The 72089-nt window shown below is 40.3% G+C and overlaps 1 protein-coding gene across 1 annotated transcript; it reads left to right on the forward strand.

Annotated features, from left to right (window-relative positions):
• The first annotated feature begins 36450 nt into the window (after positions 1 to 36450).
• LOC147463035 (uncharacterized) lies at positions 36451 to 37562 on the forward strand. Its single transcript, XM_086527978.1, has one exon. It carries the CDS (start codon positions 36713 to 36715, stop codon positions 37454 to 37456), a length of 744 nt encoding a protein of 247 aa, XP_086384104.1. The 5' UTR covers positions 36451 to 36712; the 3' UTR covers positions 37457 to 37562.
• Positions 37563 to 72089: the final 34527 nt, after the last annotated feature.

Consider the following 72089-nt stretch of genomic DNA (forward strand, 5'->3'; position numbering starts at 1 on the left):
GAAGTTCAAAAACTATCCTTTTGAAGATGCTAGGTGGATGCAAGGAACACAACTTAAGGATAGCATGAACCTTATCAATGCTTACAATGCTACACTAGAGTAAGAAAATGTATTTTTTTAAAAATAAACAATGTTTTTTGTCTTATAAGACTAGCTCTCTTTATATTGTGCACAAATTTAAGTAGTATGCATGCTTATAATTATGTTTGTGATGACGACATTTCCCAAACACCAAGTAGAATTTGTCACTCTATCTTGGGAGTATGAGATGGACTAAAGAGCAGACATGCTTGCAGCAACTAAGTCTTCCAAGCACCAAATGTACTGATCATTTAATGTGGGAAAATGAATCGGAGCAAGAGTTATAATATAGACTCATGTGCTTTTAGACCTATCTTAGCATTGTACCAAAAGGGCAGAAGTTTACATCTCATTAAGGGTCCAAACAAATATGGTCTACCAAAGAGAAATGAGCAGATAATGGAGCTAAAAAGACCTTAGGATTAGCTTCATTAAAGACATCCAAAGGTTAGTGTTAAAAGTCCTTAGACCTAGGACCTTTAGGTACTTTAGACCTTGGTAAGCTAGGCTTGTGCTTGAGGTTCTTGAGGTGCTTGAGCTGCCTAAGGTGCTTGACGTGCTTGTCGTGATTGACCTGACTAAGGTTCTTGAGGTGCTTGAGGTGCTTGTCATGCTTGATGACCAAGGTGCTTGTGATGTGCAAGTCAAATATCATCCCTACAAAGGAGGGGGTGAGCCCTAAAGGTAGGGGCATGAGAGATAACACACACACATACACACACACAAGGCAAGCCAAGGCTCAAGAGGTATTAAGGACACATGTCAAGCACCTACCCATGCTGCCCTCATGTTGTTCCTAAATCCTATTGGATGGCCTTTAGGGAGGTCAATGAAAATTTAGATGTATGTAATCAATTGATTAAGCTCTCTCTTTCAAAGGCGTAAAGAACGACACTTATCCAAATGCTACCCCTATTCCTTGAAATGACCATAGTCTGTGATTGGCGAGGCTTGGCAAGAGCCAATAGGGATCAAGATAGAGTAATGGGCGAGAGGGGTCAACCAAGGCTAGGGAAGACTATCATTTTGGCTCATTCTCACACAGACAATCACACATTCTCTCATTGTGTTGAGCAATAATTCCATCTCCTTCTCCAGGATTGAGAAGTAGAGAGCCTACACCAACACCTCTTGGCTATGGAATGTAAATCCAACCAAGAGTCAAGCTTCAATGGCATGCTCATCTTCTCTACCATCTATATTACTATGCTAAGCTAAGCACCAAGAGTAATCTATGGTGAGGAAATTACTTCTTTCTCGTACTTCTTCTTCCTCTCCTTCACTCCCCGCTATCTCTCTGGTCTTGGGATTGAGGCCGGGGACAAGTTAATGCTTTTGCAAGTAGTTATGGGCATAATATTGGTGCATGAAGCTTACCATCTTCATGGCATCAACAAGGTCTCAAGGAACACAAAGTATGTATTGTACCAAGTCTCTCTTCAAGGGAGAATCTATAATACAAAAGCCTTTTGGAGGGGGACTGACTCCAATTAAATCCAGTCCTCACTTGTTGTCAATTTCTCTAATTCTTTCTCTCTTTTGCAAGTATTATTGGCATGCCAAGCTAGCTAGGTATACTGTTCAATTTGCTACCTTTAATCAAGTACTCTCCTTATGCTCTTTAAGAATTCTCTTAAGAAAATGCTCACAATTGTCACTTTAATTCCGTTATAATCAATGTTATAGCCATAATCCGTTCCAAACAACCTTTTCAAAGAACTTACTACTCAAAAATATAGAACATTGACTATTTACAATCCTCCTCTCTTCAAACCCTTAGAGAACCTTGTCACGATTTCATTTAGTCTATTTAACTGACTCCTTATTTCTCTACGATCGCTTTTCTCAATGTTTCTATTTGTTCTTCCAACTGGCAAACCTGTACATCTGTCACATTCACTTGATACTCATCTACATACTTCCTCATAGTTTCTATCAACCTACAAACAAAACTTCTCAATGTTTTGTTATCCGTCGTAATCTCCCGCAACTTCCTCCAAAACTGCATGATAATATCTCCTAATCTCTCGAACACTGCATCAGTCACACCGTTCGGCAACTTCTCCGTCTATGTATCTTCAAGATCACCCGTCTGGTTCTCATCGTCTATTTCTTGCATGAAATTTTCACAGAGACACTATCGTACAAAATACGGCACAAACAAAAATGAATTGTCGAAGATTGTGTGCACAGTATAGTGCAATAGAGGTTGCCTCAATTTGGTGCAGTAACGGTATGTACTCATCACCTATCTTCAACAACCTTTATCGTCCTCAATGCTCGTACAGTCACTTGCCACCTCCTCGCCAATAGTTTTCTTGATTGCGGGGCTCATATTTGTTATCTTCTTGCTTGCATATCCCAAAAAAGACACAATTTAATATTCAAGGAATAAAACGTTGACCAAGGAAATTACTTTCGTTTACTTACCTCCCTATGTCTTTCCAATGGGATGTGAACTTGTCCATTCTTGGTTGACTGTTTCGATACAAATTGTCTACGTCGATGAAGATTGCCACTACATCCTGGTATGTCATTGCAGATGGGAACGTCATGCACGTCCAAAAGGCTTTCATCTTCCTTAAGCTCATTCCCTGCCCTTGATGTGGAGTAATCCATGTTGATGAGGGAAAGTATTTACCACTGCACAACATTCTATGCAATGTACCCAAGAAATCATTCTCGAACCGGATGTCACATTTGGAATCTCCAATACATCAACACACGGTCAAACATATTATTGTGCGTCAAGAAAATACGGATTTTTGCATCATCTACCCGTACAAGCTATATAATTCTATACCCTTGTTCATATCACCCACAATTATGTTGTGTTCTACTTTTTGGAAGTGGGGCTCACCATCATCCTTCAAGCAATACCCAATCATACCTTCAAATGTATGTAAGTTTTTTTGCTTCAATGCTCTACAAAGTACATTTCCCCATGATGGATTGTCCTTATCCCAACCTAGATAATTTTTTAGGTTTTTATTTATAGCAATAAGGGAGGTGCTTAAAACACATATAACCATCTGAGCCCCCCTCTCGACTGAGCATATACCAGCTACTGTTTCCCTCCTCAAAAACTCATGCACTCGATCCAAAAGGCTGACATCTACATATGCACGGCCTTAGCTACAATGACACAAACTTCCCTTAGCTTTTTGGGTTTCTTTTCATCCCTCTCACATTTCTCCTCTCTCATCAGTGCAAGCCTCCCTTTCTTCTTTGGCACACACATGACATCATTTGCTAACGATCTAGGCTTCTCTTCTTTGGTGGGAGAGTATGGTCTTCCGCGATGCTTTGTGCTAAGCTCTTCAGTCGTACCATTATGTCTACATAGGCAATAACAATTTATATATATATATATATATATATATATATATATATATATATATATATATATATATATATATATATATATATATATATATATATATATATATATTGAGGCGGTCCGAGGCGGGCAACAAGAAGAGCAACCTCTAGACACCCTTCAAGGCTCCCGTGCTACACAATGGGGCTGGGGCACAACACAACACAAACCAAAACAACAAACCCACAGCCAAATCCCAACTACACAAGGGGCACCACCTAGTTTAAGAGCGAACTAGGACGCAAAAGAGGAGAATCGTTAGAGCAACCCACAAACAAGCAAGGAATTTACACTAACCCTAACACCAATGGAACACTCTCACACACTAAAACACGAGAGAGAGAGAGAGAGAGAGAGAGAGAGAGAGAGAGAGAGAGATGGTGCTCGGGTTGCTTTGAAGTGTATCGTTAATGATCAAGCAAACATAAATATATATATGTAAGAAAGAGAGAGAAGGGGGAGGGGGTGTTTGTTGCACTAATACCTTCTTACAAATCTGTCATGACCAATCCAAGTGATATTAGTATTTGTTCAACATAGCTTGAGTAAATTACACCACAACACATCACAAGAAAAGCCACCCCACTCACTGTCTTAAGGCCAAGGGAGTCCTCTCCACCCTGTCGCCCTCTTACAGTATGTGGGATTTATGGCTAAATTGATGACAACACTAGAGACAAACTATCAAGAACTTAACAAAAAAAAAAAAACACCAAGACACTTACACATCATTGTTGTCCATTACTTCACGTGGGAAGAGAGACAAAGTATCCAAGCTTAGTCCAAATCCACCCTCCTTCATTCAGCAAATGTTGGGCTTACACTAGTAGGAGAAATGATAGATTTCCTACTCTCAATTGAGTGATCACTCTCTCTCTCTTACAATGGCATAGAGTTCCCTTGCTAATCCCCTATTACAACACATGCACATGCATAAGACAATGAGCTTCCACTCAAGAGCTCCTTCTAGAGAGGTTGAGGTTGGCTTCTCAAGCTATAGCATGGTGCTCTTGCTTATGGCTCCCCTTTTTGTGCTAGCTACACCCTCCTTTTATAGCAATTTTGAAGGCTAGGGTTACTCCTCTAACCATGGTTGGGTTAGATTTTCAGCAATTTATCTAATTTCTTTTGCTTGGAATTATCAAGAAGTTGGTGGGGAAAGAGAGAGGAGAGAAATGGAGGTGATAGGACTTTTCATAGTGGGTTAGTGTTAGTAGAGTTAGTATTAATTTACAAATGGAATTGGATATTTACAATGGGAGTATCCATGTAGGATACAAATAAGGAAGAAAAACTCTTAAGAGGTAAGAAAAGGTGGATTTCTTACAAGGTTGATGCTCCAAGTGTCTTGAGTAGGGCCAATTTTGACACTTGTTGACGGTCCACTAGCTTTGACGGTACATTTTTTCTCCACTCTTGACCTTCCTTGAGAGACAAGGTAATTGAAGCTGAGTAATCAACCACCACGATGCTGTCTTTTAAAAGAAGAGGCTGAATTTTGTGGTTTTTTTGATAGATATGGGTAATTTGGAGGAGGAAAAATGAGACTAGGTGGTCAATTTTGGAATGGAATTGTGTGTGGGAGGTATGAGTTCACCATGGTTTCTCTTATTCTTCAAGGTTGAGAAGAAGGTGAGTAGGGTGCAGAGAGGAGTGGTGAGAGAGGTAGGGATGATGAGTGGAGAAGTGTGTGTGAAAGAGGAAAATGATAAAGTGGAAGAGAGAGTGTGGCTGCATAGCATGGGAAAACTAGGGTCCACTAATAAAATCATAGCTCACAGCTCGTAGCTCAAAAAAATATGAAAAAATTTGAGGCAAAAGTTCAGCCCATGAGCTACAACTTTTGTTTGTATCACCTTTTCAAATTCGGAGAGCAAGTGAACTTTAAAAATTCAGCAAAACCGACTGTTTTTTTCCACTGCACAAAGTCCTTGTGGGGTCCTTCTTTGGATGATTCTTTTGAACACCTCCAAGAGTGGGCCCTCCATAGTGCATGTATGCATGCCACCTACCCTTGACCTTATTTGGTAGGTCTATAATTGAAGATATTGTTGAGATCATGATATAAGTGAATAGTACAACTAAGAAAATCAAATATTGAGGGGTCTAAAAAATATGTACATGTCAAATATAAATAATATAAAGGGGTCAAAAGAAATCTCTCTCATTATGAGGCTACCATAAAAAGATAAATATTTTTGGTATTCTAATTTTTTAGAAAAAAAACAAAATAGATGTAGGAAGGGAAAAATCACAATAATGAAAAAATATACACATAAATAAAACTAGTTTTTTTGGATTTTTGTTGGGGTGGAGTTACACCAAATATAAGAGAAGCTTACATGAAAATATTTCTACATGGAATAAAGAATATGAAAAATGGTAAGAAAAATTGTGGTAATGGTGAGGCAATGTACAGAGCATAAATTACACACACCTAAGTAGAAATATTTAAATAAATACCAAAATAATTATGAAAAAATCTTTTATTTAGGCCCTATATACAAAGAAATATTTACATACGCATGGGCCATAATATACTTATATTTTTTATTTTTTATTTTTTTTTGGCTCAACTAGCCCAATGACTAGCTAATTGAGGATTTTTTATTTCAGTAAGGAGATATGGGAAAAGTCCCCTAACTCACACGCACCTATATACAGTGAAAGGGTGAGGGTAACCACAGTGTTTGAGTGATTTGATAGGGTGAGATAACTCACTATGGCAATTACAGAGAGCCGAAAAAACGGCTATCATTAGCCCTCCCCCAGGATGATGGTATATTCATGTACCATCATAAAGAATCTTTTCCAAAGAGAGTGCTTCAGAGTCCTTGACAAGATCTTCATTGTTTGGCCCCTTGGAATTTTGGTTTGTGTTACACTCATGCTTCATGGAACAATACTTACATGGGATAGTTGCCTTTTGCTCTGGTAGATCCTTTGGTAGAAGGCGACTCAAGTAAGGCTTCAAGCGATAGCTGTTTACCTTCCTGGAGTGCTCTTTCCCATTCAAGTCCATAAGTTGATAGTAACTTGAATTGAAATCCTTCTTGACTATGTATGGCCCCTGCCATCTTGTTTCAAATTTGGCATCAAAACGATTATCGAGTCGATTGTCATACCTTACCACAAGATCTCCTTCATTGATGCCTTTGTCCTTCAGTTTCTTGTCAAGCTTCTCCTTTGTCTGTGTGGCTTTCCTCATATAGCACTCGTATGCTGCTTCTCTTTTCCACTCAAGCTCAGCTAAGGTAAGAAGTCGATCCATCCATGCTTCTTGATCATCTTGTGCTGATTTGCCATGAAGTCGCATTGTTGGAATGTTTAGTTCAATTGGCTGTAAAGCCTCTTGACCATAGACCAAGTGAAATGGTGTGAACTCCGTGGCTTCCCTATATGTGGTTCGATACGCCCACAAGGCACCATCCAAGAAGTCATCCCACAACTTTGTCTTGTTTTTCACCATCTTTCTAATGATGCCTGCAATGACACCATTAGCTTTTTCCACCAAACCATTTGATTGGGGATAGTAGGGTGTACTGTGACGATGTAGAATGCGAAGTTCTTCACAGACTTCTGTGAGCAATCCCTTTTTAAACCCTGGACCATTATCAGAAACAATCTCCAAAGGTGTGCCAAATCTACAACAAATGTGAGTGTAGACGAATTTGCTCACTGTCCTCTCATTTACCTTTGCCACACTTTGTGCTTCCACCCACCTAGTCATATAGTCTACAGCCACTAGAATGTAGAGTTTACCATTTTTTGTCCTAGGCAGAGGACCCATAGCATCAATGCCCCACTTTTCAAAGGGTCCATTTGCAAGCACAATTTGCCTTGGACCATAAATCAATCCTCTATTCCCATTTACCTGACAATTGTGAAAAATTTTACACCAATGTTGGACATCCACATGCAGACTTGGCCAAACATACCCCGCAAGCAAAATCTTCTTCACAGTTAATTCTTGGGAAAAATGACCACCACATGCCTCTTCATGCAAACCTTTTAGAATGGCTGGAATTTCCGCGATAGTTGGTACTCTTCTGCACACTTTATCCTTCCCTCTTTGATAGAGGGAGCCTTCTAGGAAGAGATACATGCTTGCCTTCTTCATGAGTCTCCTCTTTTGAGCTTTTGTGAAGTCTGGTGGAAACTCACCCTCCAAAATGTAGCCAATGATGGGAGCCAATGACTCCAATCCCTGGTACCTCGGTTGCTTCACAGCAGCCGCCACCATGATGACCTGCACTTCTTTCTCAACACATGTAACTACTTGTTGTGCAAGTAAATCGGCATCTTCATTCTGTTTTCGAGGAATATGATATAGTTGCACTTCTTCAAATTGATTAAACAATCTACGAATGGCATGGACTTTTGTCCGTAAGCTTTCATTCTTGCATGCCCAAATGCCTAAAATCTGTTTAACAATGAGAAGTGCATCTCCCTTTACCATGAGGCGTTGTATCCCTTGGCCAATGCACATCTTCAAACCATGAATTAGTGTGTCGTATTCTGCTTCATTGTTGCTAGCTGAACTTGGTAGATTGAACTTCTCTTTCATGACCACCTCTCCACTTGGGTTGAGCAACACTAGCCCTCCCCCTACTTTTCCTGTGGCTTGACGAAAAGCTCCATCAAAGAACAAGGTAAAAGCATTAGGAATACTTTTTGGTGGTGGTAATGGTAGGGTCTTTACTTCAGGCACCTTAATCTCCTTTTCATGCACCCTATAAGTGAGAATCCCTGCCAATTGTGCACGCACACTATCTTCTACCTTGAAAGAGTATTGAAACTCTTGCAACTCCATAATCCACTTTGAGATCCTAGTACTAAGATTCATTTGAGATGACACCCAAGGGAACAAATTCTCTGCGGTGAGAATTACAAAAGGTTTTGGGAGCAAGTAGGATCTAAACTTCCTTATCGCAAACATGAGAGAAAGCATCATGAGTTCTGCCTCCGTATAGCCTCTCTCTAAAGCATTCATGACCCTACTAGCAAAGTAGATGGGCCGCATCATGGTACTATAGGGATCTTGTTGTAACAAAACTGCACCAATTGTTTCTTTCCCAGCACTAGAGCTAACAAAGAATGTGTACTCCCAACAAGGAGGCATGAGTGTTGGTAGCTCTGACAAAATGGCTTTAATGTTACAAAAGTACTCTTCAAGCTCATCAGACCATGCAAATTCTACTTGTTGTGTCAACTTTTGCAAAGGATGAAGCAACTCCGAGGCTAAGTGAATGAAGCGTGACATATACTTCACCTTTTGAATGAATGAGATGACCTCCTTAAGACTATTGGGTGATGGTAGCTCAATAAGATCCTTTGCCTTTGAAGGATCCACTTCAATGCCTTTGTAAGAAACTTTATGACCAAGCAAGATTACTTCATCCTCACCTATATGGCACTTGTCGGGGTTGAGTTGACCTCCCATGTCGTAGAGCTTCTTTAAACCTTCTTATACCCTTTGTAGATGCAATGATTTTGAGCTATAAATACAGAAATCATCAATGAACACCCTAATTGACTTTCCAAAGAATGCTTGAAACACCATGTTCATGAAACGTTGGAATGTTGCAGGAGCATTTGTCAGACCAAATGGCATGACTCTAAAAGCATAACAACCCCAAGGAGTGATAAAGGTTGTTTTCAATTGATCTTCCAATGCGATACCTATTTGAAAGTAGCCTGAGTAGCCATCACACACAGTGTACTTCTCATGACCAGCTACCTCATTTAGTATCTCATCCTGAAATGGGAGGGGAAAGTGATCTCTTTTTTTTGCCTCATTGAGGGGACGGTAATCCACACACACCCTCCACTTGCCATTTTTCTTAGGAGTGACAACAACAGGAGAGACCCACTCTGAATTCTCCAATGGATAAGTGAAACCTGCTGCTAGAAGCTTTCTTACCTCCTTGAGTAGAGCCTCTTCCTTTATAGCTCCTAGCCTTCGTAGCTTCTGAGCTTTAGGTGTGGCCTCAGGCTTTAACTCAATCTTGTGTTGAACAACATCTACCCCACGCACGTCGATGTAGTCTTTAGCAAAAAGCCTAGGAAACTTCCTTAGCACACATTTTAACTCCTCTCTTTCATCCTTTGTAAGTGTTGTTGATAGCATACCTTCCAGCATCCCTTCATCTTGAACACCTTCGTTCTCTTGAGGACCTACCTCCTCCAAGCCTTGACAAGAGGTCTCTTGGTTGCTTGGTTTAAACCTTACCCCCATGACTTTGATGGAAGACTCCTCTTCAGTAATGCTGCCGCTACTTTCTTCTTCTGAAGTGCTATCGGTCCAACCTTCTTCCATCTCACTTTGAGATGATTCTTCATGGAGCTCCTCTTGGCGTTGTTCCTTCATGTCAAAGACAACCTTCTTATGATTGTCATTCCTGCAAATTAATTTCCCACTCTCCCAATCCTACAAAGCTCGCATTTTCATTAGCCATGGTCTTCCTAGGATAAATGGATAACCACTTCCCTTGGTCGACATAACATAAAAATCCACCGCTTTCTTAATGCCAAAGGCCTCTACAAAGACATTTTTACAAATGCCTACACACCTAGCCTTGCTATTGTTTGCCATCTTGACTTTGATTTCAGGTGTCTCATGGATGTGCATGCCCAGTCTTTGCATGAGTCCCTCTGTCATGATGAAAATTTGTGCACCCCCATCCACTAGACCTTTCCTAACCAATCTTCCTTTGATGTAACAGTCTAGCACCGGTGTAATGTCCTCATTCATTTCAGCTTGTGCAATTTTTACAACAGGCACACTCTCTTTTACCTTTCTCCTAGTGCTAACTGCCCTTGTTAAATCCCTCCTAACTTGTGGACATAATGCAAGAAATTGAGGCCATGAAATATCAGGACCCTTACCTCTCATGTCTTCCAACAAGTTGTACGGAGCCATACCATGTCCAAGAGGGAAGTCTTGGAGGTTGATACGACGTCGAGTCCTCTTGGTTTCCTTGGTTTCCTTTGCCTTCTTGCCTTGTCCATGGTCACTCTGTGATGTGACTCCTTCTTTCTCTTTACCTTTTCCTCGGCCACGCTTAATGCCATTGGCTTCCATGTCAACCTCATTTGAATTTGTCACCTCTACCACATGCACATTTGGATCTGGCAAAGGTGGAACTCCTTCTACCCCTTGTGGAGGTGGTCTTGGTCCATTTGGCCTTTGTAGAAGCCTTGGTTGTTGACTAGTTCCTTCACCTACATTCATCACTGGGTAATTCAAGTTAGGTCTCCCTGGCTCCCCACGGGGCCAAGGACAATTATACATCCCATGTCCAGACTCACCACAATTCCAACATTGCAAGACTCTCCTAGGTCGTGGGTCTCGCTCTTCAGACTTCTTTGCTTGTCCCTTTGGACCTACAGCTTGTGCAAGGTGAATTGACAAGCTGCTTAAAGATTCATTTAACTTCTCAATCACTTCCGTCGTTACCTCAGGAAGCTCCTTAGATGTTGATGCTTGTGACTTACCTTTGGGTCTAAGACCTTCTATTGGAACCTCCCCCCTTAAGCACTTGAGTTTCCTATATTTCTCAGTAGCCCTAGTTTCAGCTACATCAAAGGTAGCAGGTGCACCCGCCTCAACTTTTACCTTAAGTTCAGGAAAGAGTCCGGCTATGAACCTCTCCTTCTTTAAAAATTCTGCACCATCACCAGGGTTAGCAACATTTCGTATCCATAGAGCCCAAAGACGTAGAAACTCTTGCTTGTACAAGTAGTAGTCATCTAAGTCTTTTTGCTTATGAGAAACAATGTCTTGCCATAATTTCTGAGTGTTTTGGGGATCAAAGAAGTATTTCTTGAAACGATTCAAAACTTCCGTGTAATTCCCTTTAACTTCCTCAGGCAAAGAGTCAAACCAAGTGCTAGCATCTTTCCTAAGGACCACCTCAAACATTTCTACACGTTCTTGATCAGTTACTATCCTCTTGATATGGCAAGACATCTTGAAATTCGCTAGAAATAATTGTGCATCCTCTCCAGGCTCTCCAAAGAAAAGAAGATATCCAGACCTTTGGCGTTGGCTCTCCATTAAATTGATTTCAAAGTGACGCGTTTTTGTTTTTTCTTTCTTTAAAAGATTTACACAATAATATTTTCTAAATTGCAATCTATTCTACAACAAAATAAAAATATTCACATCAAATGACCTATGATAATCAATAAGAGGTAGAATGACAGGGTTTGGTGACGCGAGAATTTCTCCTACTCTTTGGGCACCAAACATGAATACCATACGTTGTTGAAAATGGAATTTTCTACTAATTGCAATGTTTACTCTAATGTGTGGAGTGAAATGAAAGGGAAAAACCTGTATTCCTGGGCCATTATCCATGGTCTATGCATGACCTAATTCTTAAAACAAAACAAAAATATAGACGTCCAAACTAAGGTCGTACCTAATGAGAGGCAAAATAAAAGGATTTACTGATGCGTTTATCTCTACCAACCTAAGAGGACCTAAAATTCTACGAATTACTCGCTGAAATTGCAACTTAGTACTAACAATTATGTGTACCTTTTGCCTTGCAATGGGAATGAAGGGATCATACAAATTCTCGTGATTCATGCAAGCTACTTGATTATGCTAAAGGTTGAGCCTTCACAAAACATACACAAGCCTGTCCTCAGTGGGGGCACCAATTTGAGGCGGTCCGGGGTGGGCAACAAGAAGATCAACCTCTAGAAACCCTTCAAGGCTCCCGTGCTGCGCAATGGGGCTGGGGCACAACACAACACAAACCAAAACAACAAACCCACAGCCAAATCCCAACTACACAAGGGGCACCACCTAGTTTAAGAGCGAACTAGGATGCAAAAGAGGAGAATCGTTAGAGCAACCCACAAACAAGCAAGGAATTTACACTAACCCTAACACCAATGGAACACTCTCACACACTAAAACACGAGAGAGAGAGAGAGAGAGGGAGAGAGAGGGAGAGAGAGAGAGAGAGATGGTGCTCGGGTTTCTTTGAAGTGTATCGTTAATGATCAAGCAAACATAAATATATATATGTAAGAAAGAGAGAGAAGGGGGAGGGGGTGTTTGTTGCACTAATACCTTCTTACAAATCTATCATGACCAATCCAAGTGATATTAGTATTTGTTCAACATAGCTTGAGTAAATTACACCACAACACATCACAAGAAAAGCCACCCCACTCACTGTCTTAAGGCCAGGGGAGTCCTCTCCACCCTGTCGCCCTCTTACAGTATGTGGGATTTATGGCTAAATTGATGACAACACTAGAGACAAGCTATCAAGAACTTAACAAAAAAAAAAAAACACCAAGACACTTACACATCATTGTTGTCCATTTGAGGCAAAAGTTCAGCCCACGAGCTACAACTTTTGTTTGTATCACCTTTTCAAATTCGGAGAGCAAGTGAACTTTAAAAATTCAGCAAAACCGACTGTTTTTTTCCACTGCACAAAGTCCTTGTGGGGTCCTTCTTTGGATGATTCTTTTGAACACCTCCAAGAGTGGGCCCTCCATAGTGCATGTATGCATGCCACCTACCCTTGACCTTATTTGGTAGGTCTATAATTGAAGATATTGTTGAGATCATGATATAAGTGAATAGTACAACTAAGAAAATCAAATATTGAGGGATCTAAAAAATATGTACATATCAAATATAAATAATATAAAGGGGTCAAAAGAAATCTCTCTCATTATGAGGCTACCATAAAAAGATAAATATTTTTGGTGTTCTAGTTTTTTAGAAAAAAAACAAAATAGATGTAGGAAGGGAAAAATCACAATAATGAAAAAATATACACATAAATAAAACTAGTTTTTTTGGATTTTTGTTGGGGTGGAGTTACACCAAATATAAGAGAAGCTTACATGAAAATATTTCTATATGGAATAAAGAGTATAGAAAATGGTAAGAAAAATTGTGGTAATGGTGAGGCAATGTACAGAGCATAAATAACACACACCTAGGTAGAAATATTTAAATAAATACCAAAATAATTATGAAAAAATCTTTTATTTAGGCCCTATATACAAAGAAATATTTACATACGCATGGGCCATAATATACTTATATTTTTTATTTTTTTTATTTTTTTGGATCAACTAGCCCAATGACTAGCTAATTGAGGGTTTTTTATTTCAGTAAGGAGATATGGGAAAAGTCCCCTAACTCACATGTACCTATATACAGTGAAAGGGTGAGGGTAACCACAGTGTTTGAGTGATTTGATAGGGTGAGATAACTCACTATGGAAATTACAGAGAGCCGAAAAAACGGCTATCAATATATATATATATATATATATATATCTTGCCCTCTCGCTCTCATTTACACTTCCATTCGCGCTACACACCGACTGAAATTGTAAAATTCCAACCAGATTTTGGACTTCCTTACACAACTTTCCACGCAGTCATTTAACTTCAAAATGATGGTTCCCCCTCTGTTCTAAAGACGCTCGCAAAAACCCGCCATTCCCATATTCTTGCCTTGCATGCTTGCAACATTGCATTTTCAAAGGCTAAAAATGTCACTCTCTCGACACCCTGCCTGTCGCCACCCTATCTCTTTCTCAGTGCTCCCTCGCAACACCTGCTCCGTCTCTCTCCATACCCATGCTACATCTCGCCACACCAACTCGCCCATGCTCAGACCAATTCTCCGCCTGCTGTGTTGGCAGGTTTCCTCCCTCTCGTCTTTCACCAGCCAGCTCGACACAACAGCTCCCCACCGCTCGTCCTGCACCTCTTGCATGTACCCCCCTGCCAACATCATTAGTTGTCCTTCCTACTTTCCCGCAGCTCTCCCTTTTGACACAGATCACCACACATCGACTGCATGTACTCAGCTATAGTATACACATACCTACGTCATCGCCAGCTTGCTGCTTTCAATAGAGAGCACACCTGCTTATATCCACCCCACAAACGTCCCCCCATCCCCTTTGGCCGCTACGCATGATGGCGGCACACACCCTCCTGCCCAGCATTCCCAAACCACGACCGCCACGTGTTCACGCCGCAGTCGTTTCCATCGTCGCCCTCTCTCGACTGTTGGCGACGTGCCCGGACAGTTATCATAATTGACTCTCCTAATTGAGCGTGCTTTGTTCCTTTCCCTCCACACTCCACTCTCCCCTTGGAGCATCTCCTCCCAATTCTTCCCATTTCGTTAAATCTGCCACACAGACTACTTTTAAATCAAGTGAGGTGAGAATTTAGAAAGCCTACAAAATTGTTACAATTTAGCTTTAAAATCTTAGCCTAGTCAATGTGTCTCTAAAATTTTATTCCAACCCTTCAACGCCTTCGAAAAACTAGAGTGCTTCGTTAGCCGCATTTGTATTGGATTGAAGTGAGTCCAAGAGTAAGAGAAAGCAAGAACCTAGAAGAGAAGCTTGAGAGAGAGAGAGAGAGAGAGAGAGAGAGAGAGAGAGAGAGAGAGTAACATTTAATGGCCTAGTAAATTGTGTGTAGCGAAAAATAGCATGAACATAGTGAGCATTTCATTAGAATAGATTCCTAATGAGATTAACAAGAGTGCTTGGGTGGAGAGAAAAACAAAAAGCATAACGCCTAGTTAGATAGCATGAACAATACTTCAAAAGAGAGAGAAATTAAGCAATTGACAACAGTTGAGGACCGGATTTGCATGGAGCCGGTCCCCCCTCCAAAAGGCTTTGTATTATGGTTTCTCCCATCAAGAGAGACATTTTACAATACAATTCCTTGTGTTTCTTTAATACTAGCTAGTGTAATGAAGATGGAAACTTCATGCACTACGCAAAAAACTTATCAAACACAACATCAATTCCCTCACGGTCTCAGACCCAAGACCTCACACACCTTCGAAGATGGTGAGAGCTAGCAGGGCATGAGAGTAGATTGAGAGGAAGAAGGAGTATTCTTATGACAAAAATGTACATCTCCACACATAATCACTCATATTAGCATAGCTTAGCTTAGTAATTAGCATGGTAGAGGATATGAGAATGCATTGAATCTTGGCTCTTGGTTGGATTTACATCACAAAGCCAAGAGTTGTTGGTGTAGGCCCCTCCCTTCTCACAAGCTTGGAGAAGATGATAAGCTTTCCATTAAAACTTGAGAAGGAAAGAGAGTCTTCTTTACTTCACACATAAGATTATGTGAGTGTGTGTGTGATAATGCCTTGCAAAAATCAGCCCCCTCTCTCTCTTGGTCGACCCCTCTTGCTATTTGCTCTTGCTAGCATCCTATTGGACCTCCCCAGGCTTAGTCATTGGTAATTAAGCAGCATAAGTGATAGCCTTCTGACATGTGTCCCCCTTTCCCCCTTTGTGAGAGCTTTAGGTAATTTAATAATTCAATTAAACTCTCATTGGACCCCTTTGGCTCCTGGCCAATAAGAATCAGGCAAGCCATTGGGCTGTTGAAGCTCATTGGTCCCCTTGGGAGATTGTCCAATAGTCTTCTAGAGAGCTTTATTCTTATTGGTTCTTTTGTTAAGTGTTTTTAAATTACTTAAACTAGATTTACTCTAGCCTAATTCTCATTGGTCCACCTCCAAGGCCATCCAATAGGAATTGGGTACACCTTGTGGGCATCTGGGCTAGGGAGCTAACATGTGTCCCTCATTCCCTTTGTGTAAAGGGAGCTTGTGTGTGTGTGTGTGTGTGTGAATTTCTCTCTCATCCCCTACAAGCAAGGCTCGCCCCCTCCTATGTAGGGATTGCTAAAGACTTTTGGGACACACACAAAGCATCCAATTCCCCCAATGTTTGACCTTTGGAAATACCTTTGAATTTTGGAACCTTAGCATTTTGGAAGTCTTAATGGGCTGAACCTTAGGGTCTTTTAAGCCCATTGTTGCACATGGATTTTTTACTGATGGCCCCCCCCTTTGAATCCCTATTTTCCCTCCTTTGGATCCCTACTATGGCCGGTCTGCTAGCTTAACCAATATTCTAGCTTTTTCTCCCCTGGCACTTCCCCATATTAAATGATTAGTTTAACATGAAAAATCATTTAGGAGAATTAGATATTGATTATTATGACATTACCTCTCTCTTGAAATCATAGTTGTCCTCGACTATGGGGTAGAGAAGATAAAGCATATTCATTAGTCCTTTTTCCTAGTGAGTAGAGGATCCCTATGTTACCCTACAACATCATTTCACAATGGATGACTAGTCCATTTGGCGCTTGAGAGCCTAAGGCTTCCGCAAGCATGTCTGCACATTAGTCCTATCATCTTCCATAGTAGAGTGACAAGCTCTACTTGGTGTTCGGGAGACGTCGTCTCCGCAAACTTGATCTAAGCATGCATACTACTTCTTTTTTGTGCACAATAAAGGAAAAGAGAGTCTTATAAGACAAAATTGTTCATTTTTAACATTTGTACATTTGCTTACTCTTGGAAAGCATTGTAAGCATTGACAAGGTTTAGGTTATCCTTTAATTGTATTCCTTGCATCCTTCTAGCATCTTCAAAAGGATAATTCTTAAACTTAATAAGATATCGTCGGATAGTCTTACCGCCTCTTAGTACCTTGTCTTCATGTCTCCGGTGGGTCTTCAATTGTTGGTTCTTGTGATGGCTCTCCTTTGTAAGGCTTTAGTAGGCTCACATGGAAAGCATTGTGTATGAGCCAATGGTTGGGCAACTTAAGTTGATAGGCGATCTCATTGATTGGCCTAAGAATTTGGAAGGGACCATAGTACCTTTTTCCTAACTTAGCATAGTACTTTTGGTGTCCCATAGGATTGTTGCCCGTCATGTGCCTTAATCGAGCCTTGGGAAATTTGAGTAAGACCCAATCATTTTCTTTAAAGGCTTGGGCTCTTCTGTGCTTGTCAGCAACAGCCTTTTGCCTTTGCTGTGAGATAGAGATCGATAGCATCCTTAATCTTTGGAAATATTCTTGTAGGTCTCGGCTATACTCATCTGTAGCGAAGATCTTCCCGTGTACCTTAAGTAGCAAGGGACTTTTTGATCTTCCCTCAATTACCTCCAAAGGTGCTTTCCCCGTGGAAGTATGTACAGTGTTATTGTAGGAATACTCCACTAAGGATAAGTACTTCTCCCATTGGGATCTTTGATCTACTTCCGTTACAGAGGCTTTTAGTATATCGAGGATTGTTAGGTTAGCTATTTCACTTTGGCCATCCGTTTGCAGGTGATATGCCAAAGAGAAGTTTAGCCTTGTTCCTAAATTCTCAAAGAGACCCTTCCAGAAATTACTGGTCATTTTAGGATCTCTATCCGACACTATGGACATTGGCAAGCCATGGTACTTGAAGATTTGTGAAATAAAGAGGGTTGCCATTTGATGGGCTTTGATAGTTTTTTTGACAGGTATAAAATGAGCTTGTTTACTAAACCTATCTACTATCGTCCATATTCCCGTATTCCCATGGATAGACTTAGGCAATCCAAAGATAAATTCCATGGATATATATGCTCTCTCATGGTGAATTAGGGATTGGCAAAGGTTGAAGCAATCCAAGTTGCTTCCCTTTATCAAACTTCGTCTTTTGGCATACCACACATTTAGAAACATACTCTTGTATGTTTGCTTTCATGGTAGGACAATAGAAATATGTTTCAATCCTCTTTAAAGTAGACTAAATCCCTCTATGCCCTGCATAAGGAGGAGCATGAGATTCATACATTACTTTCTCACGTAGTGAGCTAGTAACACATAGTCTATTGCCATAGAGAAGATAACCATCTTGTAAAGTAAATGGTTCCTCTTTCTTCCCTAGTGCAAGGGCTGAAATTACATCTCTAAAATCGGGATCAATAGCATACTCATCTATTATAGAAGATAGATCATTGTGAGTTGCTATGGAAACCGCATTCACTCTCGGCTGTCTTGAGAGTGCATCGGCTACTTGATTATGCTTGATAGCAATGTGAGCAATATGAAAATGAAATTGCGAAAGGATATTTGCCCACCTCATTTGTTTGTCGGAGAGCTTGGTCTGCATCATGAAGTACTTAAGACTTTGGTGATTCGTTCGCAGAATGACATTAGGAAAAATATGGACTCTCCTAGGGCCCTTTTGATTAGGGAAGGGTTAGTGGAGGACCAATGAAAGGGCTCTTGGGATATCACCTATAGCCTAAGGAGAGATAGGGGGGCAGCTTATTTGTCCCCCTCTTCAATGCTTGATTCCTAGAGAGAAAGGGGAGGTGGATTGGGGGGGGGGGGGGGGGGGGGGGGGGGGGGAGAGGGGGGTCATAAAGCCTAGAGAGGGACCCTTGACAAAAAGGGACCCCAAAAGAAAAATCGCGCAGGTCAAAAAGCCCTAAAAATTTGAAATTTTTGAAAAGTCTAAAAAATGACCATTTTCCCTCCAAAATTGCCCAAAACATAACCAAACATCAAAAAGTCACTTTTTCTCTTCAAATTCCCTCTCTCTATCTCTCCCACAATCTTCTCTCCCCTGCCCCCTCCCCTCCCTCACTCTCTCTCTGCAGTCAACCCCACCATAGCCAAAAGCTCACTCTCCATCTTCTCTAGCTCTCCCTCCCCTCCCCCCTCCATTCTCTCTGTGCTGTGCAGCCCCCCATAGCCCAAAGCTCATCACTATCCTCCTCTTCAGCTATCCCCCCCCCCCCTCTCCTCATTCTCTCTACAGTCAACCCCACCATAGCCAAATGCTCACTCTCCATCCTCTCTAGCTCTCCCTCCCCTCACCCCTCCATTCTCCATAATGCAGCCCACCATAGCCAAAAGCTCACTCTCCATCCTCTCTATCTCTCCCTTTCTCCCCTTCATTCTCTCTGTACTGTGTAGACCTCACTATCCTTCTCTCCAACCCTCACCCCCTCCCCCTTCCCAATCTCTCTCTACTGTGTGGCCACCCGACCTCTTCCCAAGAATGTCCACCCATACCACCAATAGAAAACCCAAGTTGGAGATACAAAAGGTCATACTGCACAACACAAAGATCTCGAAGGTGGAATGGATCCCACAGGTATTTAGCAAGGCTCATGGGTCTACATTCAGCTGTTCAGTGTTGGTCCTCATGGAGTAGAATGTCGAGGCATACTGGAACGCCATTGGAAGTGAAGACTAATGGCTTTCAAAACAAAACCTAGGATGGTGGCCATCACTCAACATGTGTATAGTGTAGCTGAGATCCACTTGTAGAGAGCTTCAAACCAATTTTCACCTCATTGTAAGTCTAATGCTAAGTCATCTTATGGGTATGTCCTCTTTAATTTGCATGTGTTCATATTTTTTGACAACGGTATTTGTGAACGTATTTTTTTATCCAGCTTACTTGCAAAGCAACCGCTTGAATGCCTCTCGTGTACCTTTATGGTTGTGCATGCTATAGATAAGAACTAATCTATATAACTCAACAATGTATATTAATTTAAACTATAGTAGCTAACACCATATTTGTTGTATTACAGGATGTTACTGCAGTGGATGCTTCGGCTCAACTTGGTTTGGTGTCAAGTGGAAAGTGCGACTTCTCCAATCAGAAGATCATTCTAAACAGTCTTTGTTTGGTGTGTATACTTGTGGATATGGAGGTCCATGGAGTTATCAATGATGAGACAAGCCCTGCTAAGAGCATAGAAATTGCCTCATTCTATATTCCATTCAATGTATTTGATCCAGTACATAACATCCCAAGCTATTATTGTAGCCAAGCTACAAACTTTGTAATGAGACTACTTGAATAGAAAGCACTCTTGTTTCATTACATTTTTGTCCACTCTAGTTAATCTTCAACTATATGATGTTGTGCTTGTGATCAATTTTTGTTTCATCTAATCTTGTATGGGTATTGTGCTTCCTGCCAAATTTTTGGTGCTCATAAGTGAATTGATCAAGTAAATTGATTTTTGGTAGCAAGTACACCTTTTCAATGTGCCTGCATGTAGATCTAGTGAGCCATCTAATCTCAAAGGTTAGGTTTGATTCATTTTTTGTTGTATGAGCACTTAAAGTTTATCTCAAAATGGTGGCAAGCTTTAAATTCTTAGAAGAATCCCATACTCAAGACTAATCTAAGCAAGATAGAGCAATCATATTATCTTGTGTTGCAGGCATAGACATGAACCTCCTTTGGCATTGAACAAACATTTAGTTCATGAGCACTTAGAGTTTATCTCAATATATTTGGAAGGCTTCAAATTTTTGAAAGAACACACTCAAACCTAATCCAAGAAAGATACAACAATCATATTCCCTCATGTTTGCAAGCACACACATGAATCCCCTCTTGGCATTATGCAAACACTTCGTTCTACCTTTGCCATGAATAATGCAATGGCATGCTATCATGTTATATTTGATATGAATTTGTGTAAGTTCAACCATAAGCTTGTGTTCTTTGAAATCCCCAAGGAACACAGACTATGAAATCAAAATAAAGAAAAGAGAGCGAACAAACAAGATAGAGATAAGGGATATACATATATATATTGTACATAGATAGATGGAGGATAAACATACAAATAGATATAGATAAATGCATTAATAGATAGATAGATAGATAATTTGATAGATACATAAATAGATAGATAGATACACATGTAGATAAAAAACACAAAGATAGATAAATAGATAGATAACTAGGGATAGAGAGAGAGAGAGAGAGACCCTTTTGGAACTCAAGGGAATTTCCCCTTTATTGAGGATACACTCTTATGATGGATAAATGCCATGATACATGGATCAAACCCAAGACAAGTTACTCCTTGGATTGCTTGCTAATTGAGTATGCATCATGTATACTTTGAGCCATTTGTATAGCAGAGAATGCATCATGCACATGGTGAGCCATCTATATCCATTTGTAGTAGAGGATGAGTTTTCTTTTTCTAGATATATCATATGAGCTATAGTTTTGTAAAATGCTTCTTTGGATGGATGTTCATGGTTATCCTGTAGGCCCATCCTGTAGGCCCAAGGCCACCATGCCCAAAACTAAGCAAGCACAAAGAGTAGGAGGCAAGGCAGGGGGTGCATAGGCCTTGGGAGGCCCAAAAAAAGCCTGCCACAAGGGAGCGCATTTGGGCCTTCCATAGGTCTATGGAAGGCCCAAATGCGCTCCCTTGTGGCAGGCTTTTTTTGGGCCTGACCTATGGAAGGCCCAAATGCGCTCCCTTGTGGCAGGCTTTTTTTGGGCCTCCCAAGGCCTATGCATCCCTTGACTTGCCTTCTATTTGTGCCAGCTTGCTTTGCCATGGTTGACATGGTCCTACAGGATGTTCAAACTTCACTCAACCATGCAATAATAGCTATCTCATACCATGGCGCGTTGCAAGCCCCCCTTTGATTTTCAGGATAGTGCCCCATAGTGTGTATGCTCTAGTTCTGGTCTCTAAAGAAAAAGGGGGTGCTTTTCTTGGTTGTATAAGACACTTTTTAGTCTCACAAAGGCCTATTAGCGAAAGAGAGTTGAAGAAAATGGCCATAACATGCACAAAAGGGAGAGATACAGAGAGAGATAATTGATTCTTAAAGAATCTACCCATAAAGGAGCCAATATTCTATTAATACAAAACACTACTCTATAAGTTTATGCAAAAAATAATTGATCATACATGGCTAGCTAGCTGAAAGCAAAGAGATATTGGGGGGGGGGGGGGGGGGGGGAGAGGAGAGAGAGAGAGAGAGAGAGAGAGAGAGAGAGAGAGATAATAAAGGTTTTCTAAACCCATCCCATGCCTCTTTTCCATCCAATGCATGAATAGGCACCCTTGCCTCCTCTCCTAAACTAACCAACTAGCCCCTACCTTTGAAGCATTGGTTGATATAGTTTTGCAGCCTTAGAAATGCTACCATGATGCAATTACATGGCCCATCTTGATGCAGGCTTATGAGTGATGGGTAATCCTCCCCACTAGCATAATTCTCAACATTGGTTCAACACTTTCTATATTAGTTATGAACCCCTAGTATTCACCAATAATTTACCGTATTCATGTGACACACTTGTATAAGCATCAAACCCCTCAGTAAGAATCAAATCTTCAAAGAAATTTCTACATGGAAACTAATTTGTAAGATCAAAGATTTCATATATTAAAGCCATAGCGCTTGTTGTTACAAAACCATGTCCATTGCAGACCACCTCAAACATGATTTTATGAGATTACAAAGTAAAAGCTATGTCGATAGCTTTGGGCATTATGGATACATGATCGGCATGTATAGAGTACAGATCTAAATTCTTCAAATGTTGCCTCAAATACACTCAGGTTTGAAACTAGTGCCCTTGTGTAAAGTAACATCGCCATTGCTTGACATACTTGACCTTCCTATTCTTGGGATCCATCTCTGTCTCATGGCTATGGAGTTTCCACCTGTGGTCCAGGGGCACCCTTTTGTGTCCTTCCAACTAGAAAGTTTGTGATGTGACTCCACCTTACATGAAAAATAAATATTCTATTTCATAGCTTGCAAGAAGTTGGGTATGCTAGAGTCTTTTCCATAGCTTGTAGAAGTTGGGTATTAGTGTTGTGGGATGCAATAGAGACAAAGGTGGATGTGAAGACAACTACATTAGCTTGTAATTAGGGTGGGCTTGGTTGATAGGGGAAGTTGAGTGGGAGGGAAGGGTTAGGGTCAGGGGAGGGGGCGTTGACATTGAAATGGAAGATTGAGGAGGTAGTTGCTGTAGATCTTGGCTTACGGTAGACTTGGTATTTTTGAGGGAGGACAGTGAACAATGGAAGAGGGTACAGGGATAGAAAGAAGAGAGGAGAGAGGAATCTGACAGTGAGAGGAAGTGTTTAGTAGGTAGATGAAGAGGCAGATCCAGGAGTGTGTGAGAATGAGAGGGAGGGTTTAGCAGGTAGATGGAGAGGGAGATGCAAAATTCTGTAAGAGTGAGAAGGAGGATTTAGCATTTAGATGAAGAGGGAGATGCACCAGGTCCTAGCTATGGTGGGCATGGCTACTTTGAGGAAGGGGAGTGAGAGAGACAAAGAGGAGACATGGAGAGAGAGAGAGAAAGGGATTTTGGAGGCAAAAAATGATTGTTTGATATTAGAATAGGTTTGGGGTCACTTTTTGGGGGGAAATGACTACTTTTGAAAATTTCAATAAATTTCAAATTTTTAGGATTTATTTTTTGCCGAGTTTTTAGAAAAAAATGAAAGGTGGGGTTCTCTTTTTGTACAAGGGTCCCTCTCCCTCTTTATGACACCCCCTTTTCTCTAGGAGGTGCTGAAAATCTAGAGAGAGAAGGTAGCCTCCTAGTCACTACTTACCCCACCTTTTCTAGGCTTGAAGGCTAGAAAATGACCTACCAAAATAGCCCCCATCATTTCCTTTGTCTTCCTTAATCACAACATACTTCCTTAAGATTAGGGATTCTTACAAGGCCCATGGAGAGTCCATATTTTTCCTAATGAAAGGAGTCCCCAATAAATAGTGCTTCCATGAGTCTAAGGCATGTAGAACTACAAGGAGTTCCTTTTCATATATGCCTAGAGCTTGCTCAACAGGGTCGAGCTTTCGACTCTCATAGCCTATGGCGTGCTGTTCTTGAAGCAAAACAGCTCCAAGGCAATCACCACAAGCATCACATTGGACCTCAAATGGCTTTGAGAGATCCGGTAGTGTAAGCACAGGTTGAGAGATAAGCTTTTCGAAAGCATTGTTCTCCTTGGCAAACCATGTGTACCTAACGTTTTTCTTTGTTAGGTCACGTAATGGTCGTGCTATTAGTGAGAACTTTTCTATGAAGCGTCTATAGTATACGCACATACCTATAAAGCTTCTTAACTCATGAAGATTCCTTGGTTTAGACCATCCTTTTATTACCTCTAACTTTGATGGATCCATTTGGATGCCATTTTGAGAGATAATGTGACCTAAATACTGAATCTCTTGTAAAAAAAATTCACTTTTCTTTCGAGTAACATAGAGTTTATTCTCTCTTAGAACTTGAAATCTTACCTGGAGGTGTCACTTGTGTTCGTCTAATGAATTAGAGTAGATGATGATATCATCAAAGAACACTCCAGTAAAGGTTCAGTGAGGCTTGAATAGCTTCTCCATCAAGTGGTTGAATGTGGCTGGTGCATTGGTCAAGCCAAAAGGCTTGACAATGTATTCATAAAGACCAAACGTAGTGCGAAATGCGGTCTTTACAATGTCTTGATCAACTATCCTTATTTGATGATAGCCACTTTTTAGGTCAATCCTATTGAAGTAGGTGGAACCTTGTAGCTTATCAAGTAGGTCTTCTACCCATGGAATGGGAAACCTATTTTTGATAGTGATCCTATTTAGTGCTCTATAGTCGACACACATACGATATGTGTCGTCTTTCTTTTGCACTAGTAGCACAGGAGAACAAAATGGAGATGAGCCAGGCCTAACCATGCCCTTCTCAACTAACTCATGCACTTGCCGCATAATCTCCTCTTGTTGAGCTTGAGAAACTCTATAAGGAGGTTTATTAGGCGGTAAACTTCCTGGAAAAAGTTGAATTGCATGGTCATCACTGCCTCGTTTAGGAGGTAGCTCACAAGGGATGTCGTCAATAAAAACATCTTGAAACCCCTTGAGAAAATTGGATAATTCTAATTCCTTTTGATTGTGTATATTTTCTTTTGCTAAAACATTAGGTTCATTTTGAGAATCTTTAACAAAAATCATGTACAAGGAAATAGAGCTCTTTATTGACTTGTTGAAAGCTTGTGTATGTACAATGGGTATAGTGTTACCCATTTCCTTAGCATCTATATACATATCTTTTTCCTTGAACTTAAAGGAGAAGGCTCCTTTCAGAGAATTTAACATTGGCAACCATGCGATCAAACCATGGTGCCCCTAGGATTATATACTCATGCTTGAGCGGAGAGATAAAGAAGTCCTCTTTGTCCACATAGCTTTGGACATGGAGCCTCAATTTCCCGATTAAGGGAGTGACTGAAGCGTCTTGCCCCTTGAAAGCACCGTTTGCAGGTAGGACATCTCCCATCTCGTAGGTTTGTATGCCTAGCTTGGTGGCCAACTCTATAGATATAAAATTATGAGTAGAACCGAGGTCAAAGAGAATAAAAGCATCATGTTCTCTTACCTTTCCCCAAGCATGGCATAGAGGAGATCCTTTGTGGTGAGTTTCCTCCTCTTGGATTTTGACCAAGGTAGCTATAGGAGGATCATGGCGGTTGTTCTTTTGGGGACAAGGGCGGTACGAATGCCCTTGTTCACCGCACTTGAAACACCGGTTATCCTTGTGATAACTCTCAAGCTCTTCAGGAGAGAGTTTATTTTTGCCTTTGTAAACTCCCTTCTCCTTAGCTTTGTTGGAATTGCCCTTAGGAGACTTTTGGACATTGTCCTTCCCCTTAGGCTCATTGGAACCCTTGTTTTCAGGGGGCTTGGAATTCCTCTTAGCCCCTGTTTGGAAATTGGTTTGAGAGGCCACTCATAGTATGACGTATTACCGCCGATATGGTGTGTGGCCTTTGGGAGTTGACATACTCCGCCATTTCTTCGATTAAGCCCACACAAAATTGTTGCTTTTGCTCTCCAAAATCCAACTTTTTGAAGACATTGGCTTTGAGTTGTAGGTCCCAAAACTTGTCTACATATTTGTGGATGGATTCATAGGGAGAGAGCTTCAAGCTTTGCCATTCGGTGAGTACTTTGTCTTTGGCATCGGTGGCCAAAAATTGCTTCATAATGGAAGCTCTTAAAGCTTTCCATGTTCGTGGAGCTTCACCATTGGCCCATAGGCTAGACCACCATTGTCTGGCGGACTTTGAAAGTGCATAGCTACATGGCATAGCTTAGAGGACTCCGTGAAGCCCTCATCTCTGAACGCCGCATCAAATTGTTGGATAAAGGAAAAGACTTTGTCCGTAGCACCAAAAGTGCCATCATAGGTAAGGAAAGAGATTCTCTTCCCTCCCTCTTTCAACTTCTTGAGCTTGGACGACCTCTTCCACGTGGCATAGGATTTCCTATGGCCTCTTCTTTTTGATGGTTCAAAGGTTGCACCATCACTTTCTTCAGAAGATGAAGAATTTGAGGAAGATGGAGAAGAGGGTGACCTCTTTCTCGCCTTTTTCTTGCCTTGACCTTCGTTGTCTTGACCATCATTTTCATAAGAGGAAGAGGATGAAGAAGATGGAGAAGAGGGTGTCCTCTTTCTCGCCTTTTTCTTCTCTTGCTTTTTATCATCCCGCTTTGAAGTATGGTGTGGAGAAGTATGCGATGGTCTTCTCCATTTTGGAGGTGATGGAGAGCGTTTAGCCCGTCGTCTTCGTGGAGCCATCTCTGCCGAGGTGGCGGGAGACTCACTTATTTCTCGTTCCTTCGGTGGAGGCTCTTGAATTCTCCTTTGAGAAGGAGATGCGTCATAAAGGAGAAAATTTCTGAGCCCTTCATAGGGATCCTCTTCTTCTTCCCAAATCGGAGAGAGACCTCTTTTGGAAGTCTCGCAAGGAGGCTTCCTAGGTATTCTCTCGTCATGGTGGAGAGCTTGAAGAATCCCATGAGCACGAAGCTACCATTGCACTTAACTTTGGAGGGATGGATTGCCCATGGCTTGTTGAAGCCTAGAAACAAGATAGTTAACAAGCATCGGGGCATCATTAGTAGCTTGCTCATTAGCAAAATCAAAGTTATCAACAACAATTTCACTCTCTTTACTATTGTCAGCCATTCTAACAACTTTTAGGTGTAAACTTTTTAGGTGTACTTTGGCACTTCAAGCCCTAGTTGCTACTCCTCTTTACCCCTTTAGAAAAAGCACTCAAGCTATTGTACCCGTGGCTCGAATATCATTATTTGCAAGGAATAGAAGAGAGGGTCGTTCAACACCAAAACGGCACCGGCTCTTGTCAAGCTTCTAATAGCTCAATAGTGGTTAAGCCATAGGCAAGCCTCGTAGGACCCCACCATTAGGACCATAACCTCGACGTGATGCCCCGTTAATTGCACAAAGGCAAGCGCACTACTGCAAGGCTGAATAATCCCTATTCTATTTACTCACATGAAATTAATAGTACCAACCATTCATAGCTAGCTTGAGGACCCCCCTTCTTGAGCAAGAAAAGATAAACCTTGTGCTCTGATACCAATGTAACATTTAATGGCCTAGTAGCTTGTGTGTAGCAGAAAATAGCATGAACATAGTGAGCATTTCATTAGAATAGATTCCTAATGAGATTAACAAGAGTGCTTGGGTGGAGAGAGCAACAAAAAGCATAACACCTAGTTAGATAGCATGAACAATACTTCAAAAGAGAGAGAAATTAGCAATTGACAACATTTGAGGACCGGATTTGCATGGAGCCGGTCCCCCCTCCAAAAGGCTTTGTATTATGGTTTCTCCCATCCCCGGGGGATTCACTCTATATACAAAACGGGACGCCACCTGCGAGCAGACAACTTTGATAAAACCCCTATATACGACTTAGGGAATATGACCCCCTTTTCTACGCTTATACGAGAACCAATGAAGAAAACTATCATACCCCTATCTTACATATAGAATTTAGGTCTTACATGATCTAACTGATTAAAGCTAGTAAAAGAGTGTGTAGCATAGTGACTAGCAACATACTAAGGAACCACTTTTGTTGATAACTAGATGTACCCTCAATGTGTCTTAGTTTGACTTTCAAATTATGTGCCCGATCAATCTGCACTCTGGCTACTTGTCCAATTTTGACCCATCCAAAGCTGGTATAAATCAACCCTTGACCTGCTCCAAATGATCCCTTATCTATGACCGGTTTGATGCAAAATTTAATGTGTGACCTGATAAAAAACTTTCCCATAATTCATCCAAGTTGTAGTGTACACCGGGACCAATCGTTATAAGTAATCAACCCGGGTCAGTCCCCCCCCCTTTACGTATGATACCCCCCTCCCTTATTTTTAAGCTTGGGAGATAAATTATTGGGGGCTTGCCTCTAACTTATACGCTTATGTAACTTGTAAAAAAACCCCCCTCCCTTGCACTTACGTGGTGCGGTAAGTTTTTCATGGTGAATCCCCTGGGCTCCCATCAAGAGAGACATTTTACATTGCAACTTCTTGCGTTCCTTCAATACTAGCTAGTTCAATGAAGATGGAAACTTCATGCACTACGCAAAACACTTATCAAACACAACATCAATTCCCTCACGATCTCAGACCCAAGACCTCACACACCTTCGAAGATGGTGAGAGCTATTGGGGTATGAGAGTAGATTGAGAGGAAGAAGGAGTATTCTTACGAGAAAGATGTACATTTCCTCACCTAATCACTCATATTAGCATAGCTTAGCTTAGTAATTAGCATGGTAGAGGAGATGCACATGCATTGAAGCTTGGCTTTTGGTTGAATTCGCATCACAAATCCAAGAGTTGTTGGTGTAGGCCTCCCTTCTCACCCCGGGGCAGTCACTTATCAAAAGACCCCTATACCACGTGCGTTCAAGAGGTAATTAATAATACCCCAATATACATACTATACTTACACTGTGAGCCTATTTAAAAACCCCCACCCCCCTCTATATGTATACATTTTTTTACATTTTGGTCTTTTAATAATCCTCTCTGGTTAACTCACATGATATCATATACATTCTAAAAAGTGACCGCCCCGAGCTTCTCACGAGCTTGGAGTAGATGATAAGCTTTCCATTAAAGCTTGAGAAGGAGAGAGAGTTCTCTTTACTTCACACATGAGATTGTGTGAGTGTGTGTGTGATAATTCCTTGCAAAAATCAGCCCCCTCTCTCTCTTGGTCGACCCCTCTTGCTATTTGCTCTTGCTATTTGCTCTTGCTAGTATCCTATTGGACCTTCTCAGGCTTAGCCAATGGTAATTAAGCAGCATAAGTGATAGCCTTCTGACATGTGTCCCCCTTTCCCCCTTTGTGAGAGCTTTAGGTAATTTAATAATTCAACTAAACTCTTATTGGACCCCTTTGCCTCCTGGTCAATAAGAATCAGGCAAGCCATTGGGCTACTGAATGCTCATTGGTCCCCTTGGGAGACTATCCAATAGTCTTCTATAGAGCATAATTCTTATTGGTTCTTTTATTAAGTGTTTTTAAATTAATTAAACTAGATTTACTCTAGCCTAATTCTCATTGGTCCACCTCCAAGGCCATCCAATAGGAATTGGGTACACCTTGTGGGCATCTGGGCTAGGGAGCTGGCATGTGTCCCTCATTCCCTTTGTGTAAAGGGAGCTTGTGTGTGTGTGTGTGTGTGTGTGTGTGTGTGTGTGTGTGTGTGTGTGTGTGTGTGTGTGTGTGTGTGTGTGTGTGTGTGTGTGTGAATTTCTCTCTCATCCCCTACAAGCAAGGCTCGCCCCCTCCTATGTAGGGATTGCTAAACACTTTTGGGACACACACAAAGCATCCAATTCCCCCAATGTTTGACCTTTGGACACAACCTTTGAATTTTGGAACCTTAGCATTTTGGAAGTCTTAATGAGCTGAACCTTAGGGTCTTTTAAGCCCATTGTTGCACATGGCTCTTTTACTGATGGCCCCCCCTTTGGATCCCTATTTTCCCTCCTTTGGATCCCTACTGTGGCTGGTCTGCTAGCTTAACCAATATTCTAGCTTTTTCTCCCCTGGCACTTCCCCATATTAAATGATCAATTTAACATGAGAAAATCATTTAGGAGAATTAGATATTGATTATTATGACAGAGAGAGAGAGAGAGAGAGAGAGAGAGAGAGCTTGTGCTTTGTTTTCCACAAATCTTGTTACCTCAAGTTGACATGGTCTTGTTTTCAGCTTGAGTAACAATATCAGGCTGAATTTTTATTGCTATATGAGCATCTTGCGTAGAGACACATGCCTTTAAGATGTGCACAGACTAGAGTTTTCTCCTATGGAAAATCTTGCAATGGGTGCATTCCACAGGTCCACACTCCGAAGAGTAAGCTGAAAGCAGCATAGAGCTTTCTGGCCCTGCTCCTATTGTGTGTATCTTGCTACCAGTGCATTTCGATGCTTTGCATCCACTGAAAACATCCTAGATTTTTTAGCCCTGCTCTTGTTGCACAATCTTGCAATCAGTGCATTCCGTGCACTACATCTGGCATACATATTGACCAAGGCATTGCCAAACACAACATCCTTATTCATCAATAGCCCGTAATAACAATATCAGGATCAATTTTTGTGCCCATACAAGCATCTTGTGTTGCGATTGAAATGATGCATGCTTTCCTCGCCAGCCGGTGGAAGTGGTGGAGAGTCGTTTCCACTCCTTGACCCTGATAATAGCTTGGATCATCTAAGGCTCCTTAATGAGCTTCAGAGTCAGCTTTAGAGCTGTAGAGATGAACATGACCACTTAGCTAAAGAAGCACTTCAAAAGTTCATATCACAAAATGATCTGGCAACTGATTCACATGTATGTGTCCTTTGTGAATCTTGCCCAATATAATCAATTTTTTAAAATTTAAAGAAACCTGTTGATTCCACCTGGGATGCCATTATTTTGGCCGAGGCCCGACAATCACGTGGGGAAAATCTTGCAATCAGTGCATTCCAAGAGTCCACACTCCGAACAGAAGCTCCTCGAGCACTTGTATAGAGCCACATGCCTAAAAGATGTAAGCATAGACTTCAAGACGAGAGTGTAGGTCACTGAATTTACATTTGTTGAAAATAGCCTAGATCTTTCTGGCCCTGCTCTTGCTGCGCATATCCCACAATCAGTGCATTCCAAGAGGCAACATTCTGGACAAGAAGCACCTCAAGCACTTTTTGTGCTTTCTCAAATGCACCACATTTGGCATACATGTCGACAAAGATAGTGCTAAGCATGACATCTCACCCATTGAAAATAGGTGAGAGCTTTCTGGCCCTGCTATTGTTGCGCTCATCCCGCATCAGTGCATTCCAAGAGGCGACATTCCGAACAGGAAGCACCTCAAGAACTTTTTGTGCTTTCTCAAGCGCATCATATGTGGCATACATATCAACCAAGACAGTGCCAAGCACGACATCTCACCCACTGAAAATAGCCTAGAGCTTTCTGGCCCTGCTCTTGTTGCACATCCCGCAATCAGTGCATTCCAAGAGACATTCTGGATAGGAAGCACTTGTGCTTTCTCAGTGTACCACCTTTGGCATACATGTTGACCAACACATTGCCAAACAGGGGGGGAAATTCTTGCAATCAGTGCATTCCAAGAGTCCACACTTTGGACAGGAAGCTCCTCGAGCACTTGCATAGAGCCACATGGCTTCAAGATGGAAGCATAGACTTCAAGACAAAAGTGTAGGTGACTAAATTTAGAGAAATACACTTGCGTTGGCACCCGTTGAAAATAGCCTAGAGCTTTCTGGCCCTGCTCTATTTGCACACATCCCGCAATCAATGCATTCCAAGAGGCAACATTCCCGACAGGAAGCTCCTCAAGCATGTTTTGTGCTTATTCCGGACAAGAAGCACCTCAAGCACTTTTGCCAAGCATGACATCTCGTCCACTGAAAATAGCCTAGAGCTTCCTCGCTCTTGTTGCGCACATCGTGCAATCAATGCATTCCAAGAGGTGACAATCTCGACAGGAAGGATCTCAAGCATTTTTAGTGCTTTCTCAAGCGCACCATTCTTATCGGCCAAGAAGTACAACATCTCACCCGTCAAAAACACCGTAGAGCTCTCTAGCCCTGCTCTTGTTGCGCACATCCTGAAATCAGTGCATTCCAAGAGGCAACATTTCGCTTGTGCTTTCTCAAGCACACCACATTTGGCATACATATCGACCAAGACAGTGCCAAGCACAACATCTTTTTTCAGTAGCCTATGAGTAACAATATAATTGTGAATTTTGGTGCCCATATCAGCATCTTGCGTCCACTTGAAGTTTTTACCAAAGGCCATGGAGAAAGGTCTTCCCTTCATATTCATATGAGAGTGAAATAGCTTTCTTAATGCCAAAGCCATGTTGGGAATATCCTATAATCAATGCATTCAAAATGACGGCCTTCTAGAGAGGACGCCCATTAGAATTTTTTGTGACGCACCACATTTGGCATACATATAAGACAAAGCATTGTCAAGCACAATTTTTTTGCAACGACAGCCCCTAAGTAGATATCTAATAGTGAATTATCTTACACATATGAATATCTTTTGTATGGCCACATGCCTGGAGGTGGAAACATAAATAATTTGATTTCAAGAGAGGCCGCCCTCCTTTCGGTACTGGTGAAAAAAACCTAGAGCCTCCTTGCCACATCCATGGTGGGGCATATCTTGCAATCAATGCTGTCCAAATAATGCGATCCTGAATAGAATGTGCATCGAGACCATTCGTTCTTTCGTGAGGCACTTGCATTTGAAATACATATCAACCAATGCATTGTTACACACGACATCTTCATTGAGCAAACCCTTACTGACAATCTCTTTCTGAATAGTCTCACCCATGTGAAGGTTTTGCCACATCTTTAAGGTGAACAACCATAGCTTCATTTTCCTAGCCATGTTGGGCATTTCTTGCATTTGACTGCATTCATATTGACCAAAGCACCGCTATTACGACACATTCCTTCAATAGCCCTTGACTAAAAATCTCATCATGAAATCTCTTGCCTATGTGAAGAAGGCCTGCAAGGAAAAGTGATTGCATCTAGAGGGAGGCCTTGCCTTTGGAGTTGGTGGAAAAGCCCAGAGCTTCCTTGCCACAGCTATATACCATGAAATCAATGCGACCTAAGTGACGACATTTTGGAGAGAATACCTACAAAAACCTTTCATCCTTTTGCAATGGAACCACATTTGGCATACATATAGACCAAAGCATTGCAACAACACATGCTCTTCGTGTCTATGCTTGACTTGTGTAGTGAATATTGCTTCTTCTCTGAAGTGGATTTAGTGTGGATACAAAACGCGTGATTCTTTTCAATGGAACAGAGAGGCCTACACCAGAGTGCTTTCTTGCCACTGCCATGCATTCCGACAATCACTGTATAGCAAAATTCAACATCCCAGATAAGAAGCCTATCAAGAACTTCTCAACATTGTGCTCTTTGAATATGCATCTATACTATTGTGAAGCTTAGTGACCAGTTCTTGTAGCTCATGTCCTATTTGGGGGGGAGGGGGGGCATGGGGTTTTTTCTTTTTAAGGCACAGCGAGAGAAAAAAAAAAACAAGAACGCCTAGAGACAAACCTATAGACAAAGCTCGAAGCTGCTTCTGGCAACTTGCCAACTGCTTGTGGCTGCTTCTCGGAACCTGCGAACTGCTTGTGGGAGAATATCGAATTGCTGCTAAGAGCAACGCAAAATGCTTTTTTTATTTTATTCACTTGGTAGCTTTTGAGAGCGTAGTTTTTTTTAGAGATTTTTATCGCTGTTTTTTTTTTAAAGAAAGAGGAGCCACGTGGGTTAACGAGAGGCCAGGGATAGGAAAATGCCTCCTACGCTAACGAAGTAACATAGTTTTTTTTAGATCTTTTCATCGTTGGTTTTTTTTTAAAAAGAGGAGCCACGTGGGTTAATGAGAGGCAAGGGATAGGAAAATTTGGTGTTTCTATACTCCACGTGGAGATCTTGAATTCACATTCACAAACGCGTGCACGAGACGCACGTCATTGATCCGTGATGCTTTCTCTCTCTCTCTCTCTCTCTCTCCCCCTCTCTCTCTCTCTCTCTCTCTCTCTCACACACACACACACACACACACACACACACACACACACACACACACACACACACACACACACACACACACACACACATACACACACACACAAGCGCGAAAACTGCCTTATTCAAGCATGCGCAGCTATGTTGAAGGCATGTGGCTCTATGCATGCATCTTGAAGGCATGTGGTTCCCCCTAGTTCACCTGCCTCGCGGGGTGTGGGTCGAACCTCGGACGTCTCGGCTGCCACACGAATGCCCTACCACCAAGCTAGCGCACGTCGTTGTCCATGTTGTCATGGCACATAATCATCCCGTAGTTTAGGCACCCCTAGTTCACCCTTTGTTCACCCCAAGTTCACCCACCCCTAGTTTACCCGCCCCTAGTTCACCCTTAGTTCACCCCCAGTTCACCCACCCCTAGTTCACTGCGTGATCCGACGACTGAGATAAAGCTGCCTCGCGCCCCCAAATTTGGGCCCTAGATCCCTTCTGACCAAAAGCCGTGCCATATAGTGACGAGGCTTACACATGGCAAGTTATGGCAGACCATTTACACCTCAAGCGCATGTCATACCCCGGACCACCTTTGGCCGGATTGTGCCGAAAATCAGCCCCCAACAACCATCACGGATCAATGACGTGCGTCTCGTGCACATGTTTGTGAATGTGAAGTCAAGATCTCCACCTGGAGTATCGAAACACCAAATTTGCATCCACTTGAAGTTTTTACCAAAGGCCACATGGAGAAAGGTCTTCCCTTCACACCAGGGTGAAATAGCTTCCTTAATGCCAAAGCCATGTTGGGCATATCCTACAATCAACGCATTCAAAATGACGACCTTTTAGAGAGGATGCCCATTAGAATTTTTTGTGACGCACCACATTTGGCATACATATCAAACCAAGCATCGTCAAGCACATTTTTTCGCAACGACTGCCCCTAAGTAGAAATCTGATAGTGAATTATCTTACACATATGAATATCTTTTGTATGCCCACATGCCTGGAGGTGGAAACATAAATAATTTGACAAGAGAGGCCGCCCTCCTTTCGGTACTAGTGAAAAAAACCTAGAGCCTCCTTGCCACATCCATGGTGGGGCATATCCTACAATCAATGCTATCCAAATAATGAGATCCTGAATAGAATGTGCATCGAGACCATTCGTTCTTTCGTGAGGCACTTGCATTTGAAATACATATCAACCAACGCATTGTTACACACGACATCTTCATTTAGCAAACCCTAATTGGAAATCTCTTTCTGAATAGTCTCACCCATGTGAAGGTTTTGCCACATCTTTAAGGTGAACAACCATAGCTTCATTTTTCCTAGCCATGTTGGGCATTTTTTGCATTTGACTGCATTCGTATCAACCAAAGAACCGCCATTAGGACATCTTCCTTCAATAGCCCTTGACTAAAAATCTCATCGTGAAATCTCTTGCCTATGTGAAGAAGGCCCGCAAGGAAAAGTGATTGCATCTAGAGGGAGGCCTTGCCTTTAGTGTTGGTGGAAAAGCCCAGAGCTTCCTTGCCACAGCTATATTGGGCATACCATGAAATCAATGCGACCTAAGTGACGACATTTTGGAGAGGATACCTACAAAAACCTTTCATCCTTTCGCAATGGCACCACATTTGGCATACATATAGACCAAAGCATTGCAATAACGCATGCTCTTCCTGTCTATGCTTGACTTGTGTAGTGAATATTGCTTCTTCTCTGTAGTGGATTTATCGTGGATACAAAACGCGTGATTCTTTTCAATGGAACAAAGAGGCCTACACTAGAGTGCTTTCTTGCCACTGCCATGCATTCCGGCAATCACTGCATAACAAAATTCAACATCCCGGATAAGAATCTTATCAAGAACTTCTCAACATTGTGCTCTTTGAATATGTGTCTATACTATTGTGAAGCTTAGTGACCGGTTCTTGTAGCTCATGTCCTGTTTTAGGGGGGGGGGGGGGGGGGGGGGGGGGAGGGCATGGGGTTTTTTCTTTTTAAGGCACAGCGAGAGAAAAAAAAAACAAGAACGCCAGAGACAAAACCTATCGACAAAGCTCGGAGCTACTTCTGGCAACTTGCGAACTGCTTGTGGCTGCTTCTGGGAATCTGCGAATTGCTTGTGGAGAAGATCGAATTGCTGCTGAGAGCAACGCAGAATGCTTTTTTTATTTTATTCACTTGGTAACTTTTGACAACGTAGTTTTTTTTAGAGCTTTTAATCGTTGCATTAAAAGAAAAAAAAGAGCCATGTGAGTTAACGAGAGGCCAGAGATAAAAAAATGCCTCTTACGCTAACGAAATAACATAGTTTTTTTTAGAGCTTTTCATAGCTGGGTTTTTTTTAAAAAGAGGAGCCTCGTGGGTGAACGAGAGGCAGGGATAGGAAAATGACTCCTACGCTAACGAAGTAAAAATGTGCGCGCGCTAGCGAGAGAGAGAGAGAGAGAGAGAGACAGAGAGAGCAGGTGGCAAGACGGCATGCCACGCTAAGATCTATGCAAGGGCGAGCGGTGCTGCTTCGGCACTAATACGCAGCCGGGGTGCAGAGTCTTCTTAGGTGTTGGAATTCTGCGTCAATTTTACGCTCTAAATTAGGGCAAATTCTCTGTGCTTGATTCGGGGCGGCTCGAAAAATGAATCGATTCAGCGGAGCAGCGTCCACAACCATGGATTCGCATGTGGGCATCTCATTCCCACAGCAGCGCAAGCCCTCTTTCCAACCCATTCAGCCACAAATACGCCCTCCTTTTATGACCGCAGGTTCGGGCACTCTTCCCTTTTTCTCTTTCGACCCGAGCTCCACACAAGCCTCAGCATACAGTATACCCCCTTCCATTCAACATGCAGGATCTTTCGAAGACGAGCCTCCCCTTCTTGAAGAGCTTGGCATCAACACTCCCGTCATTTTGCGCAAGACGCTCAACCTCCTCAACCCCATGATAGTAAATGCAGATTTGCATGAGGATGCTGACCTAGCAGGTCCTTTTGTTTTTGTCATGCTGTTCGGCCTCTTCCAGCTTCTTGCCGGGAAAATTCAATTTGGCGTCATTTTGGGATGGCTCGCTATCACATCACTCTTCCTTTACTTCGTGTTCAACATGTTAGCAGGAAGATATGGAAGCTTGGACCTCTATCGATGTGTGAGCTTTGTGGGTTATTGTCTTCTACCCATGGTTATTTTCTCTGCTCTTCAGCTTTTCTTGCCACGGAGTGGTCTGGCAGTGCTTGTCATTGCATGTCTAGCTGTGATTTGGTGTACAAGAGCTTGCTGTACTTTATTGATTATGTCATCACCGCATGCGGAAGAGCAAAGGAGCTTGATTGGTTATGCATGTGCTCTTATATACACAACCTTTTCTCTGCTGATTATTTTTTAGCGTACATTCTTAACAGGATCATGTACATTATAAAGATCTTTGTAAATGATAGTTGCCTACGTTTTGGCAATGTAACAGATTTTGAGTATAGTCCAGATGTTCTCAAGGTGTGCCTTACCGGGACGGTGAGTGGTTTAGTGCTGGGCAATCTTTGGCAGGTACCATTGAAAGGGGTTTTTTGATTTTATTTAGTTGGTTGCAAGAAGAGGGGTTCTCTTTAATATGTCAAGAGGCCTTGCTTGATAGAGAGAGCTACTTCAAGTGGTTTTATTTCTTTGGGTGGTAAAAGTCGTCACGTTGCATGCATTGAAGTGCTCAGAGTTTTGGCCTATGTTTTGAAGTGTGGCACCTTGTGTCTCCTACCTACATGCATGAAGAAATGCCAAAATGGGCGCCATAGTTTCAGGCCATTGCAGTCTTGGAGTGGAATTGCACCACTTCATGTTCAGCTCCCATGGCATCATTTCTTTTATTGTTTAAGAACTATTTTATAAATGGTGTGAAGTAGTATATGAGGTGGGTTGCACTTTCTTGTGAATGCATGGAGTTTCAAATGGTAAAGCTAATTTTCCTTGAATTTCTCATCAATTTTGAAGAGATTATGGCTTGAATAATCATTCAAAATTTTTGTTTGGTTGGATGATTGTTAAGGCTTTTGAGTTAAGGCAAAAGTGCATTTTAGGCTAGGACCAAAACCTAGGCATTACATGGGCCAAGAGATCATACGGGAATTCATGGTAAGGCAGTCCCTTTGAGTATCAAAGTTCGCTTAAGTGTGCACCTTTGTGTTCTTGCATACATCACAACCAATTTTATGTAAGTGCATCATGCCTTGTGGGGTTAATAGACATTGATGACTTTGTGGTACAGCTACTGAGCTTTATGATCATGTCTTAAGTAGAAACCAATAAAGATTTGAGTGTATACAAGGTTAGTTGTACTAGCAAGTTTGTGAAGTTTGAAGATGGCCCATTTGCTTGCTTTGAATGGAAGGGACGTGGGTGAAACTTAAAGATGGTTTAGTTTTGGTGTTGCTTCTAATCAATTTTTTGAAAATATTGGGGTTCATAGAAGAGGTTTCTTACAAATAATAGGGAAGATTGCAAGAAACACCATGAACTTAGTTTTAGTCCTTGTGAATGCATTAGTGTTAGGCCTTCTTGTGAATGCATTGGTACAACCTAACACTTGATTTGGCGTAGGATAGTAATTGGGTCAATTTCTATTTGACAAACTTACCATCGAATAAATGTTGCGAATGTGATAAATTTCCACACTTGATTTGGAGTAGGATAGTAATTGGGTCAATTTCTATTTGAAACATAGTACACAAAATAGCACATGTTTGCATTATTGTAAGCATGATAAGTATATTCGAGTGTAGAGGCCAGGACCTTCAAACCCATATGGTTTAGAGAACCTTTACATCGTCATCAACAACAATGATTGTAAAGAAACATTTCTAAGTAGGACCTTCACATGTAGGGGAGCAGGAAGATCTACTAGAATTATTGTTTTGGGAACTTGGAGGTTGAACTATTTGGCCACAAGGCATTTTTTCAAAGGCCGCCTTCATACAAATATGAATATGTTTCCTTGATGGTATAAAATGTCAGCAATGCATCATATGGTCAGTGGCAACCATATGCTTTGCCACATCCCTCCATAAAAGGCACCTATGCACACACCCTTTCAAGTTGATGTAGTTTACATTCTCTTTTTTGAGGAATGGTTCTTGTGTTTATATTCCATAATCATTTCATATGTGATTAGAACTAATAAGAGATTAACGCTCAATCCTATATATCCTAATGAACCTCTATGATCTTCCTCTTTCTAGCTTCCTCCACACTAATTATTTGTCTACTCACTCTTATAATGTGAGCAACAATGACTCTTTAACACTAGAGTAGTTGGTGTATTGCTCTGCTTGACTAAAAAATGCCCAAACCCCAAAAACTACTTCGCAAAGAGCACATGTTTGGACGGTCTTTGATGCCAGAATGTGCATTTCATACCATCTAGCTTTTTCAAAAAATTGCCTTCTCTATGTAAGTAGCATGCTGATACATAACTAAGCTAGCAATTACAAACTCTCATGGTTGATGTGTTATCCCACATGCTCCATCATTTACTTTACCAAATTGGATAGCACTCCAACCACTAGTTATAAGACTTTTGTGTGTTGTATCTATGATACAAACACCAATACAAATTGCAGAGCCATTCTCACCACGGAGGAATTCTATGCCTTTTTCAAATTCTTACCGTTGCACTTGATTGTCCATGGTAAAATGAATTGCAAATTAGAAGTGTCATTCTTTTGTGCAATGATCCACTGCACATATCCCTTGGTGATCTCTAGAAGTGGCTCTTTCTCCTTTCCTTTTTATAGCTGGAGATATAGCCATTGAGTACAACTCGTAAAGAGAGATTTGTAGATCTCATATGTAATGTTATAATGAGACATTCTTCCCATGAAGTAATCGTTGTTGCTGATGGATCTAGCTCTTTAAACACCATCAACATTTAAACCACACAAAACTTGGTCTGCTTTAAGTTCATTGCATGTGCAAGGAGGTCGAAAATGTCCGCTTGATGTGGTTGCTTCACTAAGAAGACCTTCTCTTCTATGAGCTCCTATTGTAGTAACTTGACATCATTATCTTTTAAACCTTGTAGACGTCTAAAGTTTGTTATGCTTGGCTATCGCCACCTAGCAATTGATGTCTCATGCTTCTCCAAGATAATTATCCACTGGTCAAAGATTTCATCATCGTACATGACTCAATGTGCTTCTCTATTGGCAGATGATCTATGGTTGAACGTGATGTTTGCCACACTTACAAAGGCCTTCAAAATAAAAGAAAATGAAATTAACTTTATTTCAAGACATATCTGTAAAGAAAATAAGCAGAGGGAAGTGGAACTTACATCCCAGGGTACTCGACTCGGATGACCGACATGAACTCCTGCCTTGGGTTTTTTTGGTTTAGAATAGGCAAGCCACTGACCATGGCCTTGCTTTAATACCTCCACATAAGGTTGGTGCTTCATTGTTGTTATTCTCTCTACGTTCTCCATCTTGGATATTCAAACAACAAACTCTTTTAGGAGCATCTACCACTATCCTTTAGATGTTGGATCAAGGGGGATTAAGTAGAGTACATTCATGCTCACACAAACTGTTAACTTGCTAATTACACAAGATGTGTATGTGTGTGTGTGTGTGTGTGTGTGAGAGAGAGAGAGAGAGAGAGAGAGAGAGAGAGAGTATGTAGACTCAAATGATGGATTAACTAGCAGCGCTTTTGAAAGAGTGATTACAAAAGGTGCTTATATAGCACAAGAGGCATTTCCACTTGCCACATGCATCTACTAAAAAGAGAGCTTGGATTTTTGGATCCACCTTTATAGGGAACTTTAAGGTGAGGCAGACTACTCCAAAATGGGTTTGCTATGCCTAGAAAACTCTCGGGCCACTTTTGGGCCATGCTCCACATGGTCTAGGCCACCAAGGATGCCATGTAGACATGGGGTATCCTCACACATTCATTTCTAGGCTAGAACTAGGCCCACGATCCCAACAACCATCCCCTTGGTCTTTGGGTTACAATTCGATGAAGAAAGACAACACTCCAATCCAAGAGACAAACAACATAACACTCCAATCCAGGAGCCACACTCCAATCCAGTAGCAAAAACAATTGTCTAATCGAAAAGCAAAATCCTGAGAAATGTCTGCTTTTCTCTAATCCAAGAGCATCTTTGTCTTCTTCAATGCTTTGTCTTCAATTACTTCATGATCTTTTTGTTCGTATCCTCCCCTCGAACAAGTTCTTCTTTCCTCTTTTGTTGTGCAATCAAGCTTTATCCATGTGTCATAATGCCGTACAACAACATGCTAAAATATCCTATGAAAAACTTATGTGAAGGACTAATGTCTCCTCTTCCATCTCCGAGGATACTTTGAGGGGCCAAGCGTGCGGCATCTCCTATACATATCATCATAAATTTTTGCACACATGGAGAGGTCTTAACAAGGGAGACTCTCCACAAGCCATTGTCTATCTTCCTACAAAAGCACACTAAATTATCCAAGAGTGATAAATTTATAGACATACATTGCAATTCACTTAGTTGTGCTTAAAGAGAATACCCTTTGCTTGATATAGTGACTTTGAAGCTTAATTATGAGTGAACAAGATTTAAAAGCCTTTTAGTTGTGTATGAGAATAAGATTAAAGTAGCTCAAGAGATGGTCTTGGTAGCCGGTGAGAAGGGGCTCTTAAGAGCTTGTTGGTAGAAGTTTAAGATCTTGCAAAAGACCGTGGAACAACTGGCTAGAAAAAGAATGAGGCACCACGGGAGTAGGTCTTGAGGAATGACTGCTTAGGGGTGGAAGAGGCCTTTGGAGCTCAAGAAGTGGGCCGTGGGAGGAGCTTGATGGCGTGGGTGCTACCCCTGCAACAATAAATGGTTAACATATATGCGAGCACCTCTTAGACAAGCAAATAGCATAGCGTTGGGTAAGCTTTGAGGCTCTCAAAGCCCCCATGCAGGTTCGATGCCCATAGGCAGCCACGATATCCTTCAAATATTTTTGTTAAGAGAAAAGCAAAGGCACCCAAAAACTCAGAGCGAGATTCATGGCTTGAACTCGATGCATTTGCAAGGTCAAAGTTCTATTATGAGGGTCTCTCCAAGTGGCCACGTGCCCTTGTTGTAGAAGGCCTCCAAAGATAGCATCCTTAGACTTAGCTTTATAGTCAGCTCACACAATAACACACACACACACACACACACACACACCTAAACTTAGTGGATATTTTAATGAGCTAATGATGCTCAAATTTGAAGTTTGAGGGCTCTAATAAGAGCTGGAGTAGAGGAGGATTACACTAAGAAAAATAATTATGAAAAAGAAACTTCTAATGCTAATGCTACTCTTCTTTCATTAGCTTAACAATGTGTTTAGTGGCACACCCTCAATGAGGGTACATATCCCATCGTTATTAAACCTTCAAAATATATTACTGCAGCCTAATATGAAATGCAAGGAAGTTTAATTAATGATCACGATTAGCAAGAGAGAAAGTGCTAATGTGACCTAGCATAGGGAAATTATTAGGAGATGCTAATTACTACCAAAAGCTCTAATACCAATTGTTGGATCAAGGGGAATTAAGTAGAGTAACATTCATGCTAAACAAGTTAACTTGCTATTTACACAAGATGAGAGAGAGAGAGAGAGAGAGAGAGAGAGAGAGAGAGTATGTAGACTCAAGCGATGAACTAACTAGATTTTGAAAGAGTGATTACAAAAGGTGCTTATATAGCACAAAAGAGGCATCTCCACTTGCCACATGCATCTACTAAAAAGAGAGCTTGGATTTTTGGATCCACCTTTATAGGGAACTTTAAGGTGAGGCAGACTACTCCAAAATGGGTTTGCTATGCCTAGAAAACTCCCCCATGGGTAGTACCATGACTTGGGACACTTTTGGGCCACACTCCACATGCTGCAGGACACCTATGATGCCATGTAGACAAGGGATATTCTCACACATTCATTTTTGGGCTAGACCACAGCCCACAATCCCAACACTAGAAGAGTACTTAGGACTCTTCTTATGCAAAAAAGCTCTAGTTGCTATGATGGAATGTTGACCGGAGAGAATCCAATAGTGGTATGTTTCTAGCTTGTCTCCATGCACTTCAGCTATTTGTAGATGCATTTTTGTAATTTGATTATATGGCATCAAGTCTGTTGCATTGGAGATTGGCCTAAAGTGCCTTGCAAACCGCTTCAAAAGGTATCTCACATACGCATCTGGCAATGGTCTACATTTATAGCCATCTGGTGGAAAATTGCATTCGTCAACTAGGATCAATTTGGTAAATTGTACCCCAAATTAAAACTAGTGTTCAATTCCAACGCATGCATCTAGCCCACTCTTAGAAGCTTTGTCAACTTCTTTATCAAGATCTATTTCTTTGTGCTGTACAATAGAGTCTAGCATAGCTAAGAGAGCTGAGTCCACAATCACTACCACTGAGGGGGTTTCAACTATGGGGGTTGTAAGTTCACTATTATATTTTTCTTCTTGAGTCTATAAGGGTATAATTGAAAGGTTTTCTTGGGCCTTTACAATTGTCCCCAAGTGAGGGAGTCTCACTCTCCTTGAGATTCTTAGCTTCGCTTGCTTTATGTATGTCTTTATTCTTTCTCTTCTTATTCTTCTTTGTGTTGCTCATTTTACCTAAATACTAAGTGAATTTTTTAAAGCTCTCAATATATAAGTCTATCAAGTTCTCACTTGGAGTGTCCTCTTTAAGCTCTACCCATCCTACTTTTGACATTGTCACTCCATCACAATTAGACTTCATGAAGTCTTGAGCAAAGGCCACATGATCCAACAAGTAGGAATCACCATTGAGTAGTTTTACTCAAAGACATAGAGACATGATCTGAACAATATTTCTTTATCTCCTTAACAATCCCACAATTTTTGAAGGAAAATTACTCTTTATCTTGAAAGGAGAAGTGAACTTTCTCATCAATTCCACCATTTGGTAAGTGAAAATTTAGATATTATTAACTTGGTGTTGAGCTTGTTGAATCAACCGAATTTGAAATTCTCTTATGAACCATTTTTTTAATTATAAAAACAACATCATATATTTAGACAAGATGGATATTAATACACCCATATGGACCTAGGGCCATAGAGTCCCCTCTATGTTATTGAGGAACCCTATGGCCTTAAGACCATAGGATCTCTTATGAAATTAGGGGAACCTTGTGGCCCTAGGGCCATAGGGTGCCAAAGTAGTAGCCCTTGAAGAATGGCCAAAATGCCCCTCTCCAGCCTCTACATTGGCACCCTATGGCCCTAGGTTCATAGGGTGCCCTCTAATTGAAACAGAGTTCTTATTTCAATGGTGTCCATTTAGGAGCCCCTAAATGCCCTTTAGATGCACTCTAATCTAATGAGAATTCCTATGTACATGGTTCCTATGTAGGTGCACTTGAGTGGCATAAATGTCCCTTTAGAGCTTCTACATTCGCACATTGTAACTACCTCAGATTCTCTAGCCGTGCCCGATCCCCGCACACCTTGGTCTAGAGGTGCACATAGATAAGGACCAGTGGGTTACAATCTTGTATTTATTGGTCAATGCCTATATTCATGGGTGTGACATACGTGCACACCCATGTCTACATGAAAATGCATGTAGTGGAAACAATCCCTTTGCCTTCTAGTTTATTTCTAAAGTATGACCTCTATCGTAACCCTAAACTAATTAATCTATAGCCTTTGGGACCTAGGTCCATATGTTGCCCTCTAATTGAATCAGAGTTTCTATGTCCATGGTTCCCATGTAGGTTCTCTTGAGTGGCTTAAATTCCCTTTAGAGATTCTACATTGGCACCCTCTGGCCCTAGGGCCACATGGTGCATTCTAATCCAATAAAATTTGTCATAATAACTAATATCTAATTCTCCTAAATGATTTTCTCATTTTAAACTGATCATTTAATATGGGGAAGTACTACAGGAGAAAAAGCTAGAATATTGGTTAAGCTGGCAGACCGACCACAATAGGGATCCAAAGGAGGGAAAATAGGGATCCAAAGGGGGGGCCATCTGCAAAAGAGCAGTGTGCAACAATGGGCTTTAAAGACCTTAAGGTTCAGCCCATTAAGACTTCCAAAATGCTAAGGTTCCAAAAAATCAAAGGTTGTGTCGAATGGTCAAGCTTATAAAAATTGGATGCTTTGTGTGTGTACAAAAAGTCTTCATGATTCCTACATAGGAGGGGGCGAGCCCTGTAAGTAGGGGATGAGAGAGAAACATACACACACACACACACACACACTCACAAGCTTCCTTTACACAAAGGGAATGAGGGACACATGTCAGCTCCCTAGCCTAGATGCCTACAAGGTGCACTCAAATCCTATTGGATGGCCATGGAGGTGGACCAATGAGAATTAGGCTAGAGTAAATCTACTTTAACTAATTTAAAAACACTCAGTAAAAGAACCAATAAGAATTAAGCTCTCTAGAAGACTATTGGACAGTCTCCCAAGGGGTCTAATGAGCATTCAGCAGCCCAATGGCTTGCCTGATTCCTATTGGCCAGAAGACAAAGGGGTCCAATGAGAGTTTAGTTGCATTAATTAATTACCTAAATCCCTCACAAAAGGGGAAAGGGGGAAAAATGTCAGAATGCTATCACTTATGCTACTTACTTCTCATTGACTAAGCTTGGAGAGGTCCAATGGGGTGTCAGCATGAGTAATTTGCATGATGGGTCGACCAAGAGAGAGAGGGGACTGAATTTCTCTAGGCATTATTCCACACACACTCACACTAGCTAATGTGTGAAAAAAGAAGACTCTCTCTCTCTCTTTTCTTCTCAAGCTTTAATAGAAAGCTTATCACCTACTCAAAGCTTGTGAGAAGGGAGGCCTACACCAACAACTCTTGGCTTTGTGATGCAAATCCAACCAAGAGCCAAGCTTCAATGCATGCTCATCTCCTCTACCATACTAACTACTAAGCATGCTATGCTAATATGAGTGATTATGTGAGGAGATGTATATCTTTCTTGTAAGACTACTCCTTCTTCCTCTCAATCTACTCTCATACCCTGCCAGCTCTCACCATCTTCGAAGGTGTGTGAGGTCTTGGGTCTGAGACCATGAGGGAATTGATGTTGTGTCTTATAAGTGTTGTGCTTAGTGCATGAAGCTTCCATCTTCATTGCACTAGCTAGTTATTGAAGGAGCACAAACAATTGTATTGTAAAATGTCTCTCGGATGGGGGAAACCTATAATAAAAAGCCTTTTGGAGGGGGGACCGGCTCCATGTAAATCCGGTCTTGTCAATATCTTAATTTCTCTCTCTTTTGAAGTATTGTTCATGCCTATCTAACTAGGTATTATTCTTTTTGTTGCTCTCTCCACCCAAGCACTCTTGTTATGCTCATTAGGAACCTATTCTAATGAAATGCTCACTATGTTCATGCTATTTTCCGCTACACACAAGTTACTAGGCCATTAAATGTTACATTGGTATCAGAGCACAAGGTTTCTCTTTTCTTGCTCAAGAAGGGAGGTCCTCAAGCTAGCATTTAATGGGGGGTTTGTATTATTAATTGCAATTGAGTAAGTAGAATAGGAATTTTTCAGCCTTGCAGTGGGCTTGCCTTCGTACAGATAACAGGGCATCACCGTTGAGAGCTATGGTCTTAATAGTGGAGTCCTACAAGGATTGCCTACGGCTTAACCATTATTGAGAAGCTTGACAGGAGCCGGTGGAGTCCTACGGCTTAACCACTATTGAGAAGCTTGACAGGATCCGGTGTTGTTTTGGTGTTGAAAGATCCTCTCTTCTATTCCTTGCAATTAATGATATTTGAGCCACGGGTACAATAGCTTGAGTGCTTTTCTAAAGGGGTAAAGAGGAGTAGCAACTAGGGCTTGAAGTGCCAAAGTACACCTAAAAAAGTTTACACCTAAAAGTTGTTAGAATGGCTAACAATAGTAAAGAGAGTGAAATTAATGTTGATAGCTTTGATTTTTCTAATGAGCAGGCTACTAATGATATCCCTATGCTTGTTAACTGCCTTGTTTCTAGGCTTCAACAAGCCATGGGAAATCCATCCCTCCAAAGTGAAGTGCAACGGCAGCTTCGTGCTCATGGGATTCTCCAAACTCCCCACCACGACGAGAGAGTACCTACGAAGCCTCCTTGCGAGACTCCCAAAAGAGGCCTCTCTCCGATTCGGGAAGAAGAAGAGGATCCATACGAAGGGCTCAAAAATTTGCTTCTTGATGACACATCTTCTTCTCAAAGGATAACTCAAGATCCCCCACTCAAGGAATGAGAAAGAAGTGAGTCTCCTGCCACCCCATCGGAGACGGCTCCACGAAGACGGCAAGCAAAACGCTCTCCATCACCTCCTAAATGGAGAAGACCATCGCACACTTCTCCACACCATAATTCAAAGAGGGATGACAAAAACCAAGAGAAGAAAAAGTCAAGAAAGAGGTCACCCTCTTCTCCATCTTCTTCACCCTCTTCCTCTTATGAAGAAAGTGATGGTGCGTACAAAGAGAACCAAGGCAAGAAAAAGGCGAGAAAGAGGTCACCCCTTCTCCATATTCCTCAAATTCTTCCTCTTTTAAAGAAAGCGATGGTGCAACTTTTGAACCATCAAAAAGAAGAGGCCATAGGAAATCCTATGCCGCATGGAAGAGGTCATCGAAGCTCAAGAAGTTCAAAGAGGGAGGAAAGAGCATCTCTTTCCTTACCTACAATGACAACTTTGGTGCTACGGACAAAGTCTTGGCCTTTGCCCAACAATTTGATGCGGCGTTTGGAGATAAGGGCTTCACGGAGTCCTCTAAGCTATGCCATGTAGCCATGCACTTTCAAAAGTCCTCTTGGCAATGGTGGTCTAGTCTACGGGCAAACGGTGAAGCTCCATGAACATGGAAAGCTTTAAGAGCTTCCATTATGAAGAAGTTTTTGGCAACCGATGCCAAAGAAAAAGTACTCACTGAATGGTGAAGCTTGAAGCTCTCTCCCTACGAATCCATTCACAAATATGTAGACAATTTTTGGGATTTACATTTTCAAAGCTGATGTCTTCAAAAAGATGGATTTTGGAGAGAAAAAACAATAATTTTATGCGGGCTTAACTGAAGAAATGGTGGATTACGTCAACTCCCAAAGGTCACGCACCATATCTACGGCGGTTATACACCATACTATGGTGTCTTCTCAAATCAATTTTCAAACAGGGGCTAAGAGAAATTTTAAGCCCACGGAAAACAAGGGTACCAATGAGCCTAAGGAAAAGGACAATGTCCAAAAGTCTCCTAAGGGCAATTCCAATAACAAAGCTAAGGAGAAAGGAGTTTAAAAAGGCAAAAAAAAACTCTCTCCTGATGAGCTTGAGTGTTATCACAAGGATAACTGATGTTACAAGTGCGGCGAGGAAGGGCATGCGTACCGCGCTTGTCCCCAAAAGAACACCCGCCATGAGCCTCCTAGTGCTACCTTGGTTGAAATCCAAGAAGAAGAAGCTCACCACAAAGGATCTCCTCTACGCCATGCTTGGGAAAAGTTAAGAGAACATGATGCTTTTATTCTCTTTGACCCTAGTTCTACTCACAATTTCATATCCACAGAGTTGGCCACCAAGCTAGGCATCCAAGCCTATGAGATGGGAGATGTCCTACCTGCGGATGGTCCTTTCAAGGGGCAAGAAGCTTCAGACGCTCCCTTAATTGGGAAATTGAGGCTCCATGTCCAAAGCTATGTGGGAAAATAGGACTTCTTTATCTCTCCTCTCAAGCACGAGGATGTAATCCTAAGGGCACCATGGTTTGTTTGCATGGCTGCCAATGTTAAATTCCCTGAAAAGAGAATCCGCTTTACATTCAACAAAAAAGATATGTACATAGATGCTAAGGAAATGGGTAACACCATACCCATTGTACAAGCTTTCAATAAGTCAATAAAGAGCTCTATTTCCGTGTACATGATTTTTGTTAAAGATTCTCAAAATGAACCTAATGCTTTAGCAAAAGAAGATATAAACAACCACAAGGAATTAGAGTTATCCAATTTTCTCAAGGGGTTTCAAGATGTCTTTATTGACGACATCCCTTGTGAACTACCTCCTAAACGAGGCAATGATGACCATGCAATTCAACTCCTTCCAGGAAGTTCACCACCTAATAAAACTCCTTATAGAGTTTCTCAAGCTCAACAAGAGGAGATTATGCGGCAAGTGCATAAGTTAGTTGAGAAGGGCATGGCTAGGCCTAGCTCATCTCCATTTTTCTCACCCGTGTTACTAGTGCAAAAGAAAGACGGCGCATATCGTATGTGTGTTGACTATAGAGCACTAAATAGGATCACTATCAAAAATAGGTTTCCCATTCCACAGGTAGAAGACCTATTTGATAAGCTACAAGGGTCCATCTACTTCAGTAGGATTGACCTAAAAAGTGGCTACCATCAAAATAAGGATAGTTGATCAACATATTGTAAAGACCGCATTTTGCACTACGTTTGGTCTTTACAAATACATTGTCATGCCTTTTGGCTTGACCAATGCACCAGCCACATTCAACCGCTTGATGAAGAAGCTATTTAGGCCTCACCAAACCTTTACTGGAGTGTTCTTTGATGATATTATCATCTACTCTAACTCACTAGATGAACACAAGCAACACCTCCAGGTAATATTTCAAGTCTTAAGAGAGAATAACTTTTATGTTAATCGAAAGAAAAGTGAGTTTTTCTTACAAGAGATTCAGTATTTAGGTCACATTATCTCTCAAGATGGCATCCAAATGGATCCATCAAAGTTAGAGGTAATAAAAGGATGGCCTAAACCAAGGAATCTTCATGAACTAAGAAGCTTTATAGGTATGTGAACATACTATAGACGCTTCATAGAAAATTTCTCACTAATAGCAGGCCCATTACATGACCTAACAAAGAAAAACATTAGGTATACGTGGTCTACCAAGGAGAACAATGCTTTTGAATGCTTAAAGAAAAGCTTATCTCTCAACCTCTGCTTACACTGCTGGATCTCTCAAAGCCATTTGAGGTCCAATGTGACGCTTGTAGTGATTGCCTTGGAGTTGTTTTGCTCCAAGAAGAGCACGCCATAGCCTATGAAAGCTGAAGGCTCGATCCTGTTGAGCAAGCTCCAGGTATATATGAAAAGGAACTCCTCGTAGTTTTGCATGCCTTAGACTTTGGCTTGACTAATGCACCAGCCATGTTCAATCATTTAATGGAGAAAATATTTAGACCCTACCACAAATTCGCTCTCACCAAAGAGTACTCTTAACAAATGACTTGAGAACCCTAATTTATTTTACACACTGCCTTATATACCTAGGGTAAAAATATGCAATGTCCGGCCGCCCAAGGTCTTTAGGGCTCACCACTTACTGAATGTGCAACCTAGGCACAGTAAGTGGCCTATTCTTTACAATTTGGAACTCCCATTGAGCCGTAACACATTAGAAATATTACAATGCTTTGAAATAAATCGGGAATTTACAATACGTGACCATTTTGGGAAAACGTGGAAAATGTGTAACTCCAATCTTTATTGCTTATTTGCATTCATCCTCGATGTGCATTCGTATGTCTTTGGTCTTTATCAGCTTCTATTAACTAACATTGACTCAGTTAACATTCCCCCCTTCCTATTTTAGTGCCCGTCCTCGGGCACTGTCGAAAAGTGTTCGTGGAGGCAAGGGAAGGTTTTGATTGGTTGTTGATGGGATGATTGTCTTCATTTGTCGTTGGATTTGTTGATGAGGTTCAATTTGTTGCAGCATCTTCATTGGTCCGAATATGTATGATGTGAGAGATGATGTTGTATTTGTTCGTTGTAATAGCATAATGATGAGACTGATGTTTATTTATGAAAAATATGTACAAGGGAAGTAGAATGATGAGATCCTAAATTAGGGTCTAATACCTGGATGACCAAAGGAAAAAAACCCAGTGGGAAAAAAGTGCCTTTCGGATATGCGCGTTACTGGAGTACTTATTAGCATGGGAAATATTAATAAAGTACTCAAGGGATTATTTGCTGATAGATATGGAATTAAAAAGGCAACAAATATGAGAGGGTAGCATGATTGAACATTGGTTTGCTTGTTGTATTCCACTCAAGGTGCATAGGTGGAAGCAAAAAGAGTGTCTAATACATATGTCCAATAATGGGACATCCTATTTATGCATACACAAAATTGCATGGAAAACAATATGATGTGCAAGAAAGATTTTGAGGGGTAATTGAGAAAGATGGTTAGCTATAAAAGCATATGACATGGCTTTGTAAGCTGGCACCCCTTTAAAAATGGTGTTCATTGACGAGGATATGTGCTCTCATCTTACTGTGCACTGTGCGTGAGTGTTGGACTCTACGACACTCCACCAAGTGTAAGTTAATAGTCTTCAACTCTTATGCTCATCTCATCCAGTGTGAGTGACATGACTTTAGCTATGCTCAACTCTTCCAGCTTGAGCGTAAGCCTAATAACTACGACTCTTAGCACAGAGTTTAATATGACTTGAAGCTTTGGGTCTAATGCTTTGCTCATTTTATGGCTCAACAACCCCACTCTGACTATGCCAAAGAGTGGTTTTTGCACCCTGGCGACTTGAATTTTTACATTCTTGATCTTACTACAAACATTTCTTCAGGTAAAATTAAGCTTGAATCCTCAAAAAGAGAATTAGTGAAGGACCAAGTTGGCCTTGAAGGTTTCTTTTGCCATAGATTTTTTATCATCTTTGAATCTGCATTCACGTTGGTTGGGTTGTCCTTCTTTGACTTTGAAGACTCCATTATGTGTTTGATTCTCCATTTAGGCCTATTGTAAGAAGTCTTTGATGTTGTTGTAGGCCTTTGTTCACTATCGGCATTTGGCTTTTGATTAGGATCATTGGAAGACGTAGGAACCCAAATCCCTTGATGACCTTTGTATCTCCATTGTTGACTTTGTTTAGCTCTAGGTCTTGTTGAGTTCTTGAGATCTTCATGTAGGTCTTGTGTAGTTATAGTTGGCTTGCGGTTGACTAATAGCCAAATCTTTCTATAGCCTGTGTACAATCCTTTTCTAAGAGGAAGATTTGAGATCCATCTCTACTCGGTATCCTCTTAAGAGTTGTGATAGACTTCAACATTTTTTGATGTTGTTCTGTTGTATACCTGCTTCTTAGTTATCCTAGGATATTGTCGAGGTTGATACCTTGTGGGCCTTATTTCTTGGGAGGGACTTGAAGTTACTTCATATGCCCTTACCTGAGGTTTTGGTACCCATATCTGTCTGTTACCTCCATAGTATTCCTATTCCTTTAAGCTCCATTGTGAAGTTATCCATCCCATGTGTTTGTCTTTCTGTGTTGATTTCCTATCCTTAGGCCAAACTGGATCATTGACTTTGACTAAACTGCTCTGAACAAACACTTGCTTGACTTTCCTTTTCTTTTTTGAGTACTTTGGTTGAAATATCTTTGATTTTTTGGGTGTCTCCTTAGAGGTTTCAGTTGAGTCAGCAATTGACTTGAAGTTTTGAAAGCTTGACTTGCTTGAAGAAGCTGATCCATGAGGGTTCTTTGATGTAGAGGCATATTCTATCACACCTTCTTTCTGGACTTTAGCTCCCATTGACTTTGACTTATCTGTTACCTGTTCTGGCAGTTTGCGGCTTTGCATCATCTTCAGATAGTCTTTGGCTTCAGTCTTACCATCCATAGGGGTTTGTACAAGATCATGATCTTGCTGATATTCGTTACCATGTGCATCTTGATATGCATATGTGATCTTGGTCACATGTAACTATTTGAACACTATGGGATTTGTCGGCTTTTGACTTTGATTTGTGGAGATCAACTGAAACTTTTATCCTTGATAATCTTCATATAAGCATTTATCCGTAGATTCTGATGGAATATGGGTCAATTGGAAACTTCTAACAACCATATGATCTTTCAATGGTTTTTGCTTTGAAGGGGTCTGCTGGCTAGAATCTCTAGGGATTCTAACTGGTGTAGCATTTACTAGTACATAAGCTGAGCTTGATGTATTTGTAGCTCCCCCCTTCCTAGGGTGATCACTATAACCTGCTTCATTGTATGAGTTCAAAATTGTTTGGCTTTGGTTCAGTCTCACCTTTTGGGAATGTGAAGGTACACTTTGGGTAGCACTGTTGACATTTGGCATCTGTAAACCTTCTACATAGTTTTCTATGTATATTTGTGAAACATGACAAATTACTCCCCAAGTCAAGCTGTAGATAGCATTATCTTTGCCCTGATATTGTCTATCCCATGGGTATCCTATGATATGAGCTTCTGTGGTTTCAGGACCCAAGGCATCATAGATGCTAGACTCCCGTCTATATCTACGACTGTTTTGGTCAAAGTATATGCTCGTTTGGTCACAACATCGAAGTTTGATTTCCGATGAAGGAGAGTTTGGCTCTGAATAGGTTTTGGGGTTCACTCGGGTAATATCCTTCAGCTCTAGAGAGGATGGGCTATAATAGATTTTTTCCTCTAAAATGAAACATCCTTTCCGATCTATCACTGGACGTACTTCTATGAGCTGGTTTGTGGGCTGTTCAAACACTGGTTGATCCTTTTTGTACAGTTTCCCTTTTTGGTCTACATAGTGTGCATATGAATTATGTGTACCATACATATGTGTTCCTTAGACTTGTGAATGATTGCACACTTGTGGCAGTGGATGCAAAATCATTTGCAAACCTAACATTCTTTTCAACCTTCGATGATATCTCGACACCATGACTAAATTCATGCAAGAATTTGTTGTTCAAAAAATCAATTTTAAGCTTTTCAGGTGCCTGTGCATCTTTATGTTGATTTTGAACTTGAAATGCTTTCGCTGGTGCTTCTAATGTTAATGCAGAATCATTTGATTGTATTAAAAATGACGAGTTAACTACACTTATGTCGAGATTCTCATTTCCAATTTGCTCTGTACCTTGCTTGTTGGCAGTTGATGTATCCCTGTTGTCTGGATTTCTTAGACAATCTTCAGAAAAATGTCCACCTTTTCGTCCACAATCTGAGCAATACGCCATGACTGGTGGTATTCCAACTGGCCCTGTCATGTCGAGCTCTAGCTTAGAAGTTTCTACTTCTATGCTCGCCAAGTTGTCGGTAGTTTCTTTTAGAACACTGAGCATCAAGCTATAGATTGCTCCATCTTGACCTTTGTACCATCTTTGGCTTGGTTCCCCAATTAGACTGGCTTCTATTGGTTGATCTGTTGCATCTTGCAATTCTGGCTCTCAACTATAGATCTGACCACTATAATGCATGTACAATGACCCTGATTGCATATGCACTAAAAGGATGCTTTGCGGACTTGTGCAGATTTCTGGATAAACACTTGGGTTGACTTTTGAACTTCTATCTGCACCTCATCTTTGAGCTTGCAATACCGCACTCCACTGAAGTCAGTGAACATCTAGGAGTTCTCTGAATCTGGCTTTACTCTGATCAATAGGATCTTGGTTCCTGTGTTGCTTTTACTGCTCATTAGATATCTATGGCCTTCTAAATATGTGTACAAGACTTTGTCTCCATTGTAGCCATACAATTGTAAAATCTGGTCGGTTGTAGTTGCACTTGTGCTGCCACTACTATTGGCTTGCTTTGCTGTACTTGAATCCTCGGATCGATTTGAGTCCATGTTGATGACTGGTTTGTAAAAACTGTCTCCTAGCATATTTTGGTACCAATTAGCAGAATTTCTGCTGCTCGTACTAGCTTAATCTGCATTCACATGTGAGTTGTCCCTGTTCGTTCAATTAGAAGCTAATTTGCAATGCAATTGCTTGCACTAGGCAATTTCTAGCATGCAAAATTTGGAAATTTGCCTGCCGTTCAACTGCTTCGAGCTGATCTATTCGCTCGCTTTTTTCGGTTGTACTATTTTGATTTGCGCGGTGTAATTCTCGTCTTGCGGTGTTTGCTCAGTGTGCGGTAATCTTTCCGGCTTTGTTTTTTGCTTTTCTGATGCTTCTGGCTTGTTCTGGTTTTTTTGTGGCACTTCCTGGCTTTTTCTGTTTTTTCTGGCACCTTCAACGACTTTTTTTTTCTAATTATTTTTGAAATTTTAAATTTTCTAATTTTTTTGATCTTTTTATAAATTTTTACGATTTTCTTGGAAAAGTTTTGATTTTTAATGAATTTTCTATAAATTTATGAATTTTTGATAATTTTCTAAACTTTTGTGATTTCTTTGAAGGTTTTATGATTTTTACAATTTATAGGGCTTTTTCCAATCAATTTTTTATTTTTCATGACTTTTTGAAAATTTTTCTGTTTTTTTATGATTTATCTATAAGTGTTTTTTATTTTGTTATGATTTATTTGTTAAGTTTTAGATTTTTATTGATTTTTCAATGTGTTTTTTATTTTTCTTTGAATTATTTGATTTTTTGATTTTTTTTTTTGTGATTTTGTAATCCTTTTTTAAAAATTTTATGTTTTCTTTTTAAATATATTTTTTGAGATTTTTTTAATGTTTCTTTTGATTTTTTAATTTAATTTTTGGATTTTTAATGAGTTTTTGCTTTTCGAATTAATTTAATTTTATAATTTTTATTTTTTTGAATTTTTAATTCCTTTTAGTGATTTATTTGATTTTTCTATTTTTAATTATCTTTTTTTCTTCTTTTTTATTCTTTTTGAGAATTTTTATTGAAATTTTGTGATTTTATATTATTTTTTATTGTGTTTTTTTTGGATGATTTTTGAAATTAAAATAAATAATTAAATAAATACCTACCTACTTACCTGGAGGTCGTTGACTTAGTTACCTAACAGCAGCGCGTGAAGCGGCGGCAGCCAGTCGAGCGTGCAGGAGAAGTGGAGAGGGCGATAATTAATGGCAGCGCGTGGAGCGGTCTAGGGCCCTAGCGGGAGGGTGCGGGCAGGCTGGCGACGCAGGCAATGATGTGGTAGCTGCAAACGACTGAAGCCGCGGGCGGCAAGACTGTGTGTGTGTGTGTGTGTGTGTAGTGTGAATGACTAAATGAGAGAGAGGGTGGGGAAGGTGCACACGCAAGAGAATGGAAAGAGAGAGAGGGAGTTAGAGGGAGAAGAGAGAGAAAGAGAGAGTAGGGGAAGAGAGAGAAAAAGAAAGAGGTGATTGTTGAGTGAGGGGTTAGTGAGAGGAGAGAGAGTTAGAGAGAGGAGAGTGAGTGGGTGAGCAGGGTGTGTGTGTATGTGATGGGTAAGTGTGGCGTTCACGGGCGGGAGCAAAACAAGAAGAAGAGAGTTTTAACGTCGTAGGAAATTATCCCAAGAGACCATGAAGATTAGCTGACGAGGAGTTGAACTCGAAACTTGTTATTCAACAGCGAAGAAAAAGAAGAGTTTTAATGTCGAAGGAAATTATCGCAAAAGATTGAAGAGGTTGCTTCCCGCGTCAACAGAGGAGAGAGGAAATCGCAAATGCGCAAGCGGAAGACCATTCATGCGCCAAAAGGCACGCTCGAGAAGAGCCGAACCTCTAGATCAATCGGCCGATGCTCGTCGAAGCAAATTTTTTAAATTTATCAAAATTTTAATGCCCAAAAAAGCCAATTTCAGTCCAAAATTACCCGAAAAGCTAAAATTTACCTGAAAATCCCAAAAATCGCCAGAAAATCCCAAAACTTGCTAGAAAGGTCTCAAAATTATCTAAAAAATCATCGTAATTCACATCGAACATTTTTTATACACAAAAACACACCAAAAATAGCAGATTTTTCTTAAAACGTCAATTTCGATAAAATTGTCCTGTCGAAAATAGAAAAACGCTGAAAACTTGACCACATAGGGCACAAATGCGAACAAAATGACGCCATAAATACGCACACACAAAATGTCTCGTAAAGATTGCAAAATATCAATTTTTATGGAATTACCCAAAATTTAATGCAAAAATTAGCAAAACATTGCCAAAAATTTGCAAAAATTATCCAAAAAATACCCATTTTTTAAAACAAATTCTCCACATTGGGAATAGTACAACCAAATAAAATTGCCGAAATCACATCAATTCAATTGCCAACAATTTTATCAAAAAAATCAACACTAGGCAATTAAACCGGCAAAATTACCGATAAAAATTAGGTCAAAAATTGACGCAATTAGAGTGTGTAAATCACTGTTTTGAGCACAAAAAACAAAAATTAATCATTACACACATCATTTATGCAATCAAAACATTGAATTAACCATGCAAAGTAAACACTTTTTTAAGCACACACACACACACACACACAAATCTTAGGTGCGCACACAAAAGGGTTAAACTTGTCAGATTTGCAATGTGACTTCACAAATCATTAGTTGGGCATGAGCACAACACAAATCAAGCATCACAATTGAAAAATCATAACGTACACATTGATTTCTAGGTGCGCAAACATGGGCAAAATAGTGCACACACACCTAAAATTAGCATACACACACTCAATTAGAATGCACACACACTTGATTTTAGTGTACACACACTTGAAATTGACCATCCAAGCATGCAATTAACTCAATTAGGCACCCAATCAGCAACCTACAATCACCAATTAACAATTGAAACTTATCAATTCATGCGCCACCAATTCTTAAAAATGTCGGCATTACGACGACGTGAAAATGAAAATTCATAAAATTTTCAATTCACATTGCATTACATTACATTGCATCAACATGGCATAGCATTACATTGCATCATCATGGTGGAATCTCTACACAATTCTACACATCTCTAGATTCTAGGGACGTCGAGAATACCACCTCGATTACCTTTCCGTTGAAGATCAATTGAATGGTCGAATGCTCCAATCCTTCATAAAACTAGTAAATTAGCAAAAAATAATCAAATTAGCAAGGGGTTAGTGAGCAATTAGAGTGTGTAAACACACAATTGGCAAGATACTGTAACACATTAGGGAATTATGAACACAATGCTACATGTACACACATTCAAAATCCACAAAAACATAAACACACAAGTGAAATTAGTAAGGGAATGCATTCGTTTATGCCAACAATTACACAAGCATAGGCCATCGTCCTCGACAACGGCGCCAAATGTTGGGGGCTCCATCGTTGCAATAGCTCCAATGACCAACAAAATTGTGAATACGGAGGGATGAGCTACCCGGCTAGGGCATGGAAACACTCACAAATGGTTAACTCTATGAGGTGAGCTTCTCGGACTATGGAGGAGCTAAGCCGCAATGAAGGGAAATCTCCATATTCACTCTTCTTCACCTCTAATCAACCCAAACACACACACTACAATTGCAAGACGCACACAACACTAATCCTATCATGCAACACACTAATCGCAAGCACACACACATAGATCTATCGAGCACCACACTCCAATCAAACCTACATGCACACACAAGCAAAAGAAGGCAATCACACAAGATTAGAGATGGATTAACCACTAATTATTTAAGATCTAGCTAATCTAAGCATCATAGGCAATCATAAGAAGCATGAGAGAGGCATAGTGAAAGAGAATGAATCATTGATTAGTGTTAATCAAGTCTCATGAGCAAGGAGAAGCTCAAGGACTCCATAGCCACACACCTCAAGAGCTCTCACCAAAGAGTGCTCTCAACAAATGACTTGAGAACCCTAATTTCTTTTACACACTACTTTATATACCTAGGGTAAAGATATGCAATGTCCGACTGCCCAAGGCCTTTAGGGCTCACCATTTACTGAATCTGCAACCTAGACACAATAAGTGACACATTAGAAATATTACAATGGCTTGAAATAAATAGGGAATTTACAATACGTGACCATTTTGGGAAAACGTGAAAAATGTGTAACTCCAATCTTTACTGCTTCTTTGCATTCATCCTCGATGTGCATTCGTACGTCTTCGGTCTTTAGCAGCTTCTGTTAACTGACGTTGACTCAGTTAACAATTTTCCTTCAGAAGATCCAATACTTAGGTCATATTATCTCTCAAGATGGTATCCGTATGGATCCATCAAAGTTGGAGGTAATAAAAGAATGGCCTAATCTAAGGAATTTACATGAACTAAGAAGCTTTATTGGTATGTGTCCATACTATAGATGCTTCATAGCAAAATTCTCTCACGTAAAAGGACCATTACATGACTTAACAAAGAAGAATGTTAAGTACTCATGGACTGCTAAAGGAAAACATTCTTTTGACAAGCTCAAAGAGAATCTTACCTTCCAACCAATGCTTATGCTTCTGGATCTCTCAAAATCATTTGAGGTCCAATGTGACGCTTGTGGTGATTACCTTGGAGCAGGCTTGCTTCAAGAAGGGCATGCCATAGCATATGAGAGATGAACGCTCAATGCCAATGAAAGGGTCTTGGGCATATACAGAAAAGAGCTTTTAGTTGTTGTACATGCCCTAGACACACAAAAGCACTATCTATTGGGAGCCCCATTTATTTTGGGAACGGACCACCAAAGTCTCAAGTACTTCATGACGCAAACCAGGCTTTCTAACAAACAAATGAGGTGGGAGAATTTTATTTTGCAATTTTATTTTCATATTGCTCACATTACTGGTAAGCACAATCAAGTGGCCGATGCATTGTCACGATGACCAAGAATCAATGTGGTGTCTATAGCAACTCCCAATGATCTATCCTCTATGATAGATGAGTATGCTACTCACCCTGACTTTAAAGACATAATGCCAACCCTTGCATTGGAGAAGAAATAAGAACAGTTCACCTCGTAGGATGGTTATCTTCTTTATGGCAACAAGATTTGTGTTACTCACTCCCTTCATGAAAAATTTATGTATGGGTCCCATGCTCCTCCCTATACAGGGCATCGAGGTAATCAACCTACTCTTTGAGGAGTAGAGACATACTTCTATTGGCCTACCATGAAAGTGGACATACAAGAGTATGTTTCAAAATGTGTGGTATGCCAAAAGATCAAGTATGATAGAGGAAAGCAAGTTGGATTGCTCTAGCCATTGACAATCCCTAATTCACCATGGGAGAGTATATCCATGGATTTTATCTTTGGATTAACCAAGTCTATCCATAGGAATACGAGAATATGAAAAATAGTCAAGAGGTTTAGCAAGCAAGCACACTTTATTCTTGTCAAAAAGACTATTAGGGCACACAAAATCGCAACCCTCTTTGTATCCTAGATTTTCAAACACCATGGATTTCCAGCATCCATCATGTGAGATAGAGATCCTAGAATGACCAGTAATTTTTTTAAAGGTCTCTTTGAAAATTTAGGTACAAGATTGAATTTCTCTTTGACCTATCACCCACAAACGGATGGCCAAAGTGAGATAGCAAATCTTGTGATTCTCGATCTACTAAAGATTTATGTTACAGAAGTAGATCAACGTTCACAATGGGAGAATTACTTACCCCTTGTAGTGTATGCGTACAATAATAATGTCCATATTACTATGAGAAAGACACCTTTTGAGATCATAGAAGTCCCTTGCTACTTAAAGTACATGGGAAGATCTTGGCTGCCGATGAGTATAGCCGTGACCTGCAGGAATCTTCTTAAAAGATTAAGTAGGCTATATCCATCTCTCAAAAAAGGCAAAAAGCTGCTAGTGATAAGCACATAAGGGCTTAATGTTCAAAGAAAATGATTGGGTCTTACTTAAGTCTCCCAAGGCTCAATTAAGGCAAATGATTGGGCAAAAATACTATGGGCCATCAAAAGTATTATGCTAAACTAACAAAAAAATACTATGGTCCTTTTCAAATCTTGAAACCAATCAATGAAATGGCTTATAAACTCAAGTTGCCCAACCATTGGCTCATACACAATGCTTTTCATGTTATCCTACTTAAGCCCTACAAAGGAGAGCCACCAAGAGAACCAATTATTGAAGACCCTCCAGAAATCAAAGACCAAGAAGAGGTGCTACAACCCGAAGCTATCATTTGGCATGAGGACAAGGTACTACAGCATGGTAGGACTATCCGACAGTATCTTATTAAGTTCAAAAAATATCCTTTTGAAGATAATAGATGGATGCAATGAACACAGCTTAAGGATAGTATGAACCTTGTCAATGCTTATAATGCTACATTAGAGTAAGAAAATGTACATGTTTCTTTTAAATGATCAACGTTTTTGTCTTATAAGACTATTTCTCTTTTTCTTGTGCACAAATTTAAGTAGTATGCATGCTTAGAATCATGTTTGTGATATGATGACATCTTTCAAACACCAACTAGAACTTGTCACTCTACTTTGGGAGATTGAAATGGACTCAAGAGTAGACATGATTGCGGAAACCACATCTTCCAAGCACCAAATGGATTAGTCATCCATCTTGGAATGATGTCGTAGCATAAAAAGGGATCCTCCATCCGCTAAGAAACATCAACCAACGACTAAGGTTTTATCTCTTCTACCTCATAGTTGAGGAAGACTATGATTTCAAGAGAGAGGTAATTTCATAAAATCTAATATCTAACCAACCCATATGATTTTTTAATATTAAAATAATCATTTAATGTGGAAGAATAAATGGGAACAAGGGTTAGAATATAGACATATGCTTATGGATCTATCTCAACACGGGGCCAAGGATAAAGGGGTCCAAATGAGAAATGGTTTGTCAAAGAGCAAGACTAGACAATGGATCTTAAATTCCTTAGAGTTAGCTTCATTAGAGACATCTAATGGTTAGTGTAAAAGTCCTCAGACCTTAGACAAGCTAGGGCTGTGCTAGAGGGGGAAACCCAGCCCAAGCTTGAGGTGCTTCTCGTGCTTGATGAGACTAAGGTGCTTAAGGTGCTAGGGTTGAGCTTGAGGTGGGAATCTTATCCAGCTTGATAGGGTTGAGCTTGAGGTGGGAACCTTCTCCAAGCATGAGGGACTTAAGGTGTTTCAAAATTCAACAAGGATCCCTACAAGAAGGGGGCGAGTCCTAAAGTAGGGGCAAGAGAGAGAACACACACACCCTCACAGAAGGAAAGTCTGTTCCAAGGAGGCAACAAGGACACATGTCAAGTTCTTCTCCATGTTTCCCTCATTAGGTGCCTAAAGCCTATTAGCTGGTCTCTCAAGGGGTCCAATGATAATTTTGCTAAATAATTTAATCGTTTATGCATTTATCAAATCCTCTCTCTTGAAGGGGAAAGGGGGACACTTGTCTTAAGGTTTGCATGGCTGCTTGATATGTACCCTACATGTGATTGGCTAAGCTTGTAGGGGTCCAATCAACTTGAGCTAAATGAGGGGTCAACCAAGGAAGCTAGGGGCTTGTTTATAGGGTATACTCTCCCCCCCCCCCCCCCAAACACACACACACACTTATGGTGTGAATTGCAAAGTGAAAGAGCTCCATCTCCTTCTCCAAGCTTGTAGAGAATTTGAGAGCCTACACAAACACTCTTTGCTATGGAATGCAAATCCAAGCAATATCCTTGATTCAATGCTTAAGCTTTCCGTCTTCTCCATCTTCATTACTATGTTATTATGCTATGCTTTGCAAGAAGAGTGATGATACGTGAGGAACTACTTCTTTCTCCTATGAATGTTTCTTCCTCCTGTTCCCTCCCTCATTCCCCGCTAGATCTCTCCACCTTTGAAGGTGTTTGAGGCCTTGGGACTGAGACCGGGGATGGTTAATGCTTTTACAAGATTATGTTATGCTCATGATGCATGAAGCTTTCCATCTTCATTGCATCACCTAGGTCACAAGGAGCACAAAGATTGTATTGTACTAAGTATCTCTTGATGGGACAATCTATAATACAATAGCCTATTGGAGGGGGGACCAACTCCATATAAATCTGGTCCTCAATTGTTGTCATGTTCTCTAAGTCTCTCTCTCTTGCAAAATTATTGTTCATCCCTATTTAATTAAGTATAATGGTTGTGTTGCTATTGCTATTTAAGTTCAACCTTTGTGTTCTCAAAGTAGCCTTATGAAAATGCTCACTCTAATCTCAATATTCATAGGCCATTTCTATTACAACTGCTAACATTCCCTCCCTCTTAATTTGGCACACGTCCTTGTGTGCCGCTGAAGTAGAACATGATAACATGGTAGAAAGCACGTCCATGAAGGAATGTTGAGCTGCAAAAAATAAGGCAATTCATGAGTATCAAAGGCCAACAAATGATTAATAAAACATGAAGTGCAATGAAAGATTATGCAAAGTGAAATTTTGCTTCTAAAGATGGATTTATCATAGCCAAAAACTAAACAACATAAAGCAAAAAACACCTAAACTATTACGATATTTAAACCACTAGAAATTTTTGATTTATGCATGTAAGACAAGCAATTAATTATGACTCTAGGCTAATGCAAGTTCATAAAACTACTAGCCTAAAAACCATATGATCGTTCTTAATAAAGAATCCAAGTCTATCATGTTTATGGGCCACAAAGAACCTCCTAATCTATAAGTACACTATCACTTAGCTTTCTGAAGCTCATAGAATGTTTTTTTTTTGGTCATTTCATAGAAAAAATCAAAACACACCAACAACGCGACCACCCCAACGCAAGTCTAGCTACGATTCTCGGCCCTCAAGGAGGTGTTCCAAGAGTCTACTAGCCTACCAAGGTGATGACTATCTCCTATTATCCCCAGGCATTGATTTTGGGCATTGACCAAGTGAGCCAAGGCGATTCCCCTTTCCCGCCAAGTGCCAATAAGGCGCTAGGCCTTACATATACACAAACATAACATAATTCAACGTGTACACAACATATACACAAACATAACATAGTTCAACGTGTCTTGTAGCATTTTTGCTACTCATTTGGACACTTCTTTTCTTCATTTGTTCATTTTTTGCATTGTTTAATATTTCTTCCATAATGAGAGTGCTTATGGAAAATGGACTAAGGGACTAAAGCCTAATTATAGATCTAGGTCATATAGAAATGAGTGGAGTATTAAGACAATCACTAGGAGTTTAGGACTAACAAGAAATGATCCTACATTAACCTGAGGTCAAGCCAAATTACCCATGATTAGCACACATAAAACCAAATTTTTAATGAGTTTAATATTCGCAAAGCAAAGTGTTGAAACTTTAGTGCATGCCTAGTTTTTGAAAATGAAAGGAACCATATCTTAGAAGCAAAGTCACTTAACCGAGCAAACAAAGTGATGTAAAGATAAGAAAGAGCATAACATGGAAGGATTTCACGTAATCTTTCTCTTTGAGCATCCTTGAGGAAAGCATCAACTTTGTGTAGAGTATCCCTTGATTCCTTTTATTTGCAAACCAAGATTCTTGAAGCTACAAGCTCCAAAAGCCATTCATTGAAAGCCAAGAAAAACACACAAATTACATGATTGAAAACCTAAAGCTAAGGTCTTAAATACCCAAATATGCCAAAGGGAAAAAACCCTAGGGAAAAAACTGCCTTTGGTTATACCCTAATGCTCTTTAGTAGCAAATCTATGCGTATATATAAAAAATGAGAGAAATAATGCTTCTACATAAGAAAATTTTGCAATGTTATTGTCTCTCATGCATGATCCAAAGTTGATTAGTTGCTAGCTTAAATGAAAATGTGCATATTTAAGTCAAGCCATGAGCTAGAATTAATGCAACTTTAATTGAAATGAAGTGGCTCTTAAAATCCACATTATATAATTGAAAGCTCTCAAAAAGTTGGCTAAACACTAGCTCAAATGAACTTTAGCATTTCTAGTGAAAAATGGTGAGCTAGTGAGTTTACAACTTTAATGAAATGGAATGGAATGGCTTTAAATAGCCACATATTGCAAGTTACTACAATGCCACCCCTCCTTGGATATATTGAAGTCTCTTGCTTGCCCACAACCCTTCAAAAGAAAGTAGAATTGTTAGTGTCAAAGAACTTCTACATGCACATCAAGCACAAAAAGTATCATGCTCAATCATAAATTCAAAAATGATAGCTTATGGCCATTCAAAGAAGCTCAATGGTTAGTGCTATGTAGTGATTCTTTTGCATTAAAATTAAGCACTAAAACACAAAATACAATCTCAAACCATATCCATGCAATGTCAATTGTAGATCTCAAAAGTGTAGCCCTCATGCATACCAGAAAGAATTTTTCTTTTAGTGCAATGCATATGCCACACTAAACCATGCACAAGACAAATTATTAGTGCAAAGCAAGGTCATTTGTGCATAGATACCATCACATAGAATTGATGTCCACACCATGCCAACTCATCATCCAATGTAGCTCTCATGACCTCATGCATATCACAAAGAATTTTTTTCTTCCAGTGCAATGAGATTTTTCAATTAAGGTGACAACTCACCCAATGCATAAGTCATAACTTTTGTGCAATGAGGTTCATAGAAATGCTCACACAATTGATGCCTTGCAAGTATGGCATACAAATCAAGAGAGAAAAGAAGCATATGAGGCAATGGTTTTTAGATCTCTCAAGGAAATCAAAATCCAATTATGTTCTTTGGACCAAGACTCAATCATCAGTGCAAGATAATCATTTTCATTCAATGACCCACAAGAATTGCCATTTTTATGCATTCTATGAAAGAATGTTCAAATCATCTGAATGCTTATATTACTAACACTCTCATGTAGGCAATTTTCATTTAGAAAGCAAAAAAGGAGAGTAAGAAAATGGCCTTTGGTAGATGAATACACTAAAACTAGTAATGAGGATCTCAAGTCTAGCTTCCATCACAATAAAAAGTGGTGTCATAAAAGATGAGAGAGCTTCAAACTGCAACTCACTCAAATGATCAACTGTGTTTTTGATAAGCTAATTGCTAATGCACTCTCAATCAATCATTGTTTAGATCACAAAGCCATGAAAGAGACAAAACTCTTATATTGATGTAAGCATGCCCGACAAACACAAATCCTATTTAACAAAAGCACTACATTGTCATCAGATCTCAACAAACATTTTCCATGTTGTGGTGAAGTGTGTATTTGGGGTGAGGGTGGGAACATAATGTCAAAAAATGCTAAGTTTCAAATTTATATTTGTATATTATTTCTCCCTGCTTGCGACTACCTGTGGAGGACAAGTCTGTGGAAGAAATGCTGGGTGCATGAGAGATAGAGTGTGTGAGTTGTGTTTTGTGATTACACAAATTTGCAGCAACAGCAACGCCCACATGTGAAGAGAGAAGTGGGTGTGTATATTTGAGATAGAGAGCGAGGCAAAGGGGGAGTTGAGACAAGGTCAACAGGTTGCAAAAGAGCCTAGAGTCCCTTTTGAGTTTTTTGGGCACATGCCAAGTAGGTAGCGAGGGGCTCAAGAGATAGGAGCAACTGATTAGTGCCATTCAACGTAGGCAAATAGTGGCGGGACCTGGGGGGTTGCAGAAATATTTCAAGAACCTGTAGTAGGAAATCAGTGGGGCCAAGTGGGCAAATTGGTATGTCCCTTGAGAAGGTGATCTTGCACAGGTCTCCTTGGAGTTTCTCCCCCGGATTTCAAGGCACACACTCCACATGCTTTCCCATAGTCTTCACTTATTATTGGCACAATGGTAATGCACAAGACAAGTTGTACAAGAAGATAGCACAATGTTGGCAAAATCATGCACATGGTCTCAATTCCCGAGTTTGCACTACAGACAAATGATGTTTAAATTTTTCTTCTAAAGCATCCAATCATGATTAGACTTGCATGATATAATCCATTAATTTAAATGCAATAATCAATTCTTTCCTTCATGCCACACTCAAATTTTTCAACCAATTAAGTTCCAATCAAATTGTTTCAAGTAGTTGGTTTGAAAATTCCTTTCAACTACTCAAAATTCAAGTTGACTCCAAAAATTGGTACCACTAGGGGGTTTCAAACATTTGATCACATATAAGTATCCACATTTTGATCTCCACTGATCTTTTAGGACTCCTCTTAAAGACATTTACTAAAGCACACATAGAATTTGGTCCTTCATTGATCAAAATGGGTGAACAATTAGAGAGTAATGCATCTCACACACTATTGAGCATTGCACATACACAACACATAACATACCCATTCTCTCACTTGCATAACCAAGTTTTTGATCATTGCAACTTGTGAGTTTCTCATATCCAATATCCACAATCATTCAAATCCAATCGGATTGTCATTTTGGTAGGCGTGCTCGGGGGGTTCACTATGTGTAAAACTACCATATCACGTGCGTTCAAGACATGTTTGTAAAACCCCTTATCTGTGAATTTTGTTAAGAATATAATGTACCCTTCTCTTTTAAAATCTGTAATTTTTTTTCAATTTTGAAAAAATAATGCCCTTTTGTATATATATTTATGTAAGTTTCAAGAACTCTAAATACCCTTCTGTTGAACTCACGTGATAGGTTACATTTTTATTAGGTGACCTACCCGGGTTGGCGTGGCCATGCATATTCAATTACAACAACACATAGACACACATCCAATGCAATTTTTACCCTATCCAATTAATTTGGCTATGTCAACTCAATGGTATTGCACCAAATCATCCTCAATTGTGTGCAATTGAGTCATCCCAATTCAATCGATCACAAACACACTAGTTTTTTTTAGGTCTTTTAATCGTCACAATTGGAAACCAAGACCAATCATTCATCCCCAATTTGGATATGAAATTCCATTGAATAGGCACACACACCCAAATTTAGATCAAAATTACATGCAATTAATCCATCAATTTCACATTGCAATGCACAAATTGCACACTTGGTCAAGCATAAACTAATGCATGCATGCTCAATTTCTTAAAATCAATCTTAATTTTTCCTAATCAAGCAATGCACACACTCCAAAATTAAGCACAAAAAGGACATTTCTCTCATGAAACTATAGGCAAGGCTATATTGATGGCAGGAATCTGGTGGCCAACCATGTTTGCTAACGCCAAAGAAATTGTTTGTCAATGTGATTCATGATAGTAAGAAAAGTCGCCAATGAGAATTGACAGTATGACGTTGCGACCTATAATGGGAGCTCACACATTTGCTAAGCGGGGGTATAGACTTTGTGGGTCTAATACAACCACTATATTACAAAACTCAGGCACAATATATTATTGTGGCCATGGATTACTTAACCAAATGGTCTAAGGGAAGAGACAGTAGGAAAAATGAGGCTAGAACCATAGCTTCATTTTTTGTACGAATGCATATTCACTAGCTAAGGACTTTCTATTGAGCTTGTAAGTGATCGCAGATGTCATTTTTTCAATGAGGTGATAGAACACTTGCTGAACAATTTTATGGTAATCCATAACAAATCCGCACCCTATCATCCTCAAGAAAATGGTCAAGCCAAACATACAAACAAGATCCTGGGCACTGTGCTCACCAATATTTTCAGTTTGGGTAGAACACATTGGGAAATGCATCTTCATTCAGCTCTGTGGTTGTATTAGTTTCATTCAAAACAGCCTTAAATGCAACTCTCTTCAACTTAGTCTATGGATTAGATGAAATACCACCCATGGAATTCTTATTACCCACTCTTAGAGTTGCACACGAGTTGGAATGGAAAGGGCACGAGTTGTCAAAACAACTTGAGGACTTAGAATGACTAGATGAACATAGATTAGCATCCATTTCCCATATATATGCACAAAAACAAAAACAAAAATAGTTCTTTAACTTACATCTACCAACAAAATTTTTCAAAAATACGGATTTGGTTATAGTTTACTCCTTGTAACAACACATACCCAAATTCAAGAAAAAGGGACATGGTCCTTTTGTCATTGAGAATGTTTCATTGAGTGGTGCTATCAAACTAGCTACTTTAGATGGGTAGATCATGGAAAATTGGATCAGTGGATGTCTTGTCTTTGTAAATATCATCTACCTTTAACTAATGACCTTTTACAAAGAATGCATGCATCAAAAGATTGCAAGATTAAAAGGTAGTAGGTGATTGAAGAAACCCAAGAAGAAGCACGCATTTGAGTTTTGAAGTGGAAAACAGTAAGGCAACCACTCGACAACTAATCCCTCAAGTTCTACCCCTCAATACCCTTCAAATTCCACCCCTAGCAGATGATGAGGTCAATACCAATGAAAAATGGCTAGATGGATTGGACATGTGCATAAAAGTGACCCTAAAGGATGGGTTTGAAGTCAAAGCACTAGATGATACATATGCACGGCTTAATGCGATCAACTACACAACGTACAAAAAAGCAACAACCCAACCGCTAGAACATTACAAAGCACAAGTCAAAGGATGCCATAAAGAGATAGCACCAATATTGAGTCTAATCAATCTCAACATCTTTGTGCATGGATTTCTATGTCCACATAGATTTATTTGCATTCTAGTTGAGCATATGAATGAAGATGTGGTGCTAGGAGTTCCTTGGACGTGCACCTACAAAGCTGTCCAAGACAAGGATGATAGGGTTCTTGAACTAACCTTCAAGGATGGCAAACTAAAAGTGCCTTTTTCTCATAGTCGTGAAGAATGGAAATTTTCTCTCCACATTCCGGAGCTACCAAAAAACAGTATGCACTCAAGACCTACACCCGTTCTTTGACACCATATCCACCCTCATCATACCGGCATGCAAGGAACCAGGCAATTTTGGAGACCTAAAACAAAACTCACCAACACTCCCAAGCAGATTTGGGTACCTAAAAACTATGGAACACCAAGAAGAAGTCATCAGTTACACTTTCATATCAACCAATCAGTTACACTTGCATATCCAACCACAACAACAAAAATTAAAGTCACGACCATCTCAATGGGTTTGGAAACCTAAGAAAAAACCTGAAGCCAAGCTTAACCACTAGATCAACTATAAACAAAAATTCCAAGCAAACCCACAAGTAGTTATATATAAGTGGATACTAGTCGACCCACACCTAATATACCATCCACTACAGTGCCCACTCATGCCAATACCTTGGTTGAAAAAAGTATGCATAGCACTATCAAATAACAAGCACAAATACTACAAGATCTGCTCTTCAAGAGAGTTCATCAATTGAATGCCTCACCATCGGCAACCCTTTAGTACACCACGGAAGACCCACCACTTGCACCGCATAGTGTTTTTAAATGCATTGACTTCAATAGCATGGTAGGGTCAATCTCGGCCATGCATAGACATGATGTTTTCACCCATGCACTACACAACTCAAGTTGTACTCTGTTGTCATGAAGAACTCCACCAAGGAGGGGTGGAGGCATTCTCAATGCGGACCCATAAACTTAAAACAAATACGGATAAGGGAAATGGTTTGACGTGTTTGAATGTTAGTGTCTGAATTCTTGTTATTGAAGAGTAAATGCCCTTAAAAGAAATCAGAATAGGGATATGTAATATGATAATCCCTAGGTGTGCATGAAAATAGTGTAAATACTGCTAGAAAAGCCCAAAAATATTGTAAATTTTACTCTTTTCGTGTGCTTTTAGCCAAAAAAGTGATCGAAATGGAGCAATCCACAAAAAATATGGCCAGGTACTAAAATAAGATGTGTCTTGGGGAATTTATGATTGGAGTTTCATTTTCTTAATAATAATGTGCCAAACAAATTAAGATCTCACCCATCAAAAATCAAGCTTCAATGTTGTGACCAAACGAGCATACACTTTGACCAAAACCGACATAGATATAGATGAGAGTCTAGAATCTATGATGCGTTGGGTCTTGAAACCACAAAATCTTGTGTCATAGGAGACCCACAAGATAGACAAGATCAAGGCAAGGATAATGCCATCTACAACTTGACTTGGGGAACCATTTGTCATGTTTCACGGAGATACATAGCAAACTATGCAAAAGGTTTGTAGATGCCAAACACTGACAATGTTATACATCGTATGCCTCCACAGTCCCAAAAGATGACATCAAACAATCTTGAGCACAGCTCATGCAGAAAGCTTCAATGATCATCCTAGGAAGGGGGGAGCTACAAACCCTTCAAGCTCAATACTTGTACCATAAAATGCGACATTAGTTAGAAGGCTTATAACTTCTAACTAGATCCCTTCAAAGCAAAAACCATTATAAGATCATACGGTTGTGGAAAATTTTCAATTGACCAAGATTCCCAAAGAGTCTGCAGACAAATGCATATATGAAGATCATCAAGGACAAAGGTTTTAGTTGATCTCCATAAAGTCAAAATCAAAAGTTGACCAACCCAATAGTGTTTAAGCAACATTAGGAGAAATATGGATTTTATATGGGCCTTGTAAGGAATCCTAATTTTTAGGGATTAAGGCTAATGTTGTGTAGGATTAAGGGGACAATGGAATTCAAGAAGCTAGTTTTGAGTAGGCTTTTCTATCCTTTTTTAAAGACAAATGTAGGATGTGGACCTAAGAGGTCACTTTTTCTCTCTAACTTTTTGAAAGTGAAGGGAGTAAAGGGGTCTGGCCACATCAACAAAAACATGGATCACTAAGAGCCAAGACTTGACTTTTTTTTCAAAAATTATTCTTGACTTAAAACACCCCCCCAATATATATATATATATCAAAAAATCATTTTTTGACCTTTTCTTAACCTATAAGCACTAAAAGCCCACTTTTTCAAAAAATCCCCCCCCCCCCCCCCCCCCAAAAAAAAAAAAAAACCCTTTGTTCTCTCCTCCTCCTCTCTCCTCTCTCCCTCTTGATGTCCGCAGTATGAAGCATGCCAATACCATCACATATTTGAAAGAAACACCCCTTGGTGCAAGGGAACAATATACTTCTTACTTTTGGTTGTGTTCTTCTTATCATAGACTTTGAAGTCTAAGGTGTTTCCTCTACTTGCTTTGTAGTGCTTGGCACAAAGGTTGCTTTTGTGCTGAAACTTGATGAGTGTTAAATAGTGAAAGGTCAAGGGTTAGATAGGTCAAGTGTCATCGATTTTCCTCTAAAACAACCTTCTTTGTTACATCTTGCAGGTAGGTGCTTCAAATATATGCTTATTAGAGGTGGGTAATCTCATCCTAATGTATATTTTAGGATTTTTTATTCCTAGTTGATTGGAAATACTTGCAAATTTATACAACATATACTTAACAAGTATATTTATATAAAGCTTGAAAATGTTGAATTCATACATGTTTTTGTTTGAAAGA

The sequence above is a fragment of the Adiantum capillus-veneris genome, chromosome 2, assembly GCF_014529385.1.
Source record: "Adiantum capillus-veneris isolate H3 chromosome 2, ASM1452938v2, whole genome shotgun sequence".
Classification (NCBI taxonomy): domain Eukaryota; kingdom Viridiplantae; phylum Streptophyta; class Polypodiopsida; order Polypodiales; family Pteridaceae; genus Adiantum; species Adiantum capillus-veneris.

Bases quoted from the DNA above. Each gene is read 5' to 3' on its own strand.
- LOC147463035 (XM_086527978.1), top strand. From the start codon at position 36,713: ATGAATCGATTCAGCGGAGCAGCGTCCACAACCATGGATTCGCATGTG.